This window comes from Ruditapes philippinarum, unplaced genomic scaffold (genome assembly GCF_026571515.1).
Source record: "Ruditapes philippinarum isolate M1 unplaced genomic scaffold, ASM2657151v2 ctg8929_1_1_1_1, whole genome shotgun sequence".
Taxonomy (NCBI): Eukaryota; Metazoa; Mollusca; class Bivalvia; order Venerida; family Veneridae; genus Ruditapes; species Ruditapes philippinarum.
In genome coordinates, this window is record NW_026852054.1 from 667 (window position 1) to 72755 (window position 72089).

Sequence of the window (72089 nt, forward strand, 5' to 3'; positions counted from 1 at the left end):
ATTTTTCCCAATTTTTTTTAACCCCAAAATGCGTTTGGACCCCAAAAATGCGGGGCAAAATTTAACTTTGACCCCAAAAAGTGCCGGTGTTTTACAAGGGAATCTTTGAAAGTGGGTTGGTTTTTTTCAATTGGGACAATTTTTCTTTTTTTTTTTTTAAAAATATTTTTTTTTTTTTTTGGCAATTAGGGGGGGGGGGGGAAAACAAAATTTTTTTTTTAGGTTTTTTTTTTTTTTATTACTTTTTTTTTAAGGAAAGTTATTTTTAAAGGGGGAAAAATTTAAAAACTTTTTTTTTTTATTTTTTTTTACCAAAAAAATTTAACAAAATTTTTTAAATTAATTTTTTTTTTTATTTTTAATTTTTTTTTATTTTTTTTTTTTTGCCTGGAAAAAATTTTTTGGATTTTTTGAATTTTTTTTTTTTTTTTGAATTTTTTTTTTTTTTAAATTTTTTTGGTTTTTTTTTTTAAAAAACTTTAATTTTTTTTTTTTTTTTTTTAAAAATTTTTCAATTTTTTGCTTTTTTTTTTAAATTTTTTTAAAAGGTTTTTTTTATTTTTTTTATTTTTTTTTTTTAATTTTTTTTTTTTTTTTTAATTTTTTTTTTTCCTAAAAAAAAAAAAAAAAAAAAAAAAAAAAAAAAAAAAAAAAAAACCTTAAAATAATTTTTGATTTAAGCCTATTAATAATGTTTACACTTTTTAAAAAAATTCTATTTTGTATGTATTTTAGGACTTCATGGGAGTGTCCGTCTCAGCATGCTTGTAGCGGGGCATACAAAATTTGTAATTATGAATAAGACACTGTTAAAAACCAGACCGTTATGCTTTATGGTGGGGTCAGTTAAAAGTATGAAAGCAAAGCCCAATGGAGAAAGAATAAAAACATTTTGGTCAATCTTTAGGTTGGAACAAATAGACAGACGGACGGGAGAAGGCAATCCTGTCTCGATTTTTTCATTCGGGAATAGGGGGGGGGGGGGGGTAGGGTTTTTGTGGCTAGAAAGCCTTATCTAAATTTGATATGATTTATATGCATTTTGCACTGATGGTTAATATTTCATGTAATGAAAACATAAACTTGTCTGTAAACACGTCAGCGATAGCAATGATTTTCTCCCTTTCTGTTTTTTGTTTGAGATTGATGGCTGGACGCTGGCGTTTTCAAAAGTAGTATAATCATATTTCTTTCTGATTTAGTTTCAAGTCAATCAGACACAAGTCAGCTTGCATGGTAGCCGGGAAAATATTGGCAGCGGAGGACTGCAGCGGTCCTTTCATGCAGTATTTTAATCACAAACGTTATCCCTTTATCCTTAACCTGCAAAAAATTTTGTAATTGCTTCGCCCAACTTTGTATTTAGAAAAGTCCTTTCAATGATTAAGGGATTCAATGTCAAAACACAAAAATTGAGCCACAATTAGTACAGCTTATGTGCAGGTGCTTGGCTCTTTTCTGTTTTTTTGGGAAAAGTGAAACATCGTTTTTATAGCAGGAAAGATTTTAAAAAAAAAAAGAAAATGCTGTACGAAATTTTAAAACGTGTACAAAACCCGGTCACGAGATTAACCTATACATTTCCCGGTAAGGGGTTCCCCGTAAAAGTAGAATTTCTAAACTGTCACTCCCGGGTTTAAAGTCTTTGGTAAAATAGTGTCTGATAAAAAAAAAGCTCTTTGTGTGCTTTAAAAAGGCGTCATTCCAAAAAGAAAAAAAGCGCCCCTGCCCAAAATAACATATTTTTTCCCTGTAATTTTTAAAATGGGGGAAAGAAATTTAAACCCACATATTTTCCCAAACCCTTTCCCCGAAAGGGGTTTTTTATCTCGTTTGGGGCTTTCCTTTGCAAAATGGTAAAAACCCCCCCAAAAAATTTCCCACTTGTTATTGCATATCCTGTAAAATCAAAGCAGAATTTATTGTACTAGCCCAACCATAGACATAATATTATGTGATATATGGCCGATTCTTAACAAATATCATATAATTGACATTACTTATAATATCAATTTGAAATGATAACGATATTTGCCGTCTTACTGACTGTCAAAAGTTGTGTTCGTGCACACAACCATAAACCACAAAATTATTTAAGGATGGACTTAAACCATTTCATTTGTGAATACGTTTAAGCGTAAAGGTCGATGTTTTGCCATTTTTTAAAATGATAATGAAAATTTTTTTTTTTCTCAAATTAGTAAAGTTTGAAAATTAAGTCATAAATCCAGAATTATTACTAATATAACAGACAAGAATAGCTCAAACTATGCCCTAGGATGTGCAAAACTGGGTGGGCCAAAGGCAAATCACAGTGATAGTTTGGTGTTGGTAGTTTTCACGGCAGTAAGCTACACTGAAATTTAACAGGAGCACGTTCAGGGCACAGGTACAGTACAATGACCGTAGAAAATATTTTCATTACAATCACAACGAAAGTGACCTGCACCGTCCGGGAATCGAACCCTGATCCCCAAACAATTTTTAGTTTTCCAACGCTCTACCGAATCACTTATTAGTTTTACATCAATGCAACTTTTCGGTCCTTTTCCCATAGATAATTGCCGTATGTTCCGAATTGCAGCAGAACAACAACAACAACAACAACAATAATGACAACAACAACAACAACAACTTAATGTTCCATAAAATTTTCCAAATCAATTAAATTACTTTTTTATTGACTTACAAATCAGTTGTTTAAATTGCTTACAGCTGATTGTTACAGTTAAACATATTTGTTCACATTTTTACCAACATTTATTCACATTTGTCCAACAATTGTTCAAAGAAAACACAGATTCACAATTGTTCAAAGAAAACAAAGATTCACATTTGTGCATAACTTCGTTCACTGACAATAAGTTCACATTTGTATTTAAATATAAAAACCACCACCAATAACACCACCACCAACACCACCAAAACAACAACAACAACAAAAGAAAGAAATACAAAAACAAACAAATACGAAAACACATAGAAAATTACGCCTACACTTTATACATTTGTTGAAAGAAAATATTTGTTGTTGTTTTTGTAACCCCACATTAGGGGGCATTTAGATTTACCCTTGTCCGTTCTCATATTGTGTCGCACGTAACTTCTTAAGTATTTGACCTAGAGTCATGAAACATCACAGAAATGTTGATCTGGGTATTTTCTAGTGGATTTATTAAGTTGTTTTAGAGAAATTGCCCTTGAAAGTAAAAATTTGCAATTTTCAACTTGTGTCGCACATAACTTCAGAAAGTATTTGACCTAGTGTCATGAAACCTTACAGGAATGTTGCTCAGCATGTAAAGTTGTACACCTGGGGTTACGCTTGTGGATTTATTCTGTTTTGTTAGAGTTATTGCCCTTGACTTAGTAAAAAACTGCAATTTTCAACTTGTGTCGCATGTTTCTCAAAAAGTATTAGACCTAGGGTCATGAAACTTGACAGTACTGTTGATCAGCATGTGTAGTTGTGTGCCTGGGTATTTTTGTGTGGATGTATATTTAGTATTTGTAGAGAAATTGTCCTTGACATAGTAAAATTTGCAATTTTCAACTTGTGTCGCATGTACCTCAAAAAGTATTTGGCAAAGGGTGATGGAACTTTACAGGCATGTTGATCAGCATGTGAAGTTGTGCACCTTGGGTTTCGCTTGATAATTTATGTTTTGTCAGAGAAATTGCTCTTGACTTAGTGAAAATTTTCAATTTTCAAATTGTGTCGTGCGTAGCTAAAATGTATTTATCCTAGAGTCATGAAACTCAACAGGAATGTTGGCTAGCATGTGTAGTTGTGCACCTTTGGTTCGCTTGTGGATATATACAGTATTTTGTTATTGCCCTTGTTTAAGTTAAACCGTTTCATTATGTTGTGTTTATTTGTTCCTTGAGTGCTTGAGTTAGAATCAACCAAATTTACAGGAATAATGATCAGCATCATTGTGAACCTATGCACTTGGGATTTAGGATGTGGATCTTTTTTTAGTTTTGTTATTGTACTTAACTTAGTATAAATTTGCAATTTTCAACTTGTTCATGCATAACTCAAAAAGAATTTGACATGTAGGCCTGAAAGTTTATAAGAGTGTTGCTCAGCATGTGTACTTATGCACATTGGTGTTTGCTTGTGGATTTATTTAGTATTTGGTAAGTCCTTGTCTTTACTTAGTAAAAGATAATTAGGTTTCAACTTGAGGCACATGTAGCCCAAAAAATATTTGAACTTGAGTCAAAAGATAGACAAAACAGTGGAGTGTGGGGGCATCCGGTGTCCTTTGGTCACATTTTAGCTTTTCCTAAATTGACAGCGGTATTTTACCAAATAGCTTTTATTATGTTACTATATCATTAAAACAAAACAAGCAAAAAAATCTATTATATTAAATGAAAAGTTTCGACATATAGAGGACAATAAAGATTAGTCAATGTATTTTTGAGTTTTCATCAAAATGTTTATCTTATCTTATAAGAAATTACAGTTATGTTTGTAATTTGATATTAAGTATTTAGTGTAAGTAGGAAAATACATTAAATGTAGACTTAAACGGTATATAATTGAATCATTACATATGTTAAATATACACTTTTAGTAAGCTTAATTGAAACTGAATATGTCTGGCGAAGTGATTTAATGACAGTAATTATTAAATACAATAATTATAAGCTATATGTACATGTAAGTAAATAACTAAATGAAAATAAATAAATGAAATGAAAATTTATTAATCACTTAACTGTAAAAAAAATTGATAAATTAAAAATAAAAAAAATTTCAAATAGAAATATAAAACATAAATAAATAAATAAATAAATAAATAAATAAATAAATAAATAAATAAACAAGAGGGCCATGATGGCCCTGAATCGCTCACCAGAAACAACTGTTTTTCAGTAATTTATTTTAATTAATTATAGAAATATTTTTTTCCAAATAAACTTGGAGAAAGACAAGTCAAGGTCAACTTCAACTTGTTTCTCTACTTATAAGGTTTCCCAACACTGATTGTTTTTTATAGTAGAAATGATTGGAACCAAGTTTGGTGATCATCCATTAATTTGTGATAAAATTTGCCTATGACTGTCTTTCAAAATTTTGATCTTTCTCTTCTTTTTACTTATTTTAAAAATGAGATTATTACATAATCTAAGTATTTAGATATACATGTATGACACCACCGGTCAATATTTATTTAAGATAACATAGGTATACAAGTCAACTCAACCAGAAAGTGAACATTTCAGGTTAATTATCTTACTCTCTAACAGAAATGGGAACAATTGTAACTTTAACTACATAGAGGAAAGAGCAAAAGGCTGTTTTGATGAAATGTATTCAGTGAACAAGAAAACAACTTTACATACAGGGTAAAAAAGTGATCTTATATAACCAGTGCAAAATTACTTTCAACAAGTGATAACCATGTTTTCAAAATGTGATACTGAATAGAAAAAATAATTGAAACTGATACTAAAATAGCAAAAAAATAAATAAAAACAAAAACAACTGAGATCAGAGAAAGGGTTATGCAGCTGAAGAAAACCAGTTCAGGCTAATGAGACAATTACAAGTCTATCGATCAGACTTATCTATATATTATTATCATATTCTCATATAATACAACATATATTGTAAATGAGTCGCAGTGAAAAACAATCACCTATCTGTTACACAGTGACAATATCCCATGCACATGATGTGTCTCAATATTTATTGAAATGTGCACGTGCTTTCTCCAATTTTGGATCCAATTCAACAAAAGGTGAAAAAATTTTTAACAGGAAACTAATGTAATATTTCTTTAGGCCTTATTTCATTTCCTTATTGACCTACAAATGAACCTGCAGAAAGATTAATAGAATGATGCGAAGGAGCTATTTGTGTTTATTATTTATTTTGTCCATGGACCCAATTTTTATCAATTAATCCCATCGATTTACAGCTAAATATAAATTCGATAATTCCGATATCCTTTCGATTTCTATTATGTAAAGTCATATATTGGTCTCATGTCATATTAATGAATGAGAATGGGAACAAAGCTATAAATAGATATGATCTTAACATTGTGAAAGTCCGAAAATCTATTTATAGAAGTAGTTAAATAACAGTTTTGAAATATATTCAACCATAAATTGCACCCTTTATAACTTACTGAAAAAAATTAAAGTAAATTAATAGCTCCCCTGATTATTTAAATCGACCCTGGTGTCCCGAATTTTTGCTATTAGAAGTTCCATTTTGTTTGAAGGCAGTCGGTTTTATCGTGGTTTGAGTGAAATGTTGATTTGCCGAATACTGAAACATGTATTTTAACAACTAAAACTTTCGTCGAGGTGTTATAGGTTTATTGATAGGAATGTAAACACACTGGTGGGTCAATCAATTCAACAAAAGAGTAGATTCATCTCCCAAAAAATCAATTAACCATAATAGTTTTTTTTTATAACCTATGTCAAGTAGTTTTTATATCTTTGACTCGCATGAACATGATGTAAGTGAATTTCCTCATACCCTATGATACCTGTCTAAAATACAGGTAACAGTATTCCATTGATAAATAATGTTTCAATATATCAACATGCCATGCAACTTTATTCATAATTTTAAATGTTCCATTATTTTTGTTAACGCATATAACAAACAATGGAAATCCTGAATTTAGTCTTTTAGGAATTCATCCAAAATTTTTCATTCCAGTGTGTGTTCTTCTTTCAGTATTTATCTGAGACTTTAAATATAGCTACTGTATCTTAAGTCCAAGGTATCAAAAGAAACCATTTTTCTTAATTTGATAGAAAAAATGCCTGTTAAATTACATTATGAGTCTTTTTTGTTTTTATTTTTATATGCTGTTTGTATATTTGTTACAATAATAATAAAAAACATACTTTGTTAAATTTGACTACTGTTTTGTATGTTCCAAAGAAAATACATTTAATATTTTCATTTTTTAGCAAGCCGACCAAACTTCATGATGAACAATGTCTTTCGTCCGCCCAATCATCTATGATATACATGAACAATTCTGGTAAAATCCAATTAACCATTGAAAAGTTTAAAAGAATATCTGGTCATCAGATGTCTACTAGTTCATCGTCACTAGCTGCATTTCTTGCTTGGCCGCCATCTGATGTTTTGCATCAATGCCTTTCTTGTTTAACATGATATACCATTTGGCGCGAAACATGTAACGGACATTTTGAAAATAAAGTCGATTTGGCTTATTTACATCTGGATTTTAATATTTCCATATATGATTAGTTGTTGATATTTGAAGTAAGTGAGTAGCATTATAGGTGAAAAAGAAAATGTATATGTTTTGATATTTTTATCATCTAAAATAAGTTCTACTGACTAAAGTTAATGGCACAAACAGAACAATGTTGCACTTCTGTCATGTCACATTACATTTACAAGTCTTGTAACTCTTGTTGTATTGGAATTACTTTTTTTATCAGGTAGGCATCAGTTTTTGAAAAGCAAACAGGTAATGACATTAACACATTCAATTTTTAATGCATAACATGAACATACATGTGAATTTTTTTCAATGTTCAAGAAGGAGAATTTACTTCAAAAAGGGAGATTTTTGAATTGACAATAGGCATAGTAGGAAATTTTTAAATGAAAAAGAGGCAGATTTCTTTTTTTAAACACCTTTTTATTTCAGAAAAATATTTTAAAATTTGACATGAGAAAGAGGGAGTCTCCTGCTCAAATTCGGAGAGTTCACATTATGCATGTACAAAATTATCGAAAACATTCCAACATGAGTTATTTTCCTTTCATTATTAAACTATCATTTGAAGAAATGCCATGGCCTGGGGCATTTTAGCTTTAGTGGCCCCCTGATAGGGGCTTGTCGAATTAATATGACCAAACTTGATAAAAGACTAAAAGACTACCTAAGAATGCTACAGACAAAGTTTGGTGATCATCCATCAATAATTTTAGTAGAAAATGATGTTCACAGGTTTTTCTAGTTTTAGCTTAAGCAGCCTCTAAAAAGGACAAACCAAATTAATATGAACAAAATTGAAAACAGACTACCTAACACTGCTGCAGACACAATTTGGAGATCATCTATCAGTTAGTTCAGTAGGAAATGATTTTTATAAAGGTTTTTATATTTTTAGCTTTAGCGACCCCTAAAAGGGGCCAATCACTTTGACATGAACAAACTTAATAAAAGACTACCCAAGAATGATACAGACAAAATTTGGTGATCATCCATTCATTACTTCTGTAGAGATAGACGTTTAAAGGTATTTTTATTTAGCGGCCCCTACAAGGGGCCAATCAAATTAATATTAACCTGGATATAAGACTACCCAAGAATGCGACGGACAAAATTTGGTGATTATCAAACAATTAGTTTTGTAGAAGAAGACGTTTAAAGGTTTTTCTATTTTTAGCCCTAGAGACCCCTAAAAGGGGCCAATCAAATTAATATGAGCAAACTTGATAAAAGACTACCCAAGAAAACTACAGACAAAGCCTGGTGATCATCCATCCATTAGTTCTGTAGAAGAAGATGTTTAAATGTTTTTTCTCCTTTTAGCCCTAGAGACCCCTAAAAAGGGGCCAATCACTTTAATATGAGCAAACTTGATAGAAGATTACCTAAGAATGCTACAAACAAAGTTTGGTGGTCATCCATTAATTAGTTCTGTAGTATAAGATATTTAAAGGTTTTTCTAATTTTTTTAGCTCTGTTGACCCCTAAAGGGGGCCATTGAAATGACATGAGCAAATTCAAGTGTGACTGTCACAAGAATGGTACTGACCAAATTCGAAGTAAATTCGCCCAGTAGTTTCAGAGAAGAAGACGAATGTTGACACATGACGACGGACACGGACGCCGGAGCATCCCGCCTTCGGTTTTGGGGAGATAATAAATAAAGCTGAAACGACCTCAATACTGGCAAGATTATTTCAGTCACTTAGGTATAATGAGTTAGATTTGATTACTGGGACAATGAAACAGAAAGACATAAACTACTGAAAATGCTAATAACAATTTTCTTATTTTTATTATGTGTATATGATCTGTGATGTACAGTAGTTCAAACGTACATCTATATATAACATGAACAAATAATTAGAAAACGTGTACTTCGTTTCACAAATAAAGTGCATGATACACTTTATGCAGTTCAAGACTAAAAGTATCTGTTAAGATAATTTAATATTAAAAGGGAACTGTTATACCATAAATAACAATGTGGATAGTATTCACAACATCACTAATTCTGCGTCATCACTTATTTCACGATAGTGGCATATTTTTAAGTGACCGGTGTTAAGATTGGTCAGAATTGACTCATTTTATTCATACACCTATACAACAAAGTTTTTGTGCAAAATATTTTAAATATCTAGATTTTTACCATTTTACAAATTTCTGCAAAAATCAACAAAAATCCATTCAATTTGTGCGTATGTCTGAAACAATCATCATTTTCTAAATGTTCTTTTTTTGTTGAAAAAATAAATTTTGAGTTACAAATTAAGGATAACATAATTATTTAAATTCAAGCAAAATAACATGTAGAAATTTTAACCGAGACATGAAAAAACTTAAATGTAACACCATTACCGCGATTTAAATGATGACATACTGTTTTAAAAATGGCCGACATATGGTCTACGCTTGGTACATTATAATTGACTTTGACTGAATATATTGTTGTTTCCTTGTGCAATTCAACAGAAAAACCCTATTTGTTATAGCTTATGACAATTTTTATTCCATAAGTTTCATTTGTGGTTTCTTTTCTGGTTTCAAAGCGTTAAGTACCGTGAACTAAGAGGAGCACAGTATACACACTATCATACGTGAAAACAAACCACAAAAGAATTATATACGGATGTTGTTGGTAAATGTTAGATACCTGATCCGATTTCACATATCAATATATAGCAGATAATAAAGTATTCTAGAACAAATTATCATTATTCATCATATAAGAACTCTGATAACATTTTGTTTTCCAGATATATTTCATTAGAATATTCAAATTAAACATTTTTATTGTTTTCATTAATATTTGAAATACTTTGGAAAATTTCCCCAATGCAGACCAATCCACTTTAATTTCATGCATAACGTTTTATTAGTAGCTGCAGAAATGCAATGTTACTTCAAAATGTGAACTTAATCTAATTCTAAAACTCACCCGCCATTTCGTTTCTCTCTGTGGGTGGTTTTATGTTCTCTGTGATCAATGCATCGGAACGGTGCAGGTCTATAAAGCCCCCTGTAAAATACCACAAGCCCGGGGCACCTAATAATAGATATTCTCCCTGTAAAATAGTGAGATTATATATAGAAGATGAAATCTTGCTGTTGTAAATGCCGTTGTTGTTCTTCTTTTTCTTCTTCATGTTTGGGTAAAAGTTCCATCGTCACTATAAAAGTAAAATGATGACTTAATTTGACCTTCATTTTTAGCACGTGCATAATTTAATGCACGAGAAGAGTGCTAACAAGCTATATAGCTTAAACTATTCATAGTCTTAAGAGAGTACTATTCAGCAATGGATGACTCTAAATCAGGATAAGTATTCTACAGAAAAATGAGCAAATGAGACCAACAGTTATTCATAAAAAAATGTACAAGAACAAAAGTGACTTAAATAGCGGGATGTTCCTGTATAAATACTGTAAAGTAGATAGCGTTGTAAGACAATGAAAGTTGCTACTGACTACAGAATAAAAACACTTCTTTCAGCTGAATTGCAGTCCAACCAGGTTGATGTTTTTCTTGTTTTCTATACTAGTAATTATGTCATACTTGTGTGTGTTACATTTGTACTCGTGTGTTACTCGTAGAATTAAAAAAAAACACACTTTAGTGTCATATTGTTTTGAGATGTCAAATAAATTTCGAAAAAAAAAACAATGTCTTGTTTCCTTAGCATTACTGAAAGAAGCTGCTAGCTACAGCAAACACACTTGTCGTAAACATTATGGTATTTGATGAGGACTGAGATTGTAGAACATGTGTTGCCAGGATATAATCACACGCTCAGAATTCATCCACCCAGTCTATATAAATTAGCATTCTCCAAAAGGAAACTTTAACCTGGTTTTAATATTGAAACCATTGACTTATTAACAATGGAGCGTTTTTCATAAAAACACTAGACTAGTTCATTTCCTATCACAGAGGGAAAAGATGTTGAACGTCATTTTTAAATTTCATGATCTTACCTTACTTGAATAGTGGACAGACGAACCTAGAGCGCCCATGCCGTTATTGAGTTTTGTGATGTTTGTTCTGGGATCATTCATTGTTTGCTTGTTAAGCCCAACAAGCCCGGGGATCTTCTTGATGTTATTTTTGTTGAAATTTAGAGGTATTTTGTAGCACAGTCCAGTCATGTAGTAGATCTGACCAACTTTACCTTGTTTGTTATACCAGCGATTAGCGCATGTCTGTAACACATATTTAACGCCCTTAAATAAGTCTTTCATAGCATAGAGTTCTAATAGTGTTGATCAAGTTAGAACTTTCCGAATTATATTGAATCCTCACTCTGAGTTAAAAGCAAGACATTGTGTCGGGAATAGTAAATAAACAAAAGCATTATCAATGGATAAAAAGGTATTTTTGATGTATGAGGTTATATTTAGCTAATTTATTTGGCTTATTTAGGCTTGTATATTAAACATTTCACAAAAATGTACCACAATGCCTGCGTCTCTATTGACATCCAGTGAAGCTCCAAGCCATTGGCCATCTCTACCATGTGTTAATAATCTCATCCTACCGTTGAACTGTGTCACCTCATATTCTGTTTTATCTGAAGCAAAATCACAGAAATTACTTTTCACATGTGTAAAAAATTAGAAAATAGGAGACCAAAAACACACACATGTGTGTGTTCGGACTGATCATGAGAATAAAAAAAGAATTACTGCAAAAGTACTTAAAGTACTTTGATTTATTTTTGTTTTTTGATAGATACGAACATTCTGTCTTTATGTCATTTAATGCCTGGCTGGACGGCAGACGGACAGGCATGCCAACATGTAGGATTTAGGAACTTTCTATTTAATATTTATGTGTCATTTGTCACATTAACCGACATGGGATGGATGGATGGATGGACTATTCTAAGTCACGATGTCTAATAGTAACAGAATAACATCACTAGCGACCTTACGTGAACCTTCCACTTGATAGCTAGGCAGCATTTTAGACGCGGGATGTGTGTGTTATTTATTTCTGTTTGTATTCGATATAGATAAGAGAAAAGTAAGAAGCGTGTGAATTATAGGTGAGGCTACCGAATGACAATATTATAAATGTTTTTCTTTCAAGTCAGTACTTGAAACTCAGGAAACTCAGAAAAGAGATCATTAAAATATGTCGAACACTCATAATTATCTATATTATAACAATACATCCCACTTTGATGAATCAACAAGCGAAGCAAACAATAAAGTTTAAGTTTCATATTGTTATGCTAAAATAACTTATGTCATGGTGTATTCAAACATGACCCGCATTTTTCCTAATTGAACATAGAATGACCGAAAGTGTGTGTTACACGACCCGCATTTTTCCTTGTTGAACATAAAAGAACCGAAAGTGTATGTTATTATGCAATTGAACACTGTTGACGTTCTTTTAGACGTGTTGCTTAATCATTATGAACATGTGACATAACCACTAAAAATGCGACGCGCTGAAATAAGTATGGAAACAAATCAGGCGAAATTTAGCTAAATATCAGGTATGGCAGCATTTATTTGTTAATGTCGTGTAAGAATCGAAATAATATATCCAAATCGGAAATGTTTTCGCTTGATAAAATCACTGTTTGTCGTTCGGATGCGCATTATTGTATCTCCCGGGCTACGCCCTCGTAATATAATTCCTCGCATCCGAACTCAAAAGAGTACGTTGTTCCGTTTGTACAATCGTAATTTTTTTATTTAGGCTGTGTAACACCACACTTTGAAGTCTATCGCACTTTGCGGTCCGACCCCAAAGTGCGTTAAACTTCGCATCGCACTTTGGGGCTACATATCAACGCATTTTGGGTTCCAGAGGTCTAAAGGTGTCATCTGAGTTCTGCTTAATTAATGAGTACTGACTTATTTCCGATCTGCGACATTGAAATATTTGATCATGAGGTGGAGTTCAAGATGGCGGTCGATGCTTAAGTGATAAAAGTTTCATTAATTTTGCCACTTGAAATACCTAAATTTGTGTTCATATAACAAAATACTCAAGTACATAAATTGTGGATGTATTCCTAAAATTAAAAGATGCTGCGAAAAATATCGCGTTCTGGCCGTCATTTACTTAATAACTTTTGGTGTCATATCGAGGCCCATTTTAAAAATGATGAGAATGAAATAAAATGCAGTTAATATTCTTCTCCCAAAGAACTATAAATATACTCTATTGCAATGTTCTGGTGTCATATGAATTTATTTTCGATCGGACTATAAATAAATAGTGATTTTTACAAAAACATTATTCAGCTTATCAACATACTTAAGGTTTTTTTGTAAGTTCCGTAACAACCGTTCGCCAGAGGCTTTTTTAATGGAAAATCTTACATACTTCTTTACAAAGAGCAAACATGAGTTTTATAATGTTATCAGAGAAATGTAACATGCTTGTTACCAGAATAAAGTAGCGATAAATGTGAAATTATTTGTCATAAAAGTAGTCAAAACAATGTAGTATTTGACTTCCATATAAAATACTAATTCACATTTAACTGTAGTCATCATTGCCAAAAAGCATTAGATGAAAAAGATGGTTCAGGTAATTGGCCAATGTGTATTTTTTGATAATATAGAAGAACATCAAAATAAAAAAGCTAAAAAGCATAATGGACCTTTAAAACTTTATTTTTAACCCTCGGGGGGATCAATACCCCACAATCCCCTCTATACGACGAGTGAGAATTTTACATTATTTTGAAGCTCCTCTCTAAATGTCGATCACTTAAATAGTTTATGATATGTTTAGTACTGCCTGTACGGACTACTACCTAAAGCCGCATGTACACCTAGTCAAGTTTCTTTCAGCACATTATCAGGCATAATTTGTACTGAAATGTCGCACTAAGATTTCCCGGAATTTATACCTTTGTACGGTTGCACAAAGGTGACATGTGTGTGTTTTTATTTATCTCGTGACCACGAGTTAATATGTCGTGGCCACGAGTTACTAAGCTCAGTCGTGGCCACGAGATACTATGTCGTGGCCACGAGTTACTAAGTCGTGGCCACGAGATAGCTAAGTCGTGGACACGAGATACTATGTCGTGGCCACGAGTTACTAAGTTGTGGCCGCGAGATAGCTAAGTCGTGACCACGAGTAACTAAGTCGTGGCCACGAGATAGCTAAGTCGTGGCCACGAGATACTATGTCGTGGCCACGAGCTACTAAGTCGTGGGAACGAGATAACTAAGTCGTGGCCAAGAGATAATTAACCAATCAGGATACACTATATATATAATGAATTTTTTAAACTTATTTTTACATGCAACATTAATCTTTGAAAATACTGAAGATATTCACTTTGAACTTGTCTTTAGGATCATATTGAAAAGTCACCTTCCAAGGCCAAGCAGACATTAATTTTGACTTTAGCCCTTTGTTGTGGCAATTTTCTGATCGAATTGGTCAATTTGTACGTACTATTATACGTACGGCTTGTTAACCTTGTTTATACGATAACATGAGTAGGAATAAGTCCTGGTTTATTTTATTTGGAAGGGACATTGCCCATGGTCAAAGGATAGCCTTTAAGGTAAAATCCTTGTCTGATGAATAATTTAGAAGGGATAAGCCATGGTTTATTTTACCCAGAAAGATCATTGCACCTGATCAGTATATGACATCTAATAATTTCGAGGTCATTGGGTAAAAAAATCAGGGTCACAGTGACGCTAAATGTAAAATTATTGACTAGTCAATAAGTTGTATAAATGGCACTTTTACAGGCTGGTGAAGAAGGGGCATCCTTGTACTATGACACATGCCTAGTTAATAAGGGAAATTCATATAAATGGTGTAATCTGATTGGTTATTTATCACGTGGCCACGACTTAGTAACTCGTGGCAACAACATAGTATCTCGTGGCTACGACTTAGCTATCTCGTGGCCACGACTCAGTAACTCGCGGCCACGACATAGCATCTTGTGGCCACGACTTAGTAACTCGTGGCACCGACATAGTATCTCGTGGCTACGACATAGCTTTGTCTATGCTAAGACATTTTTCTATAAATTGTGTAAATAAAAAAACGGGAAAATGATGCAATTAGAATAAATGGAAAAATTGAGAAAAAATAAAATTTGAGCTTAATATTTGATAAATTCAAATTCTTTATTTGGTGGTGAAAGTTCTTCACTTACAGATCAAGACCATTTAAATCCCTATTGATTCTACTATAATTTCGAGCACATGTTTTGCGTCTATTTAATACCTTGATATGTGTTTACCATTTGCTATGATTACACTTTATTATTAAGAACATAATGAAAATTATTTTTTATGACCCCAAAGTGCGGTCGTTTGTCTGATGTTAAAATGCATATTGTTCTGTTTAACCCATTTTGGGGTCGAAACTGGACCCCAAAGTGCGTAACGCACTCTGGGGTCGGACTCCAAAGTACTTAACGAACTTTGGGGTTGGAGCCAAAGTGCGTTTGAACCCAAAGTGCGGTGTTACAATGCTGTACCTGCAATGCACGATTGCACGATGTTGAAAACGCGATGGCACGATGCTACGATGGTGAAAACACTATGGTACGATGATAAAAACGCGATGGTACTAAAGTGAAATCGCGATGGTACGATGGTGAAAACGCGAAGTATAATCGTTTTTTCCATCGTGCCATCGTGGTTTCACTATCGTTCCATCGCGTTTTTACAATCGTACCATCGTACCATCGTGTTTTCACCATCGAACTATCGCGTTTTCACATCGTGCCATCGCGTTTTCACCATGTACCATCGCGTTTTCACCATCGTGTCATCGCGCTTTCGCCATCGTACCATCGCCTTTTCACCAATGTACCATCGCGTTTTTACCATTGTACCTTCGCGTTTTCACCATCGTACCATCGTGTTTTCACGATGAAATCAGTTCGGGATATATAATTTCCTAAATGATGTGTTGATATTGTCAGAAAGTACCGTTCTGTTTGTTTTTGTTTTCGAGAGATAGAGCAAACAATGTTTCAAGTAAGAGTTGGTGTCATAATTCAGTCTCTAAACTGTATAAGCAAATAGTTAAATATCAAGTATGATATTATGATAAACATTATACAATGTATTCAATAATTAAACTGATTGCTAAATGTTTCATACGTATATGTATTTTTTGCACAGTATGCTTTAGAAACAAAAATAGTTTCCATCTTTAAAAAGGGCACATGAGAGTTTTATAACATTTAAATGATTTTTTTCAAGCATGTGAGATGTTTATCACCCAAAATAAAAGTAGCGCTGAAAATGATATTATTTGTAACAAAAGTAGCAAAATATAAGCTAAGTAGTATTTTGACTTCCATACAAAATCCTAAATCATTATAACTCTAACTAATTTCCAAATGGCATTGGAAGCAAAAAGATGGTTCAGATGATTTAGAGCTTTAGAAAAATAACAACAACACAATTTCTGGTGCATAATCGGCCTGAGGTCAAATGATACGACTGTGAAGACCAGTCGGCATATCCGTGCAATTTCATCATGGTCTGCACTGTTCACTCAGTCAGTACATTTTTAAATCCCCCCCCCAAAAAAAAAAAAGATAAATGGTTTTATCCAGATTAAACGATGTGCATATCCATTTCTGATATTAAGGTTGCTAGGGTCAATGAGTGATTGATTGTGAAACAATATTAATCATGTTCGAGCCCTTTTATAGTATAAATCAGTAAAGGTCGGTTGCCAAATAAGTATAAAATGGTTGTGACCAAGGTCATAGTGATCGGTTTTGAACTCACTATAATTGGGTGGAGAGAGGCAAATATCTTAACCACTAGGCCATCACTCGCTTAGCCATATGAAACTGTGGGTTGATTATTTTGTTGAGGATTTTTTTATTCTGTTTAGTTAAATTCTGATATACATGTATCATGATTTATGATAGACGTTTTATGACCATCACAAAAAGAGTCTTACAGTTTTTAAATCAAGTATGTATTTCGCCTCTTCCTTTTAAAAGAATTGATATTAATTATGGTTTGGTCGCATATGAACTTAACCATATAATTATGTGTATGTTTTATCTTTTCAACTTATTCATATTTCACTGTATCCTGTGTACGCATGCCACAAAAAATTTCAATGCATATAGCTGGCATGGTACTAATTCTTGAATTGTTTAACTTATTATAAGTACTTAATTTACGGGATAGAACATTTTTAGTACTATGCATAATGTTTCCTTATTTTTTCTTTGTTTGTTTCCCCTAGGAGGTGGATGGGTGCTCTGTTCCTATTTGTGACCCTAGCTGAAACTTGTTTAGTTAAGAATTATGACTTTCAGAAATTCACTTATTTGAATAAATATAAATTATATGTATATAAATCGTTGAAATAATGACACCTGATACACAGCATAAAATAAGATGATAAATAATTGATATTTTACTACCATTATATATAATAATTCACGATTTCATACTATAATTACACATAATAAACGATATCGTTTTATCAGTGCGCAAAATAATCTATATCTTTATCTTACATTTATTGCACACAATTAATAAAAAAAATTAATGATGTGAATATCTGACCATCAATAAACATTTCCCCGCAGCTGCGACTACTGAAGTCTGAGGTAAAAGTACATTTATATATAGCCCCGGGTCTATCTGCATCAGGAAGAAAGTGGCTGTTGTCCTTAGGAGCACCAAGCAAAATCCTGTAAATATGATAAAAAAGATAGTATAATTGCTTTGGTGATTACTAGAATATAGAGTGTATAAGATTAAAACGGCATCTCTAGAAAGTGATTCTTTATTTTCCTTGTGAGAGAGAAGGGGGCCATGGGGCTGGTGTGTAGTACCCCAAAAAATTGTGCACTAGAGCGTTTTATTATATAAACAATGGTAGTCCTTAAAACCGACATCTATGTAAATATCAGTTTGAGCAATCGTCGGTCTTGCAGTCAAAATATTGACACTTCGGGGGACGGGGTTGATAATGTTGCAGGTTTAAACAAACACCCCTGTGTGCTCGAATCTCGTGAAAGACCTTGAATTCTCTATTGTAATGAAGCTATCAATTTAGTTGATGGCAGGCCATTTTTTCAACTTGGATACCCTCTTGTCCTTGAAAGAATGCAATACGGAAGAGAACTGGAAGTCACCCTTTATCAGTAAAGCAAAATAAAACACCATATTGCATCTACAGTTTCGGTGTGGCTGGAACACAAACAGATAAATTCCCTAGCTCTACGATGTTGTGCTAGCCTGATAGATACAATGTCATGTCAATGTGTCTATTGTCGGGAAATTTAGTTTGATTTGATGAGTAGTCCACTGTAAAAAAGGATTTTAATTTGAAAATGTTTTAAAATTGAAATTGTAAAGAAAAATATCAGTAGACGGTATTACAGAAGCTGGTTATATTGATCAAATCAATGTTTTAATTGCGGGAAATATTAGTACGTCTTTGGACAATGAGGTTAAGCACTACTATATACGAGTACATGTATGTATATGCAGTCACCTATATATCTTTAACATTGACGAAAAAGAAACCGCAACTTTTTAACCCTTTTCGCAAATCTTCGAAAAAATATGAAAATCGTCGACGTGTTCCAACTGACAAAGAAGAACTAAATTCAACCATACATAAACATTTCTCAGAATATGTATTTTAGACAAACATCATAACAAAATCATAAATGCTCTTGAGTAATTTGATAAAATTATTGAAATTCTTTTGTATCTCAATCTAGCCTAAACATATATTTTTGTTAACTGTTTATCTTGAATTATGTTGTTTCAACGTAAAGAATCGATTTTTATGTAGAAAATGGTTAATTTTGTTTAACTGATATTTGCTTACCGTTACACGGGTACTCAAGTTATAGACCTGTTTCAGAATTCAACAAGTTAAATGTTGATGCTGCACATCAAAGACACCGCCAAATGATGTGAACAGTCAATCAGCATCGAAAATCGTTCTCTATGACAATTGAATATCCGAAGCACAAATCAATTTTTTCTCCATGTTCTTGGTATGTGCTCGTTGTTTAATAACAAAGTTGTATATTTTTGTGAAAAAGTATAACCTAATGCATAAATTCAGACAAAATACTGCCAGGTCTGAAAATCTTAAATGTTTGTCTGTTGCCACAAAGACTGGAACGTCTGGTCAAATCAAAATAAATTGGATAACAAACTTTGAGGACAAACTGTTCTGCAGTGATCTCCCCTTACATGCCGTAGCGTAACCGGTTTGTTGTACTTTCTTAACGGTTGAGTGAGAATCGCCTCTCTGATAGTGGGCGTGGTTTAGGCTTTGCAACTTGACTATTCTAATCCCTTAAAGCTCTGTGACATATTGTACATCATAAAAGCTATTTTTATTAGAAAAATTAAAAACAGTGTGATTTTGTTAAACGAAAAAAATACACAAAGTCAAGTCTAAAATTTTCCCATTGCTGTATGGACAAATGTATATCTACTTGACGCCGCGTGCAAGCGGCGTCTAAAAACAATTAACAAGTACAACCTACACAGCACATAAAGTTGAGCAAACATTTTAAGTGAACTACTTTTTTGTAGGTTAGCTATATTAGTTATATATATTATATTGTAAAGATTATTGAAATGTATTTATTTAAGAATTAATCTTAAGTCCTCATCTCATCCTAAGAAGAAACATGCAGTATAATCATCAAAAACTAGACATGTAAATTATTATCCGCATTAGCCCTTTTTCGAAATGTACACATAAAGAAATGTTTATAATAGGATAATTACGCTGACACTTAAAATGATACATCTCTCTCATTACTGGAGATCAAATGAAATGTTATCTTAAAGGTTTTTGGTTCCAAGACTTTGGTACCAAGACTTTGTTGAGGTTTTATTCCAAGAATGTAATCAATTGCATATTATTGTAAAAGCACTAAGTATGAAGGTTATTCTTTGTCGGGTTTATTATATATATATATATATATATATATATATATATATATATATATATATATATATATATATATATATATATATATATATATATATATATATATATATATATATATATATATAACTTTAAGTATTTCAAGACCATAGAGAATCCGGTCAAATGAGACTGGATTGAGTGCCCGATCGATACAACCCTTAAATATTTCTTTCAAAATATGGGAAAATTAAAAGCAATTTATATCGACGCAAACAAACAAAAGATGTTCATCACTCTTTTCTTTATTAAATTGTTCTGCATGATTTTTTGGACACGATTGAAAATAACTTGTCATATGAAGGTCAACAGACGGGCGGACGAACAAACGAATTTAGAACGAATAATAGACGAATCAATCAATCAATCAATCAATCTATCTATCTACCCTACCCTACCCTTGCATGTATACATTTTCAAGGAATAACTGTGACTAATCAATTTGACCTTCGTTGAATCCTTTGGCACTGAAACAAAAGTTCCGTGAACTACTCGTGTGTAACTTAAATGCGCTAAAACAAGATATTTTCGTGTATTGAAACTTTAATTGGAACATGTTCATTCACATAATTACACAGTATTGAAAAATACATAATTTGTCTGGTTTGGTAAGCTTTAAAACTTAAAGACGCGAATAAATGAGCATAAAAATCGCTTGACAAGGCTGATACATGTTTATCACACACCCGTGCCGATTTTGCGACTCCGTAAAAATGGTATTGCACGGCCGTGTATATATTTTGACGTGACGTCATTAGCGTTATACAAACATAGTATAAAGCAAACTCCTCACAGTGATTACCTCCCTTGGCAGAATTGTAATCACTGCCTTCACAGACGTCACATGATGATGAAAGTCACATGACGTAACGTCGAAATTCAAATGTAAATATCGACCGTTACATAAAAAAAATAACGTCATTTTTCTCTTTCTGTTTTATTTTGAACTTTTTGTACCTACGTCCGTTATATTTTATCAAAAAATTATCAAAAGTATACAAAATAATGAAAAATAAATTAAAAAGCTAAAAGATATAAATATCCAAATATTGATATTTCAATGTTTGTGATGGCAGAGATCTCTTTACTGATAAGGGGAGATCACTGCGTAGGAGATTGAGTATAAAGACGCGCTGAATATTACGTTATACTATAGGCGCGTCAATGAAAATGACTCTAATTTCACTTTAAACGGTCTTTATTTTGGGTATGTGATAAAAAGAATATTAAATTCGTGTTGAGTTCATTACTGAATTTATTGCACTCGTTGAATAAAATAATATTATGCTCGCCAGAGGCTCGCATAATATAATAATATTCAACTCGTGCACTAAATTCAGTATTGAACTTACACTCATTCAATATCCTCTATTTATCAAACCCGTTGGAGTGCGTTAGTTATTCATTTTTTCTTTACAACAATTAAATATTAATCAAGCGGTGGTTTAACTAATTAGTAAATGTATTTAATATAATACAGAAAACAGTTGTTCATAACTGGCCTGGTTTTAATGAACCTTTGTTTAGCGATCAAAGTTTATTATTTGACGGTAAAGGAAGCCGCTCAACATCAACGGATTTTCAGCACGTGTTAAGGAACATTTTACTAATTTTCAATTCATTTGTATAAAACAGAACAAGAACATAACAATTTTATTCAACAATAAGGAATTGAACATACATGCAATACATATAAACATAGGTCAATATACATGCGTAAACATATAGTTATATAGTCATAATTATACATGTTACACAATTTACAAAAGTTAATGTTAAAGTCAAGAAAAAACATCAATACTACAAGACATAATCAAGACTATAATCTACAATGGTAGAGGATGAGCTATAAATCATATACTTTAGTACTAGCATGTCGAAGTTTTGATGCATGAAATAAATAGGAGATCATATTATTTACCACAGATTTTTTCTTTGATTTTGACAGTTCGCGCTCGGCTTTTTCCAAAAGTATTTTGGAATATACTGTTTTCTTAAGTCACTATATTTTTTACACACCAGAACATAATGGTATTCATCTTCTATGCCCGTGCTTGATTCACATATTTGACAAAGTCTTTCATTCCTCTCTAATCTATTTCTACCATAGCGTCCCGTTTCTATCCTAAGATTATGTGCCGACATTCTAATTCTAGTGAACAAATAACGTTTGCTTTTAAGAAAGATATTTAGACACTCTTCGTAACCGAATTCAGTTTTAATATGTCTGTATAATGAACACAATACACTGTTATTGCTTATATTCTCCGACCATTCTTGTTTATAACTGTCAGTCTTTCTTTGCTAAAGTAATTAAGAAAATAATTGGAGTGTACTGATAACGGATTTTCCCATACATAACCAAAACCGTATAAATATAATATATTTCTTATATTACTGGCCCAATTTGTTTTCCCGTTATTCAAATCCTCTAATGATATTTCATACAGTTCTTTCAGAAAACAGTTATCAGAATTGTTAATCTGTAACCAGAATTTTACTGCCCGAACACAGCGGTAAATAAATAACGGATACCGCCCTAGTTCGTCGTAAATGCTAGCAGTGCTTGAACTTGTCTTCACATTTAAAACCCTTTTGCAAAACTTTAAATGAATACGCTCTAATTCTTTAGATTTTATTACTCCCCATACCTCGCACGAGTAGTTCAAAATGGAAGCAACAAAAGCATCAAATAACTGACAATACAAACTTGGTTTTAAATCAAATTGTTTGATATTGTTCAATAAGGGGTGCAAAGCTTTAAGACATTTACCAGCTAGAACGTTTTAATTTGAATTGAAATTTCCAGACGAGCTTAATACGACCCTTAAGTAATTAAAATTTGAAACAGTTTCCAAGTAAACACCATTGTAGTTCCATTTTTCGTTTCTTCTAGGTCTTCCTCCCTTTTTGAAGATGATTATTTTAGTCTTTTCCGAGTTAACTTCAATACCCCATAATTTACAGTACTCACTCAATAAATCTAAATTTCTTTGTAGATCATCCGGACTTTCGCCATGTCGTCTGCTTTCATAAGAAGCATTCAAGTTTCTTCCATTTTGATTTTCTTGTAAATACATTTCAATGTCTTTAATAAACAGAGTGTAGAATAATGGCGAAGTTATGTCCCCTTGTTTCAATCCTATAGCAATATTGATAAAGTCAGAGAATTTTGCACAATATTTGAAATTACTCCTCACTTCAGTATACATAGATCTAAGCATATGGAGCATCTTACCAGAAATCTCTAAATTATACAGCTTATATAAATCAAGCATTTATATTGATAGAATCGAAAATTTTCTTCATATCTACCATAGCCACATTTTGTCTTTTTCAATTATTCAACATATTTTCTACTAAAGTATGAAGAGCAAAATAGCGTCTGTCGTAGAAAATCCAGCGCGAAATCCAAACTGCGCATCCGTATTAATATCATATTTAGAGGACCAACAAGTAAGTTTGTTATTTAGCACTGATGTAAACAATTTAGGTATACAACTTATTAAAGTTATACCGCGATAATTATTAACCTGATTTGCGTCATCCTTTTTTATAATGGTATGATCAATCCCTCCATCCATTGATCCGAAAAATATCCACTATCAAAAATATCTCCTGCTTCTATGAAATATTTATTTATCAAGTAGTCTAAGGAGCCAGCTTTACCGAGTTTAAGAGACTTAATCGCTTTCATACGGAAGCGTCCTGGTACGGAAGCGTCCTAGTGCCAATTTAACATATTCTAAAAAAACAGATAACTCCTACGTAAGACTTTGTAACTCCTACGTAGGACTTGATAACTCCTACGTAGGAGATAAAAAAACCTAATTAGGAGTTTATAACTCCTACGTTTTTTTATTTACTTTATTAGTCCTACGTAGGACTTTATAACTCCTACGTAGGAGATATAAAAACCTAATTAGGAGTTTTAAAGTCCTACGTAGGACTTTATAACTCCTATGAAGGACTTTATAACCTCTACGTAGAACTTTATAACTCATACGTAGGAGATAAGTCCTACGTATGAGTTTAAAAGTCATACGTAGGAGTTGAAATGTCCTACGTAGGAGTTATAAACTCCTAATTAGGCTTTTTTTATCTCTTACGTAGGAGTTACAAAGTCCAACGTAGGAGTTTAAAAGTCCTACGTAGGAGTTATAAACTCCTAATTAGGCTTTTCTATCTCCTACGTAGGAGTTTTCAATTTTTATAGAACATTATGAATTGGCACCAGGACGCTTCCGTATTTTTGAGAAGTACGACAAAAATGCTTTGGGAATTTTCCACATAAGTTTTCAATTTCGGACATTTTTAACTTAGTATACATTTTTTCTTCGTCTTCAAAACAGTTTTGTACTCTCTTTCTCTTAGATTAAAATAATTTCTATTTTCTTCTGTTTTCGTACAATTAAACAATTGCAATGCTTCGAGATATTCTAATTTCTTATTATGACATTCGTTGTAAAACCACCGAGACCTTTTTAACAGGATATTTGTTTGTGTACAAAACCCGTTTGGTTACGTTTCTTTACTGTTGTTTTGAACAGCAGAGAAGCAACATTGTTTATAAGACTTACAAAATCGCTAACGCATTTGTTTATATATGTTTTATCACAGTTATCATGACCATTTAGTATAACATTAAAATCGGGTAGTTTCGATATCAAATATCTCCGGAAAGCATCACTCTTATCGCTGTCCCACCGTATACAAGTATCCTCATCGAGTGTATTTTGGTCATAGTGATCTTTTAATTCTACACTTTTAATCGAGAATGCTAATGGTGCGTGATCCGAGAACTCATTAAACTCTGTTAAAAGTAAATGATTCGCCATTTTCCAATCGACCGTAACAAATCCGTATACCTGTACACAAATCTATTAATTGTAATCCATATGAATTGCTAGTTAAGTCCACTGAATTCCTTAATAAAGATTTATCGGGACAATAATCGGCATCATTTAACAATGAAATATTTGCATCAAAATCATATAATCTTTCTTACACCCGACTCTAGAGTTAAAGTCTCCAGCGATGATAGTAGTACCTAATGATTGAAAATCGAAAATATCAGTTTCTAGAATTTCAAATAAATTGCAATTAATGCTATTGTAAGCTGGTGACTTATCTCCCCATATATACACGCCACGTAAATAAGCATCACTTTGTAATGAGAAAAATGTTTTGTCTAACTTGAACCAACTGATTGTATCAATAGGATTTCTGACTATTGTGATTTAGCGGTCCTAGACCTGCCGGACTGCATGCGCATGCGCGACGGTTTTCGCGGGACTGAAAGTGCCCGGATATAGATCTAGAATCGAGAGCAAATAGAGTTCTGCATTGGCTAGCGGAGAGTCAACATCAAGATTCAAGAGCAAGCTTTGGTAAGCTCCAGGCCTGTTTTCCCTTCTTTAGGATATGTTTTTAGGAAATACAACATTGGCGACGAGGATTAAAACTGACTAGCAGGGCAGTGAGTTTTGCATGTCATAAACGTCGTTTATTGTAGTCAATTTTCGCGACATTGTGGACAGTTGCATCAATAGGAAAATTGACTTTGACATTCAGTTGACATTGTAAAATAGCCACTCGACGATAGCCTAAAGGGTTGATGTACTATACTAGTATTTTTTGATTTTGTGGCTTCTAGCTTTTATTTAAAAAATACTTGGTCAACATAAAGTTTGGGAAATTGCAGAATGGTATGCTTTGCATAAATAAATAATACCACGCTAAATTCATAGTAACGCACGCCCATTAGAGTCTTTTTTATTCACTTTAGCCCTTTTGAGGAACAACTTTGAAGAGTTAAAAAGACAACGTTCAAGCATACAGACATTTGAAAGGTATACAAGTTATCTCCCTTGAATAACTTATTTCAGTTGTTTTTGTACCAGGATCACCAGATAAATTATTTCCGTGTATTCTTTATCAGAAATAATTGCGGATAATTAATTTATTGTTCATTTTTTCAGAAATATTTTACAGAATTTCACCTAAATTTTTGATTTATTTCTTGAATGTGAAGTAAAGTCTATATTATTTAAAGGAGCTGTCTCAAGTATGTATTTATTAAATACATTTGTTTTAAAGAACCTGTCTCATATAAGTGGATTAAATTTTTAAAGCTATTTTTACATAGATATTCGGTGTATTCTATACACGAATAAGTAAATAATTGAAATAAGTTAAAAAAAAAAGAAGAAGCTACTTTTACATAAATATTCGGTGTATTCTATACACGAATAAATAAACTTGTATTAATTTTCGATTGTATTCTATACATTAAAAATTTGTGATTACATTGCGTCCGTAATACATTACCTGACTTAAGTTACCATCATGTCAACATTGAATATAAACACAATGACTAAAGAGGAGTTGATGAAATTGCCAGCTATTGGTACGAAAAGGGCAACACATATAGTCCAGTTTCGAGAAATGCATGGCAAGTTGACAAAAGATGATTTCATCACCATTATGGCAGGTCATCTTAATCCAGACATGTTGAAATACATTGATTTTTCAACACCAGTATCAACTCCAAGTACAACATCTTCAAGTGGTGGGGGAGTGTTGCTGTGACATTTCCCACAAGTACCACGTCTGTTGCTTTTGTTAGTAGTACAATTACTACACCAATGGCAGTAGTTTGCAAGCCTATTCATGTTGGTAGCAGTGCAACAACAACAGTTACAGTAAGTAGTACAACTACGCCTACTGTCCCAAAGATATGAGCTAGACTTGCAGCTGGATTTACCTTGCGAATGCCGGTTACAATAGCTGTTTCGAAGGCAACGACTACGTTGACTACAACCAGCAGCGTGAAGACCAGCGTAACTACAATACCTGTTACCAGAATATCAACTGCTGTGACGGTTGCAGCCATTAGTACATATACTATAGCGAGTGCAGCCAGTGCAATACCAATAATGTCTACCCCTACATCTTTAACATTACCGGAGGTGGAGGCACCACAAAGTACGCCACACATTGAAGATGTTTTAAATCAACTTCTTACCTCAAGTCAGGGTATGACTAAAAGAGATTTAGTAGCCTTGATATCTGCATAAGATATCTGCAGAAGCAAATGCAAGTGATATGGTTGAAGACCATTTTGCAATATATACACCTTGTACTTCTAGTACAGGTTATATGCACCATGATGTGGATCTTTGTAATACAGATATACTTGGTTCTTCTAGAACAAGGTTTACAAGCATGGTAGATGATGTCAAGTCAAAATATTTCAGTAACAGTGCATCCAAGTCATACAACACTAAATTGGACACAAGGTATTGCAACCCTAAATGTATATCACCTAAGAAAGAATATACATCTCCTACTTATGTATATGGAGATACACAACAATAGAAGAGGTCAACTAAAGGGTCTTCCAGACATTAAGATCGATATGAATGCAAGAAGAAAAGTTCAAGAAGAGACCGTCGAGGTTACCATACCAGATCAGAAAAGTCAAGTGAAAGTAGCGGTAATAGTATAAGCAGATCAATTGGTAGAAAAGATGTTCAGTCCAGATACAGTAGCGATGGTAGAAAGAATCGGGACAAGATTGGTTACAACAGTCGGTCTTCTTCTAGAAACCGATTGTCGAGAGATGACAAGTACAGTGGTAGATTACGGTCGTCTTCTAGACACCAAAGATCAAGATCCAGAAGTCTGAGCTTTTCAAGGTCAAGATCGTATAGATATAGGAATAGATCTTCAAGCAGCAGTAGTAGTACGAGATCTCGATCAAGAGGCTATAGTCATTCAGAGTCAAGACGTCATAAGTACAGGTCCCATGATAACTATCGCATGCCATCTAGACGACATGACAGAAGTTGCTCTTCGAGTTATTCTGATCGAAGCAAATCAGAAAAGAGGGGTAACTCGAAGGAACTTCCAAAGAATTTGCGGTATGATGGGAAGACTAGCTGGTAATCTTACAAAGAACAATTTGAAAGTTACCGAGCTGTTCCGATCTGGACTGACAGTGAAAGTAAAGATTACCTTACTTGGAGTCTTCAAGGTAAAGCGTTAGATTTCTTCACAATAACCAACAAAGCAGGGCATTGCTATTCATATAAGCAAATGATGAAGAAATTAGAGACCAGATTCGGCGACCAGGAACTTACGGAGACGTCACGTGTTAAGTTCCAGCAGGCTAGACAATCATCAGATGAATCTTTAGATGATAGGGCACATCGAGTGTTGACACTTTCTACATATGCATTTAAGGATCTACCCGAAGAATACAGAATGCGAGAGGCAATTTCGAAGTTCTGCCAAGGATGTATTGATAGAGAAGCAGGAAAGCATGCATGTTTCGAACATCCTAGGAGTATACAGGCTGCACATAACGCGGTAAATCATCACCAGTATATCTCTGAGGCAGTGGTTGGCAAAAAGCATTCTAGAAGATCTAAAGATGATGTGTCAATTAATGCAGTAAATACATCTGCTGAAGCCAGGGTGGTTCAATTGCTGAACAAAGCTATGAAACAGCTTAGCAGTAAAATTCAGCAATTGACTTCAACCAATAAAGAAGTTTAATCTAGGACGGGAAAAGGGCCATCATGTTTCTTTTGTAAACAAAGGGGCCACATTAAGAAAGAATGTCCAGGATTTCAAGAATGGTTGAAGAAAAAGGGGCTATCCAACACTACGGAGCAACAACGTAATCCAGCAAATCATGATTAAAACAAGAAAGGGCTGAATGGAATGGCCAACCGTTCAAGCCTCAAGAAGTAACTGGTCAAAATCCTAAAGATTCTGCGACTTCTAGTCCGGAAACTGATGTCATCTGTGAAGAACAACCAGTTACAGATCACGAAGATGTTATTAGCCTTCATAAAGGTGACAAGACTTCTAGTCAAGGTCATCTAAGATCATCTCAACACCCTAAAGTTACTGCAACAATTAAATCTGATGAAAAAGACCATACAGATGGCATGACTTCTAGTCATGTTGATGAAAGCGAATATATTTTGAAAGATGGTAATACCGTCAAATTAAATAAAGGTATACAAGAAACACAGAATGACGGAATTGTCAGCGTTCAACAAGTGCGTGCTGGTTCTTCTTTTGTGTAACTGACAGTCGGTGATCAAGAAGTCAAAGCAAGAATTGACTCTGGTGCTGAAATTACCATTCTCTCTTCAAAAGTCTTCGATACCTTGAGCAAAAGCCTGCAAAAGTAAAAGATGTAGTTATGCAAATGGCAGATCAAGAAGCAGTACTAAAAGGCTTTATCACGAAACCATTAAGATTGCAACTTGGATCTCAAGTATTTCATGAAAGAGATTATGTTGATCTTATTAGTGATGATATGCTGCTTGGACATGATATAATGCATCATTTAGGAGTTATGATGGATATGCATTCAGACACTTTGATTGTGAATGGCGAGCAGATTCCCATGAATACAAGCTTTAGAGAGGGAAAGCTGACTATTGCAAGAGTTACAGTGGCAAAACGTACTGTGGTTCCGCCAAATTCAGTTGTCTGGATGTCATGCAGTCTCAACACACATCTGAGTGACTATTTTAAAAAACCAGATGAAAAGTTGAATACAGTTAGTATACGGATGCCAAGGCCATTGATGTCTTCAAAGACGGAGCCAATTGTTTGTTTAGTCAATCCAACTGACTCTTACAAGACATTCAAGAAGGGTTAAGTGATTGCAAATGCATATGAAGTAGACCATATCCTAGATGAGCAAAGTGAAATAGCGACATCTCTGCCTAAAGAAAATGAAGTGACTTCTAGTCAGTAAAACTACATCGTCTAAATCTCGAAGGATTTCTAGTTCTACGAGATCAAGAGTTAGAACAGTCGCCGAACAGTTGTGTGAATCATTACAGACTCCAACAGAAGTAGTTCCAGATCATCTGCTAAAGTTGTATTAAGCTTCTACTGAACATCTTAATCAAGGGCAAAGTATGAAGTTGGCTAAACTCCTTAGCGATTATGAAGATTTTTTCGCTAAGAGTGATTTCGATTTGGGAAGCTTTACTGCAATAGAGCATACCATAGACACCGGAGATGCAAAACCCATAAAACAACACATGAGGCGCACACCAGCTTGCTTTGTTGGGGAGGAAAAAAAGAGCATCTGAAGAAAATGGTGGATGCCGGTGTCATACAGGAGTCTGTATCAGAATGGGCGTCCTCTCCAGTTCTGATCAGAAAGCGTGACGGATCTGTAAGATGGTTCATAGATTACAGCGCCCTTAATGATGTCACGGTTAAAGATACTTTCCCATTACCATTGGTCGAAGATTGCTTAGATACATTGTCAGGAAGCATCTAGTTTTCTAAATTAGATGCAAACGCAGCGTATTGGCAAGTCAAGATAAGTGAAGAAGACCGAAAGAAAACAGCATTTCTAACAAAATACGGTTTGTTTGAGCATGTTAGAATGGGGTTTGGTCTGGCCAATGCACCAGCCACATTTCCTGAGTGATGAACTATACTGGTGGATTAACGGAAAAAAAGGGATGGCATTCTTTGCGATATATTGGGGTGGGAAGGGAATTTTCACCATCTGGGAAATATAGCCGAAGCCCAGAAAGGTTCCCCACAAAATGGTTTTTAAACTAAAGCCAAAAAATGTGTTTTTCCAAAAAAAAGTATTTCCCAGGAAGAAAAATTAGTGGGGAAAAAATTTACCAGACTCAGAGTATAAAACATAGCCAACTGGGCCCTGTCCAAAAATCATCCAAAAATGTCGAAATTTTTTTGGGTTAGCGAATTTCCATCACTTTGTCAAAAACTTTTCGGGATATAGCACGCCCTTTACAAACTAACGGGAAGAATGAATTTCATTGGGGATGAAGAACAAAAAGCATTTTAAAACATTGAAGGGCTTTAACATCACCACCTTTTGCTTTACCAAATCAAGAAGATCCTTTTATATTAGATTCGGATGCTTCGGATTCGGCTATAGGTGCAGAATTACTTCAGATTCAAGATGGAGAAGATAAAGTCATTGCTTATAGCAGCTTTTTCATTGACTCCAGAACAAAAGAACTTTTGCACCACCAGAAAAGAACTTTTGGGCATTGTGAGGTTCACGAGGCAGTTTAGGCATTACATTTTAGGAAAAGTCTTCACTGCGAGAACGGATCACTCCAGTTTGACCTGGTTATTAAGATTTAAGGAACCTCAGGGTCAGCAGACTCGATGGATAGTGGAACTTTCACAGTACAAAATGATTGTTAAACATCGAGCTGGATCGACACACGGAAATGCGGATGTGCTGTCAAGAATTCCGGAAACTTTGACACCGTGTAAATCGTATATAGCTGGCATGAAGCTTGCAGATTTGCCATTTGCTGGATGTCCTTACTGCATTAGGGCTGACGAGCAATGGGCCAAATTTATTGATGATGTCGACGACTCAGTAAGACTGGCTCAGCAGAGTATAATGACATCCAATTCAGTGAACGTTCACATGGGGGCAACTGCAGAACTGTGCAGGTCAAGTCTTGAAGATGTAGCAAGTATTAGGATCCAGGTTCATGATGAATCTGACTTGAGTACATCATGCAGAGATGCCCAGAATTTCAAACAAATAACTTCAGTAAAAAGACAGTGCTATGATGAAGAGAACAGTAAAGATCTTCTAGATCGTACTGAAACGAGAACAGATAGCATCGGTTTTCTAGACCATGTTGAATCCGGACTGGTGGTTTTGAAGAATGAAGTTCTAGATGGCTTCTAGCCTTTGAGAAGCTTTACAGCAACGCCAGTGTACCAAAAGGACTTCTAGTCCTTTCTCTACAGCCTACTTATTAGGGGTAAGTTCAAGCCGCGATGTGATATAAATTCACAATTAAGTAAGTAAATGAACTTTTAGTTCTTTACTGATTCATTCACAGCATTACTCTCAAGACCGAAGCCTTCATTCATTAAGTTGGGGGGGGGGTGTTGTGAATGTAGGAAATGATTAAGTGGTCCTAGACCTGCCGGACTGCATGCGCATGCGCGACGGTTTTCGCGGGACTGAAAGTGCCCTGATAGATCTAGGATCGAGAGTAAATAGAGTTCTGCATTGGCTAGCGGAGAGTCAACATCATGATTCAAGAGCAAGCTTTGGTAAGCTCCCGGCCTGTTTCCCTTCTTTAGACTATGTTTTAAGGAAATACAACAATACCGTCTGTGATGCATTCTTTGTAGTATAAAGCAGTACCGCCAGAACTTCGCTTAACTTTTTTACTTTGAAACTTTCTTTAAAAATTGTGACAAATGTTATCTTGAAAATCAATCTTACTGTTTCGGTTATTCCATGTTTCTAACAAAAATACAATATCATTCTTTAACAACAATGATTCAAAATGTTTACATTGCATCTTAGTGTTGGTTAATCCACATATACTTACAGATCATCCTCTTGTAGAAGGCCACTATCCTACTTTTATATATTTTCAATCTGTATTTATTTTTCCATTTACTATTAGTTTGTTGTACTTGATATTTATAAGCGTCCTGTCGGTCTTTCCTTGCCTTTAACATAATTGGTATAAGTTTACGCCGCTGTGCTCCTACCTCTGCCGGATATTGGTCATTCATGTAGTAACCGGATTTTGCTTCTATATTACCTCTGAATGACTAAACTTTAACTTTCTTTCATAATTATTAAAAACTTCAAAACATTCCTATTTTTTCCTGTAATTTTATTGCCTATTCTCTGCACACGTTTAATGCACAATCAATCTTTTCCTATCTTCAACATCTATCTCCATGGTTCCCTCTAAGAACTTGCGAACTTAAATCAATGTTATTTCTTGCGTTTCGTCTTTATCTTCCGGTAATCCGCCAATGATCAAGTTATTCATCATGGATTAAGCTTTCATACTACAGACTGTATCTCGTAATTTGTCATTTTGATGCTTGATATTCTGTAATTTATCTCTTGTTTGTCCATTTCAAATTTGTTTAATTGCATTCTGTCATGGAATATATGCAGCCTGTCCACATTTCTACTCACTCTTGAGTCAATATATTTAAGTTTTCATCAACATTATTGACTTTTTCTTCAATACGTTCCAATTTATCCAATCTCTTTGACATCTCGCTAAATTTCGAAGTCAAACAGTTCATGATATCATCATTCGTAACACATTTAAGATTCCCTTGGCTGGAGCTCGGTTAATCTTGGCCAGACATTGTATTACAGCTGTTCACTGTCGATACCGACGAACCGTTATTTAACATGTTTTGCACGAGTCCGTGCGTTTGACCAAGTGACGTTGTCAAAACATCGGTTAACCCTTCATGTTGACCGTTACTGGTCAAACTTGTCGTCTGCTGTTGTGAATTCATGCTTGCGTTACAAGGGGCCTTTCCGGTTTTTCGTTGTGGAGCCTTTAGCCACACCTTTTCCATTCATTGCTAGGTCAACTGCTCGCAAACAGTAACACAAACATAACCACGTGCTCTTTTGTGCAAACCAGGTCAACCAGTGACTATGTATTATCCCAGTGTAGCAATTGGATAACAAGTTAGCCAATTTACATAACACTGTAAACACTGGAAAGGACCGGTATACTGTGATGTATTCACACTATCATCATAACAATCAGAGTTTAAAAATTAAACAAATGATCTGCTAGAACTTGACTATCCCATGTAGGCCTTCCCGCGATTTTAAGGTCTTTGTGACCATTATCAGATTTTGATTCACTACTTGTACTACTGTTTTTCCTTTATTCCGACCTTTTTGTGGCATAATAGTATAACTATAATATTCCTTATCAAATATCCAATAAACGCATATAATTTTCTTGACAAATCTTATCCATAAACATGAATATTGATAAAGTTATCTCTCCTGAATTTAGCCAGTCTTTTCACATTGACAGTGACCTTGACCTTATTTTATGAAATTTTTATCTTTTCATAAGCTGTTTAGGCCGTGGGCTCAAACCACTTAGGCGGCCGTGGGCTCAAACCACTGGAATGCAACCACGCCTTCACCAACCAGAATAGCAGTACTTCTATCATGCAATCGTTGTAATTTATTTGTATAAAAAACTAATATAAACACAAATAGGATTGAAGGTAATACACACATTTACAACACATGAATTATTCATTCGGAAAACCTCGCCATTTTCCTTGTACATGCTTTTAGGTATTAAAATGTACATAATATTGCTCAAAGTCAAGTCATATCGACACTTATTTCATTTTCATAACGCACGGAAGAAGACAAAATTTCTTGATTATTTACGAAATTGCCAATTGATGTAATTATACTCACCATCTATTTTGGTCATTTATGTTCAGCATGGCGACTGTGTAGCCAAAGTAACTTCCGGCATTTAGTCCATTAAGTTCTATTCTACTATCAGTGTCCAGATTAAATCCGTTTATTGAATATAACAGCGTTAAATAAAGCATTAATTTAACCAACACGAAAGAGCTATGGCATCGGAAAGGTAAAAGACCTGAATATGACTTTGAATACATTGTGGTGAAATTAATTAACACCATATCACGTGGGTCACTGTTTTTAATTTTTCACTATTTTACACCTCGTCACAGCCCTCATAAAATTCAATTTCAAACAATTTTTCAATCATGTACGTTTTTTAATTTACTTAAACTTAATATCCGAATGCAACATGCATTCTTTTGATTGTAACTTTATTTCCGGTATCAAGATGTTTTTACTGTAAATAGAACAAGGAAAATATAACATCACATGAGTATTATTGTTTTATATAAGGTTCACTCAAAACAATTGCAGTATTCTTCGACCGATTACACCATTAACACCGTTTATTATGTCATTTCCGGTTCTTCACGTGAACGTAAAAAGTAAATTAAAGAAGATTGCTGGCATCACATGGAAATAAACGACTGGTTAAAACTTGAAATGATTATACAATTTATATAAAAAAATAAAAAAAAAATATTTATAAAAGTAAATCTACCAGAACTTTTATTTGTTTGAAAACAAATAATTATTTTAGACTGAGATTCCCGGTGTTGCAGACGAGGTAAACAAAGATGCAGTTTATAGCTTCCCCTGCTTCTTTTAAATTTAAAATGCCACAAAGCATATTCAATTGTGATGAAAGTGGTTTCAGTGCTAGAGAAAAGTCATTCCACCTTGCATGATATATGAGAAAACATTGTCACGCAATTGCGATTTGCTCCAAAAGAATATCTACTATCTGCAACTCAAAATGGTTACATCAACATGAAATTGTTCTTCGAGTGGTTCCGGGACATATTTGTACCCGACTGTGGGTCACAACGTCCAGTTCTTTTAACTATGGACAATCATGCATCACACTTTTGCCCTGATTTGGTAGACCTTGTTATTGAGAAGGGTATTGAACTTTTGTTTTTGCCTCCTCGTGCTACTCACTTACTACAACCTCTGGATAAAGGATTCTGTCATCTTCTGAAAAAAAAGATGACAGAATCAGTTCTGTCCGTCGGCTATGCTGGAGCCCGTGTTATGCCAAGAGATAGATTTGCAAGTCTTCTTAACCATGGGATCAACCGCATTTCACCTCATGATATCACGTCAGCATTACACAAGACTGGCATGTTCCCGTTAAATCCAAATCAGGTGTCAAATCCTATTGAACTTGCAGTGAACATTTCTAGCATTGTTGAAAAATTATTTGAAGAAGATGAATCTTGTCAAGAATGTGGATGACATTCTTTTACAAATCGTCTTGTCAAATTAGGTATTAAACCTGCAGATTTGGCACATATCTTATATTTGAAGCTCCATAATTTTGTAAAATCTAAACCAAATGAAAAAGAATTGAAGGTGCAAGGTGGATCACAGTTGCAGACCTGAATTCATCCGAATCTCAGAGTGCCGCAACAACCTCAATAACAGCTGAAATACATATGGAGAAAAACTCCGATTGTGACTACGTTGATGATGGTATTGACTGTTAAATGTGCAAATTTAGGGACAGGGGCTTATGGATAGGATGTGACAACATCATATGTGAAAGGTGGTTCCGCGATGAATGTTTGCCCAGTAGTCAACAAACTCTTGTTGACTTAAATATGGTTACAAAGGATGAGTGGTATTGTGAAATGTGTCAGGAAGTATAACTCATATTAAAAAATTAAAAAGCAACAAAACAATATTTACAAATACAGTGTTTGTATGATTGTTTTAGTCATTGACAGAAATATAAACTGTAAAAACATTGCTCCAGTATTCACAATATTCATTTTGTTTAACAATTGTATACATGCAGTTAAAATATTTACTAACCTTTTTTGTATTGTTAAGACTTTCCACAGAAGGAAAAAATGTTTTTGTATTTCAAGAATTTAAGTGAAACTATTCACTAGTTCTTGTTTTTGTCTCATTCCCCCCCACCCCCCAAAATAGAAAGAAAATGTTGCACACATTATTTGAACATTTGAACATGTGATATTTAATCAGTTAAGGTATAATTATATGAAGTGATTTAGGTTTAGTTTGAGAAAATTATACAGTTACATGAGATAAAACCGGGTGTATGAGAACTACTTCATTTAGAACTAAAGTATTGTGCAGTGAGTACACTTGTATTTAAGTGTCTTATAAAACGGATGCATCTATTGAATCGGTTATTTCTTGTTTCAAAAGTTAAGGGATACGCTTATATTGATTTTAAAAAGGTAAGTTCTCTTTCATGTTTTCCTGTATATTTTTTACCGTGTCATTTCTAAAAAAAATTGTCCGAGGTCTACCGCACTGGGGCTATATAATTAGAGACATGTTTAAGTGTAGTGGATGTGTGCGTCAAACGCCTGAAGTTTTTGAAATTCCGCCCTGCTTTTTTAATCACTGTCACTGATAAATCCGGTTTCATTTCTGCTATTAAGAGATTAATGCACGGCAGAGTATGGCCGGAAGGTGATAATCGGCCCGCAAAATGAATAATGGCCCCGAGGGCTTCACCCCGAGGGCATTTTTTTGTTACTATATATAGTAACAAGTGTATCACGTTTATATATTATATAAATGATACTTTAATACTATATAATAAATAATAAAGCAATAAAGTTACCAATCAACATAATATACAAATTTAATCTAATTATGAATAAGATTTATTTGTTTTTACGTTTTGTTTGTAATGAAATGCATTTCATTAGATAGAATTAGTATTTCGAATCTGTAGAAGCATATAAGATACACATCATTTAATTTTCATTGCTATATTATATATGGAAAAATAAAAAATATGTTCGAATTACGAAATGCTGACAATATGAATCAGGGCACTTGATGACGTAGCTCCTGTGTAACATGTACGTAATAAGGAATCACCGAGTTTACAGCTAAGTCTTATAAAATATAGAAAATGAACCTCAATCGTTTGCACCACGTTGTTTTTTTTAGAATAAACCTTGATTGTATTCAATCTAACCGATTATGCCTTGTTTTCATTTTCCTCGTCAAATATAATATTTTTACTCCATCTAGCTTCCTTTCCATTATATGAGTCCAAAAATTCCATATCAAATCCATATTGTTCTAAATGAAGCTTCTTTTGAAGAAATCAATCCAAATAAAATCCAAATTCCACTCGAAATAACTCTGCTTGTCATTGTTAATTATTCTTGTACGAGCTATCTTTCGTAAATATTTGGGAAGCCTTTCAAGTTCTGTTTCATCAGCCACCTAATTAGGACATTAAATGTTGATTGCAACGTCAAACTGTTCATGTAAAAAATAATGGTTGCGTAAAATTAAGAGGTCGATATACATTGTTGAGTACAATATTATGCTTACACAGGTTAACAATCGAACATGTACTAGTCCAATAGAATTCCGTATTGTACTCAACAATATATGATAACCTGACATTGTACTGTGAAACCAATTTTATTTATTTGTTTCGGCATTTAATCTTAACTACCTATTGTTTGAAATATCAATTAGGATTCTGCTTACAGCCCTCAGAAAATGTAAATATTTGATATGACAGCTGGTGCCTAGGCCTTTCATGATTGCCGTAGCTGTGAATGACTCAACAATACAATATATAAGTAAAATCAATAGAATGAACATGTGTTGCCTATGATTGAGGCAAAATTCTTTCAATTTTCCATAATTTATCTTTCTCCATATATCATTTCATTAGCGTTCATCGTATACATAAACGTGTATTTCTGTATTGCTTATAGTAAGGATATTAGAAAATTGTATGTATATTTGATATAGATAAATTTAACTTTTTAAATAAAATTTAATTGTTTTTGAAATAATATAAAAAAGAGAAAATATTAAGTAATTTTTGCATTTAGAAAGGGACATTGAAAAAGTCTCACATGAAAAGTAAAAGCTCTAGTTGTATCGTATAGAAATGTTCGGATTATTTACCGTATTGACCATTTATATACAATTATTTCTTGAACTGTTTGCAATTTTTGTTTAATAATTGTTAAACGGAAGACATGAATAATTTTGACTGGGACACTTTCTCCCCATTAATATCTCTACAACCTGGTGTAACAAAGATATTTTTACTTTTAACATATCTTCATATATTTCCCATATAAGTGTACAAATATTTGAATCCTCGGCAAATTGAAGTTGTCTAATAAAAGTTAATTAGAAAATTCAAGGCATCTCAATTTTCAAAATTGTTAGAACAAATCAACTTAAAGTTTATAATTAATTTCGACAAGCTTTGTTTGTGAATTTATGATATGCTTTAGTTTAAACATATTTTATTTCTCAGAAAAAAGCCGCCTTATACTCCCTATTGTGCATATTGTAAGGCGGCTTTTTCTGAGATTTCTAAATTCTTTATTTCATTTCTAAGATTTTAAATCAATATGTTTTACAAAAATATTTAAAAAAACAACAACTCTGTATGCATTGAATTACAATATAAACACCAAATTCAGTGTATGTCTGTGACATTATTTGTAACTAAAATTGTATGTTTGTTAAAATATTAAATTCGTGTAATGAACTCATTGATGTTGTATTATATGTGCGTGCATTCGTGCGTCAGTGTGTGTGTTCAAAAGGCGACATTTTTGAAATTAAGACATGTTATTCATTTTGTTCGATGAATTATCTTCTATACATACATATATTATTATATAATGCTTTTCCTAAACATATTCTAAATGTTTAAATCACCTTGGAGTAAGTACTTATATATATTTATCTATGTACGTCTGCAACAATAGATGAGTGACAAAGAACCAATAACATCTCAACCAGGGTTGAAGAAGGGTGAGTATGAAAGACTCGAATCTGAGCAGACTACGGTAACATCCCAGCCAACTAGTCCGCACTACTCTAAGTTTGGAATGGACACGGTTTTACTCACAACATCTGTTGACGGTAACCGGGACTGGACAAGTGGTCTGTTTGATTGTATGCAGGATAAAATGAATTGTGAGCATTTTTTTCACATTTTATCTATATAACATTTATAATTGTACTGATGTGTTCCCGTCAAAGCACAATTTACCTTAAGCCTGTTACGGTAGATCCTTTCTTAAAAAACTGCCATTTTTAATGACACTTTATATTCATATTGTGACCTCCGATAATGTATCACATATCTGCTATGTATGAAGTCAAAACATGTTTACACCAGAGATCAGGTTTGAGAGTTCGAGCGATCGGTGTTCGAGCGATCCGAGGTAGAGCAATACATATTATATTATTAGGAATTTTGCCGGGACTGACAGGTGAGTTGGAGCTAAGGGACGTATTTGAGCGATCCTAGTTCGAGCTAACGAAGTTAAACTGTATTTTATATTTACAAGAGACTGTAGCAATTATAAATATTTTCTAATATCAAATTTGAGCATAGTATATCTTTAAACATTTAAATGCATGCGTGTATCTGTTTTCATAATACAAATACATGTATAGCAGCTATTTCATTTATATGAATTCAATTATATAAACAATAAGGTTAAATATTTGTTAAGGAGATGGCGCTGAAACAAGCACATGGCAACGCAACAAAATACACTTGCTATGCCGCCTGAGCATCTTTATGCGTATTCTATGGAGCTTTGGCATTTAAAATTGTATATTACTTCGTGTACATGTTCATGTGTTTTTCCTTTTTTTCGTGTCCACATGTGTTTTACATATAATTCTGTTTAATATACAATCTGATTGTTATTAGTTCCACCGGTTAAGGTTTCATAAACAATTTAATTGTAACATGTTTAATTTCTTATCATCTTTTTTAAGGTGCATTGGTATGTTTCTGTGCCCCATGTGTTCAATGTCATCTTGGTACCAGAATTGGAGAATGTTTATGTATGCCACTGTTTGTCCAGGGCGCTCTTTTAACTATGAGAACTAGACTAAGGACTCTCGGGGGAATTCAGGTAGTACTTTAAATGATTTGTTTTCTTCTCAGATTTATTAACAAATGATGTCATGTTTTCAAGGAGGAGAACTATATCAAATAAAAGTATTTGATCTCGTCATGCCCCTTATCAATACGTCACAAATATACCACTTGAATAGACCAATTAAAATATCTGGGTTGACTTCACAAACATAGTATGGGTAACTCGATATTTTGGAAGAAACTAAGTCAAAAAGTTCTGAAATTGTATAATAACTGATATACAAGTATGTATCAATGTATAACCTTTTTTTATTTATAAGAAACAATATTTTAAATTATTGTTGAAACTTAACTTTGCTGTAGACACATGTACTCACTTTAAACGATTTGGTAGGCCTAATCCTACTATTACACACAGATTTTACTTGTTATATGTATAATGTGGAAAATCAAAACAATCTGCAGCATGTTACGGTCTAAGATCTTCTTTTATTGTTATTTTGCAGGTTTTATCGATTTTGTCATTACATCATATCCTGTAAAATTGTATTTTAACAAACAAAATGATATAACATTTCATATGATTATGTTGTGTACAAAACAAAATGTCCTCTTAGTTTACATGTTTCCATTATAATGATATATTCATATCTTTATGTAAATAATTTGTCCCCCCTTGTGTCTGATGGGTCGCCTTTAAGGGTTGAGGCATCAGAATTGAAGCCACCGTTAACAAGAGGCAGGTAAATGGGTTTGAACAATTGGAGTCTGTGCATCTCTTAGCTCTAGCAGGTCCTGGTGATGCTTTAACTTTGTAACAGCCGAGGTTAGCCAAAGTCATCTTTCCTGTTTTGCGCCATATGACATAAATTGTGTTGGTGCACCATAAAACCAAACTTAACAAAATCAATATATATAAGTAAGGACAGGATTATATACACTGTTTTTAATTAGATATTTTAGATTTATATTCAATTACAAAATGTGCAATCATTTAATTGATTGTTGCAATTTAATACTGTAACTGTACGATGCATATCAAGTAATATATCTTTTTTATTATGTAACATTAGTAACTGATTCCTCATGTGACCTTATGGCCATTCAAGTGTAAATGGTGGGTGTACAGGTTAAAGTAAAAATAATTTTAGATTTTCCTATACATGTAATTGTTTTCAATTGTATAGTCTAGTTCATGTGCATTTAAATTATAACCCACGTGACTCACAAAAAGTTTTTTAAGTATCCCTCAGGAATGTATCGTCAACGTTAAAATGATTGAAAAGGATTAGGCAGGCTTTTTAGATTTTAGGCAGTTGTTATAATTCAAAATGAACTTTTTTCATTATAAATAATAAGTCAATGACCGATATAATAGTTAAACTTTTTGAATACATGTATATAGCCATTTCAGCTTTACCCAACAATAAAAATATAAGTATAATGTGCCTTTAATGTCTTTATAACGTAAACTTAACGTTATGATAACAACCTGTTTCTATTGGTATTTCTTTTTCTTTGCAGGGATCCATTTGCAATGACTGTTTGGTGACAGCCTTGTGTGGACCGTGCGCATTGTGTCAAATGAAACGTGAGCTGGATGTGATGGGGGTTGGATCTGTATAGACAATATTCTCCTTCTGTTGTAAAATACAATAAGCGCAATTCCAACCCCTCTTAAAGTTTGGTTTTGTTTGGAGGAAAGTGTTTATAGCTTACAAAAAAGTGTAGATATCTAGATATTTTGAAGTGAAATTGACATTTGTTTATAACCACCCTACATGTCGTTATGTTGCATAAAAATGTATGTTGATAACTGTTATAAATAATTGTTGTCGAAGAATAGAAAATTTATAGGATAAAATAAATATATTAATAATTGTAAAGCATAAGGCAATAAATTTTGTTATACTTTTGCTCTCTTACCTTCTTGACAACCCGAAGAAGATATCTTAGTCAACTTATCAAGATTATATGTCCCCTTTAAGGGGTCTCCACTGAGGTTATTTGATTTGACGGGACTGGAAATAATCTGGAAGTGGACCCTTTCACTACTAGAAAAACTGGAATCCTGCAACAAAAGCATCAATGCCCACAGCCCAATAAAATAATATGAGCAAGCCAGCAAGCAAGCGAACAAACAAACAAACACATTAACACCCCAATCTACCCGAAACCCTAAAAACAAAAACATCAACAACATCAAAATCAAGCTCATTCAAGGACAATAAACTAAAAGAATCTGAATTTTTTATCTTATTTTTTAAGATCGTTTTTCCTTTTTCTATGCTGAGGGTAAACAGACAGTTTCTTTTTATATCTTTTATTTAAAATGTTACGGCTAAATTGCTAAATTAAACACGTGCCATATTTCTGTATCTCGTTTTCAATAAATTGCTGGAAAAAAAAGTTTTTTTAAAAAGCTTTATGCCTACAGATGTCATGAGAAAAACAAATTTTCCGAGAATCAAACCCCATAATTATTTTTAAATCGAACAACAAAAATATTTTTTAAGATAACCCTGAAAGTTCCCGTTTTCATGTTATAATATTCTGCAATGTTTAAAACAATTCTGTTATCTCCTTTTTAATCTGCAGTATATACCAATATGTAACCATAGCGCATACGCATTTCAAGGGAATACACTGGGTTTTTTTTGGACATGAAGTGACTGGAATTTTCTTACCAGCAAACGGATCTTCTCGGCCCTTTCCGTCAAACTCCGGATAAGGACGAACGGATAGGTATTTCCATCTAACTAAACATGTTTTCAAACAAATAGTAATCTAATGCTGTGAGTTGTTGACTAATTTTTTTCAGAAATATCTAGTAAAAGTAAAATTTTACCTAAATTAATTAAATTTAGACAGTTTATTATTTATATACTTATTATTATGGTTGTAGAAGCCGAAAATCCAAAATGTCTACCTGTTGACTTCAAGTCGAATTTGTTTATAAGTGTACATCATCGGGTATTTTTAAAATTGATTGTGTTTGTCAGACATATTTTCAATCATGATTTGTATAGAAACATGACTTTTTTCCTTTGGATGTCAAATATATACATTCGTTCTACATTATCAAAGATTTTTGTACATGTAAAACCACGTGATAAAACTACTTTTAATCCGTATTAGGTGCGAGCCGATGAATTCCTACTTGTGTGCAAAATTTGAAATAATTCCAGTATTCCGTTTTCCCAGAATAATTATCATATTTTTCGTTGTGCAAAATGACCAAAAATGAAACGCATTGCAACGCTTTTTACTTTAAAAGTTCAAAATATCGATTTTTAATTTTACTCCGAGCATATTTCTTTATCATAATTTGAAGAGTTTTTTTTTTCATTTTAAGTGCATCAAATGATCTATGCAAGATTTTCAAATTTAGTTTCCAAGGCACTTTGACCTCAGTGTGGCTACTTTAAATAAGTAAATGTGTGTATATATTCACAATTATGACGAGGTTTACATCTGCTTGTTTTATGCAAAATATGTGTGTGATTCTCTATTTTATTCAAATAATCATTTCGTTTTTTATCAAGTAGGAGGTTTTTTTCCACATAAGTCAAAATACTTGTGATTTAGTAAATATAAATTGATTTACTTTTACCTTAATGTACAATGGTCAGTGTTTTGTTATCTATTTTAAACTCTAACTTATTTGTTTTCCAACAATTGTATAAAGACTCAGACGTACTTCTTTAATTAAGTATTTTTGTAAATAAGAAATTGTGACAACCATACCAACATCCTGCCAATAATGTTATGCTACTTCTGTTCAGTCTTAGATTAATTATCACGACGAAATACATCATGATGAAAAACTGGCCATCTGCCTTATTACGCAGATAGAATCCGGCACTAGAAACCATCTTACGGTGCCAGCAGTGTGACACCTGCCAGTCAGACTCCAAAGAGGTAAACAATGTAATTATAAACATATTAGTGATTGTACTGGATACAAGACACATTAGATGAGTCATCCATCCAAACTTAAGGCCTCCACAAAAACATACAACGAAAATCTGGAAACGAAGCATAAATTACATTAAAATAGCATGAAAGTTTTAGACTTGATTTGATTAGTCTGTACACACAAACCATTGTTTTTTATTGTTATAAACAAAGTTGGTAATGTAAGCAAACAGTAATTATTTAATTACTAAATACTACCACATTTGATATACATTAATAAATGTTCAAATTATAGTATTAAATCGGTGTTGGGATGTCCATCTTTACATTACAATCATGTCTTTTCAATTTTTCCATGTGCGGCGTTTTTGTTTTTTCCCCCATGGATCTACTATTTGAAATCAGCCAGGGCCGAAGACGTGTACGGTACCTTACAAACATGAACATGACAAGACAAATCAAACCGTGTCTTTTCAATGTTGCCATCCGCGGCATTTTTTCAACATTTAACTTTGCTGGCTGTATCATCTACGGAAACGGATATTTGACCCGGACATTTGCTCCCTTTTATGACGAAAAATTATATTTATTCGCACAAACCATTATATTTCTTAATATACTGTGTGTTTTTATTACAAATATTATTACGTTATTATAACTAGCATCAACTACATTCATAACAAGTAAATACATTGAAATGATATCCCCCACTGTACGATATAACTCTCATCATGAAAATGTCTTAGTATTACATACCTTAGAATTATAGAACATTAAAGGAACCACTGAGGTTTTTTTTGACATTTGATGAAGGTCTAGAATTATAACTCGTGTGCAAAATTCTAACCCCGTTTTCCCAGGACAAGTATTAAAATTGTGAAGAATGAGCCAACATTGAAAAGCTTTGCAAAGCTTTGCAAAGCTTTTCACTTAAATCCGGCTAAGAATGACACACAATACAATTTTCGATTATGCAGCTTTTCAAAAGCAAAGAACAAGTCTCTTAGTTTTAAGCGATGCAGTGATGAAAAAGGATTTAATACAAATGGGCGATATACATATACATGTATAACATTAACAATGCGCTTTCTCAACTAGAAAAGGGGAATATCTATGAAAATGAAGTGAAACAGTAAAGTTAATAGCGTTACATTCATTACAATCTAAAACTCTTGATGTTAATACTAAGCTATATTTATTAATTGATAAAAAATAATTTATATATGATCTTTATTTTAATTGTTTATCAATATACATATTATTCTATATTATAATTCTGTATTTCAGCTAAAATGCTATTCTTTGTATGTATTTGTTATATCTTGGTCATCTTTTTATATTTGTAAATGGTCAAAGGTGTTTTGTATACACCTATACAGTATGCCAATAAACCTAAAGCTATTAAAAGAACCAACGCTACATGGATTAATAAACCCATATAAACACATTCTACTGATTAATACAAAGTAAACTTCTGCGACAAAGTTTTGGTTGTCACCGAAAGATCGATAGTGTGCATAAGTTGTTAAATTTATTTTGTTGAAAATTTTGTATAAATTCTTACTATTATTGTGAGAAGAAAATGGTTGTAAAAAAGGCCGTCCTGAAGATGTAACACTGTAATTGTATTGCTTTGTTTTCCTTTCATCCTGATATTACAGAGAGGAATATACGTTCTAAAACGTTAAGTATTGCGGCTATTTTTTCATATTTGCGATGGTCTATTTCATTTAGTTATTGTGTTCTCTAAATCACCTTCAGCGATTTTGAACAGCATATTCATTGGAAACCTTCCCAATCAACTTTCATATAAACATTTTTTCTATGGTAACTTTTGGCAGTTCTTGAAAACTTCAACTAGATTGGTATCTGGAAACATTGCATTATTACATTTTTCAGCCAATCATAAAATAATTTATTTAAACAGGCCTAACAAAACAATTTTTTGTTATAATACCACTTCCTCGTTGATGATGTACTGTAAAGATTGCCAAAACTTTAACCTATTTTGCTTGAATAAACGGGGTTGTTACAAAGCGGCAGGTATATTTCACTCTTACTAATAAAAGTCCAAAAGCCTAGCTGTATGTTGTCTAAAGAAAAAGCTTAATAAGATTTGAGGATTCAGAGAGCAGTCAGATATGTACATGACAAATATCTTAAATGGCCACAATTATCTCTTAATAATTTGCAAAATTCTTATATTCCATTCATAGATGAAATTAAATCAAGGAAGGATTAAATAGACTTTTCAGATATAATTGTTATATAACAAAGTTTACTGACGCTCTTTGCCTAATGTTAAAATGACAGTTTATTCACCTAATTATCTGAATCATTGACTATATAACAATAAAATTCCTCTTTTGTAAAAGGGTTTAATTGGAGAAAACTTAGCTTGATATTATCCAAGAATCGGTATTAAAAGTTAGATTTGGATTGTTAAACAATATTTATTTCCAATATACATCATACAAAGTACACTGCAAATATTTACAGATAGATTCAAAATTAAAACAAAACTGCAATGTATACAGAAACTTAACATGTAATCTATCAGAAAAGAAGAGAAAGCTAGAAGCTTATACTAAGCCTCGAATTTGACTGTCTTGCTAAGCTGCCATGATAGTGTAATAATCAATATGTAATAATATTTTCGAGAAAACGACAGAGAAAAACAGAAAGAAAAAAATTGATTGAGATTTGAATTAATTAGAATCAACGAAACAATATAAACTCAAATAAATGTACATAACTAATTAATTGATTTAAATGCTACATAAAAAAAAAATTAATGTTAAAAACTAAACCATTTCAAAGTAACACCCTTATCCGCACTTATTCCATCAAATCACTTCTAGAAAAATCTTAAATCGGACATGGTAGTGTGCAATCTGGAAAGTACTGGCGGGAGGAGTTGTAGAGGATATCCAAGCGATATGCAAGAAAATAGTGGTCTTTTTCTTGTTTTCTTTTATCTCTGTTAGCTTCCTATATCCATTGTTACTTGGCTGTCCTTAATGACTGTTATTTCTTTAAACATTACAGACTACGAGAACGTTTTCATATGCCCTATCTATTAAAAACACTTCTAAAATCATCAAGCAAACCCCCTGGCCCAAAATAACAAAGCATTTATATTTCTAAACTGGCACAGAAACGTTTTTACTGAAAAAAGTTCTCTATAAGATTAACAGGGGCATTATTTTTACATTGTGTGATATGTATGACTTGACTGAATGTTGCATCTGCATCGGTTAGTGAGAGTAACTAACAATTGGCCGCCATTTTGTCAATAGAAATAGAAGTATAACTTACTAAACTACTGATTCCCTGTAGATAAGTTCAAAAGTAATTGCGAGAAAAAAAAGTTCAATGAAATTAACAATTTTTTAATATCTAAATGGTGTAAAAGGTTATTTTAACATATTGCATAAAGAAGAAAAACCACGAATAACAACAGCCACCACTGGGCAGAGGAAACGCTAACTTCTTTACTTTTTCTGAAAGCAAACAAATAAAAGATTCGAACAATTCTTTTAAAAATTGATGTAAAAGAACGTTTTTCCGTTTGCTTCTTGATCCAAATTTCATAGCTGTACATCAAAGGACAAGAAAATAGGTAACTTCTTCAAATTATCAAGGTAAGCTGAGATCAAAGGTAAATTTAACATCTAAACTGTGCATATGGTCCAAATGTCATAGCTGTACATAAAAAAAATTAGGTCACTTGGTGAAATTAACTAGGCCAGATTTCAAAGTTCAAAAGTAGGTCACTCCGTCACATTATCTAGGTCAGTTGATATCAAAGTTTAATTTTACATCAAAAACTGTACACATTGTCAAAGGTTCAGTGTTATACTAAAAATAAGAGAATTTTATTAATTTGAGATTGACGGTCAAGGTCAATTAAAGGTCAAGGTTATATTAAATTAATCAACTTGTTGGTTTTGTCACAATTGTTATTTTTTATCCATGTTTGAATTAAATCCGTACATAAGTATCAAAATTATGTCAACTTGAACAAAATTCAACAATTTCACCTTGACGGTCAAGGTCACTTAACGCTCAAAGTCATGGTCAGTTCAATCTTTTGGAAGGTTATGACCAAAAGATTGTTTTGTCGAAGCATGAAGATAATTCATTGATTTAATAACAAGTTGCAGCCAGTTAAAACAATATTCTGTGAAAATTAGTTTGACCTTAAGATCAATGCCATACAATGCTATACATGAAGTTCCTGACCAAAAAAATGTAATGGATAAATATGAAATTAATACAATTATAAATAACTAAGTTATAGCAAGTTACAGGAAAAAGGAGAATTTCATTAATTTGACCTTGACAATCATGATCTATTAAAAATCAAGGCAACATTTCAATCACTTAAAAATTTTTTGGTAGCATGTCTTGTTTTGACATCTTTAAATCAAATCCGTACATAAATATCAAAATTATGACAATTTATACCAAAATTCAATAATTTGACCTCGACGGTAAAGGTCATTTAAAGCTCAAGGTCAAGGTCAGTTTAACTTTTTAGAAGTTCTTGTCCAACAGGTTTTTTTTAAAAATAAAAGTATGCATTTAATAATTACCAAGCTACAGACAAATATAGCAAAAATCAATGGTCATTTTCATAAATGAGCCAATGTCTATTTGTGTTATAATATGCATAACACTTATCCTAAAAGATATTGTGTCTTGATATACTGTCAAACCATTTATCGATAAAAATGTTAAAGGCAGTTACAGCAAAAAAAAAATAAAATAAATAAATAAATAATAAAAAAAAATAATAAAAAAGATGGGGGATGGCAACGGTTAATGACTGTATAATATCTTTACTTTTTCTTCAAATAAAAGTCGAGCTAAAAATTTTTTGCAAACGGACAGACTGACTTACTTATTGCTAATTTACGTTTTGCGAAAGTCCAAATTTACGTAAAAAGATACGCTAAACTAACGGAATATGAGTAAAATGCTCGCCAGATCTACTTCTTTCTTTTATGTAAATCTGAGGACGACGTTTATGTTTCGCCTTCTTTATAATACGGATTTCCCGAGAAAGCTATTTTTAGCAATGTAATCCAACCAGGTTCTACATAGTCATTAGAAGAAGTATCATTAGAAGAAGTATCAAAATACCGTTATCCGTGGAAGTCAAACAAATTGTTGATTTTTGAGAGTAAAAAAATGTTTGAAGTAATTTTTAACAAATTAACTTGAAAAAATAGTCAATATTTAATTTGCCAGTTTACCTGTCGGCTATGAACAACGCCATATTTAGTCTCGAAATCGAGAAAATAACCCACTCAGCATTGTTTTTCCCAGGGTTGAAATTAGAAACCGCATTGCTTTCAAAATTATGATTGGCTGTGTGAAACCAGAAATGAGCGTATTCTAATCAGATTGTTATTGTCTAGAACGAAAAATTAAAACCTCCTCAACGAAAGCAGAAAGGTTTGGTATATTCAACGGAATTCGCTTATAAGTATCTTTGATACACCCCTTTCTTAGCAGCATTTTGCTGTTGAGAATTTGAGGCTGATAGAAAATCAGTTTGCTGGAAGAAGAGCACAGAGATGGATCGTTGCGTATTTATAGTGATATTGCTATTACATTCTAGTATGCCATCTGTTTCAGAGCCAACCTGCTCCAGGTTTCATTACGAAGAGCAGACTCTAGAAAAAATGATAAGACAGGAAATAAAAGTTGAGAAAATGAAAAGTGATATGCAACTAACGGAGCAACGAGTACTCGATGCTTTAGAGAAACTGAAAACGGAAAGAAGTGAATTCAATAAGGATCTTATGAAAAAAGAAGGTGATATTGAAGTGCTGAAGACAAAAATGGACGAGGAGCTGAAGAGGATGAAAGTTAAAACTGACGAAACAATTGATAACTATTCAAAAGAAGTACAGAAAATACAGGGTAATATAACTGATCAAATTCCTTTTGGTTGTGCAGTTGTTTTGTTTTTGTGATGCATGAAGTTTGTCCTGGTTTTATTATATTACATTTTATTGATCAATGGAAGTTAAATACATCATAAGTGGGTATATCATAAAATGAACCAAACAAAATAACCCAAACCATTCTGATGAAACAGCCAAAGCTTTATTGAAAAATGCATTGACTGCAACCAAATAAAAATATCAGTGTTCAATCTTATTTAAAACCTATGTCATTTTTTCCTTTTGCTAATTATAGGTATATGTTTAAAAGATATGGCTGTCTTTTTCACAAAGTTTTTCGACCTCCAATGTTTTGAGGGGGTTAAACCCCTCTTTATCAAAGACTTTGTTGTTTATTTTGTAAATCACATATTTATCTTCTTTTTTCGTAAACTATGTAATGTTCGAATCAATACAAAAGATGACGTTGTTGACGTCAGAAATACAAATTTCGTAAAATCCGATGATGACGTTTTCCAAAAAGTGTGTAAACTGCCCAACATTTTTAGCGATATATATATTGCTACTAATATGAATTTTTATATTGTATATCATTAAGAAAACTATTTCTTTGGAGCAATTTATTTTACTGTTTAATGTTTCATTAGTTTCATTTGTCTTTTTTACGTTTTACACATGATTAATTATTACTTCTAAATTGAAATATCATTTTTAATGTGAAAGACCTTGCTGTGAAAGTTCGGAACTTTATGTCATGATATTATTAACTTTGTTGACTAGGATTTTTAATTTAATCGATGTTGTAACTGGTTGATAACGTACCTTTTAGATATATTTTAATTGCTTACAAACACATTGTTGTTTTAAATTGGTGTTTTCCTATCGAAGTCTATACACAGTCGGACAAAAAGCTTAAAATGCTTATATCTTATATTTCTTAGGTTAAGACTACTTATCTTGGTTTTGGAGCCAATCATTTTACTATTTAATGTTTCTTCTTTTATTTAAATTGACTCATAAATCACAGAGTTCAGAACCTGTTTTTTTTCAAGATGGCCATTCTTTTAAATTTAATCGGGGAGCATTTTAATTAATTAAATAAAATTTGTTTAAATAAAAGTTTGATGTTAAATAAAATAATGTATGTAACATTAAGACACATTGCATTTTAAGTTGAGTTATGTTGAATACGTTATATACTTTCAGAACTGGCATTGACGCCAATTATTGCATTCAAAGCAGACACGGCCAAAGATAAATCGTTAGGAAACAACAAGGTGTTTGTCTACTCAAATATCATTCTCAACATTGGCGATGCCTATAACAAAAACACTGGTGTGTTTGTAGCACCCGTTAGTGGATTATATCTGTTTACAGCACAGGTCTGTTTAACTAGCAACACTTGGGTTTATGTTGGAATCGTCGTGAATGATAGACCTATCTCTAAAACAAGTATAGGAGAAAAAACGTGGTGGAAATGTTATACCATTGATGCAATTACAGCGGTTGAAAAAGAAAACGAAGTATCGGTAAAATGTACAAGTAACTGTGAAAACAATGAAAGCTTATCCGAAAACACATACGCAGTAAACAGCTTCTCTGGTGTTCTTATACATAAAAAAGTTTAAATAACTACTTTTGGTGTCAGTCATATTTACTAGAAACACTTACTTTTAGCAAACATCTATTTTCTTATAAAATGTTAACTTGCAGCTATACCTATGTTTTAAAGTTCTTATGGCAAAAAGGCGTGAATCGATATATACGGAATATTTTGTTGTAGTAGCTTTCTGAGGCTCTGTATTTTGCTACGAGCAGCGGTGGAAAATTGAAAATTGGTCTCGCGAGATATCAATTTTCCAACGTTGCGAGTAGAAAAATTCATAGTGTCAGAAAGCTTCTGCAACATATTTTTTTTTATTAAATACCTTTTCGTTTTATTCAGAAAATGAAATGTATTTGTCAAGAAATAAAGTCAAGACTGACGGATGAATACGTAATTCTTGCAAACTGGCCACGCCTTTAATAATTTTGGTTCCCGTTTCAAAATGCTACGTTATACAAAGCTAAGATCGGAACCAACGTCAAAAATAATCCGACACTTCCATATGGTACCGTATTTATCACTAACATAATACGGAAATTTCTATCTGTTGAAGCGTATTTGCGCTTCAATATTTGCATGTATTTTAGGAAGAAAATTTATAGGTATATAAAAAAAGCAATATTGGGAACTTGACATACGTATATACCAATTTTATATCATAATTTATCAATAAAACATAGATTATCATAAGCAATTAATTCGATAAGGCGCAATTGTACACAAATGAAGATTGTGTTTTATTATTTCATCCAAAAAGTACGCAGATATGCAGTTATATTTTGGTGTGGGTTTTAGTTACATAAATGCCTTGAAGCGATTATTTATCAAGGAAAAAAACATCTGGTGCTTCTCCGTGCATTAATTCTTGCATAAACAGGGAAAACAAGTAAAACCATTTGAACAACGTCATTATGTACTTTTGTTTACCATATACATTTTCTAGAATCTACTTTAGTGTCATGCATGAAAAAATGACTTTCCATTATCTTGCTTTCAGACTCTTTAAAGTAATATTTAAGAACATTTTTGTCTTGATTATTCTCAGAACATGAAAGATTAAGTATTATGTACTATGCACTATTTGTTTAACATAGGATAGTTCAGAATTTAATGCTTGTAAGATGTACGACTGCATGTATTATGTTCCGTTTTTGTGTAATTATTCAATGTTTTAAAGTATTACAATTATGATAAATAAATCGTTTTGCTTTATCAATTTGTTCCTTTGATATCTCTTAAGGGATATCACACTTTTTTTCTTCTAAACAAACATTGTTTTAAAATTCCAATACTAAACATAATTTGGTTGATCGAATACATCTAAATACCTCAGCATACTTGAAGCATATGTATGTTTGATCCCTTGCGTTACTTTTGTTTTATAACTTCCCAGGTTAGCCAAAATTATCTTAAGTTTCCTGTTTCGCCGCCATATGACATGTGTATGACGATAATTGTTTTAGTGAATCATCCCCCAATATATATTTATGATAATTTGATATGTGAACACGAAAGCACAGGTAGGTATATATTAAAGCTTTATATGTAACCGTCTGTCGCAGTTATCTCTCATGATTGGTATAGACTACAAAAACCATGAAACATTTATTTGCTACTGTTATTTCTTAAAATTAATGAAAAAATACCCCCACCCCCCGAAAAAAAAAAATAAAAAATAAAAAAAATAAATAAAATACAACAAAAAAACAAAACAAAAACAACAAGTGTGACCATGCTGCTCTTCGAGTTTTCTATCCCTGAATATAAGTTTGTTTGGAATGAAACACATACCATAATTTGAAAGAAGTCAGATTGAAGTAGGATGCTGTGATAATAAAGCATGATAAACATTTACTCGGTACTCCGTTAAATGTGTTTAAATAATTATGAGGATGGAATAAAAAATAAATCGAAATCGTTACATTGAGTGTGAAAAAATCATAACAGGAAAAATTGAACGGCAAAACTATTTGAAATGAAAGGTGGTCATATCATGAAATCTTTGATTTACATTCGATTAACTACAATGTTTTACAACTATTATTCCTTAACCTTCATACATATATTTTGTGTTTTGAAGATGCAACTGTTTCAGTTATTAATTTACTTACAAACGTCACCATTGACTGAGAACGGCTGAGCAAGATGACATCTATTGGCAACGCCAGCACAAGTCGAACTCATCGAGTAGATTGTAACAGCAATGTCCTGGCTTGACGGGAATTTGCATATGCCATTCCAGTTTCGGATGAATAAAACTTTCACGGGTTCCTAATGACCATCTTATTCAATTTCAAATCTTCTTTTGATAAAATCTCCGTAGTTTGTATGGCAGCTGTTAAAAATGTATTACCATAGAAAAATAAAAACAATATATTGTACACTATCCATGCAATACCATCCACTTTATTTGATGTTCCCGAAAACAATATTTGAAATAAAAAACATAATTTACTAATGCTGCAACACAGTCTTTTTGACACCGATTATTAAGGTTCATATGAATTCGAATAATTTTTAAGAGAGCCTGCAAACAAAAGAAGAAAAAACCCAAACTTTCCTTTACTGAATCATCTGTGTACGTAGATTTTAGAAGCACGCAATATATCATAAAATGAATTCTTTTACTCCGTTTATTACAGTTTACCCTTTGAACAAAATCCCATTATTAAAAATATATTTTAGATGTACATACGTTTTATTTGTCATCGGAGGAGTAGGTTGTTGCATTACACAAGCATGCTTTGATGTAATTGTAAATCTCTGAAATTAATTCCAAATTATATATTGTATACAAAAAATCTGAAACATGGAAACACATTCAAAATGTGTGCAAACATAATCTGATGCATGATAATATATGAACTGTTTTTAATTTACATTACATGTTTACATCTTAATTTAGTTCAATATATTTAAAGATATACTTCGCTCAAATTTAATAAATGTCATGCAATTTTTTTGTAAATATAAAATAAACAAGTTTTTACTCGATACAAAGAAGGTATGTTATGCTTTTAAACTACACACTCTAAGTAGACACACTATGAATATATATAGTCTCATTAAAAATACTAGCAATTTCTTTTTAAGAAAGGCCCGGATTTACTTGACCCGTTTTAAGGAACGCAGGTACCCAGACCTTGTTTAGAAGTTCTTAAATTTATTAAAATAAGACATAACAGTAAGAATTTGATATTGATTTCAATACATTTCTGCAATTAAAACATTTTGCTGAAAGATGAGCCAAGTATATCTTTAATAATTGTTCATCAACATGATGAAACTACTGTTATATAAATTTATTTGAAATACTTTCATACATAAGTAGTAATAAAATACATAGGTAAATTCCGGATATACAAAGACAAACATAAGTGCGTAGTGATGTTTCGCCAATGGCCTCTAGCTTCGGCATTTATGCATCTGAGTCACATATAAAGAACACATATGACGTTTTGCTATAGAACATTATTATAAATTATAGCATTGTAATATGTTGTCACCTATTATGAAACGAGCGTATTTTATCTCGGTTCGTATACTAGACTCATTGGCGGTCCATTATAAGTATGATTGTGACTATTTTGATGCTCCTTTCAAATAAAAATTAAGAAAAATATTTGTCCATTTAACACAAAAAATCAGTAAATAAATTAAACCTTTTTGTTCAAAAAGCACAACGAATACATCAGTTATGCTCCATTTATGATTCTATTGATTCATACACAAACATAATTTTTTACACATATAAGCCCTGTTCCGGAAGGCACGTATTCCGGTTTAAAGTAATGGATTGAAAATTTAATAATGTATGAGAATAGATTTCTATAAAATATTTTTCAAATATAAATAAAAAATATAATCTTATAATTGTAAGGGCATACATATGACACAACATGAATTAATAGTACATATTAGCAACCCAAGCTAATATAATTTTTCAAATGATATCAAACCCATGTTTTGATTCATCACTCCATATATTTCTTGCCATTCTATGTCTATAGTTCGTAGATGAGGTTAAGGTTTAAAAGTTTGCTTTTTTTATACATGTTTATATACCCAATAATATATAATGATACAAACTTAGTAGTATTTTAATTCCAACAAAATATTAAGTTAAAATCATTATACAGAGGACTTCAAACAAAATTTGTGACAGTATACACTAAAACTGTTTCTTCAACCAAATGTAATCATACATGTCATAAGATGGAGTGGACAGCAGTATTTGTAATCAAAGTAAGTAAATTTCAAGAACCTTTTTAAAAGGAAAATACATACAGCTACATTCAGACAAGTTCCCTCGTTAAATGGAAAGCACTGGTTGAATGAGTACATGTAGTCTCCATCTCCTTTTAGATCCTTCATTCTTGTAAATGGTATAAAAATAGCAAGAGCTCGCTTATTTTTTGCGAATCAAAACTTGACAAAGTTATTATTTCTACACATGGCAACATTAAATATTTGTACGAGTATAATAAATTATGTAAAAAAAGATCGTTATATTTCTTCAACGTTATGTAATTAGCTAATGACCAAATACATAAATAAATAAATAAATAAATAAATAAATAAATAAATAAATAAATAAATAAATAAATTATTATTATACTTAAAACAAAACAAAACAAAACAAAGAAAACAAGTTTTGAAATATATTAGCTTAATTTTGTCTTTAAATATTATTTCGTTCATTTATTTTACTATTTTACTGTTTCTATTTTATCAAGTGAATAAATTACAACTTACAAAAGTACTCCTGTATTAATTCCAAGTTCAGACAGGTCAATTCTGCTTCCATTTTCAAAAAACACATGCGCACACACCTTTTGCTCACACCCCACACTTTCAACGTATATCAATTAAGAAGTTAGTGTAAAGAAAACTACAATAAATTTCGCTACAACTTGCCAGTTACAAATTGGTCCGTGGTTTCTCATAATCCTTATTAAAGTTGAACTAATAAATCCTTAATATTTATGTAAAAAGTACAATATTATCAATATTATCAAAACTCTCTCTAGTTATTTTATGACATTTACCAAAATGCTTCTAATAGGTTATTAAATTTTTTCATATCTAATTAGTGCACTTGGCATTCCAAATTATACTACAAGTGATCAAAATAATCGAGTTGCTATAATACTGTGATACGTTTACGTCTTTAGTAAGTTTTACAGAGATAACACACATTTTTAGGCATGATAAAGATTTAAGGTGTCAGGGTTAAAAAACACAGTAATACTGATAATAATAATAATACTTCAAATGTTTAAATTAAACCAACGAGTCAGGGATCTATAAACACAATTGATTCAGTACAAGATGTTATGAATTAATGTTATTATTTATTTATTCACCTGTATATGGAATGTTACAAAGGTTATTGCATAAAAACAGATAGACAAACAGGTTTTATAACATTTGGTTTCAATTTCAATTTATTTACAATAATACTCAGTTTGTTAAAGAAATATGTCATTGTGATGCTTAGGTATTGTGATAATAATAATAATGATAATAATATCGGACAATAATATTGCATTTGACTTCCATTCAAAATTTATTCTCAAATTCAATGTTCTATTTTATTTGTTTAGACAATCGTTTTCATTTAAAGCACTGCAAATTGCATTAAACGCTGGTGTCCATGAAAATGCGTAAACTTCGAATCAGCAACATGTCAGGCGTTTTTCGATAATTCATTTTTTTTTAGTAATTTAATGAAAAATAGCATGAATCTAAGTTTCGTATGATAATTGTTTTACATTATAATGTAAATTATAATGTATTATATAAAAGTAAATATTTCATACATAGATATATAGATATCAAGGCGGTATGATGTTCTTCAACATGTAGGGTTTTTCAAGTTTAGATGTTGAAACGTCATTTTAATAATTTAGGTCATACTATTTCAAACCATTTTCATTTTTTTGGTCAAAACGAATTCTAATGAATATGACAACCATGAGCTTTCGTGCTTAGAAAAATAATGAATGGCACAAAATGAAAAAAAATTGTGAGGACGTCGGTCCTGATTACATATTCATTTATCAAGGCCAACTTGTAATCAAATATTTCATTTTGTCATTAATTATTCAAAAATGATTTTCTTCTGTCGGATCAAGAAATTCTGAAAGATCTTTGTTTCGTGATATATCCATATGGGATTTATTTCGTATATCTCGGGAAAACTGAAATTAAATTTGCTGACAATTCATCGTTAGTACAATAGGTGAATTCAGTACAATTTTCTTTCAAGTAAATAACAGAATATACATTTTCGGTGGCAATTTACATCATAAATCATAAATTTTTATATCATAAACTAAAAATGCTGAATCAGTTAATATTTGTTCCACACATGTTTGGACTTTAGTTTAGTGATGTATTCATATGTACATTGAAGTACATTATAATTACTATTGTTACGATGTTACTTTGAACTGAAATGACGCGTTGCATATAACTTACTAATATGTATTTCATAGAGTTAACAGCTGATGCAAAATATTTAGAAAAGCGAATACCTCCTGAGAACAATGAATAAGCAATAAATAGTTGAAATTTAAAGCATCCGGACAACATCTATCACATAAAACACGTGATATTGAGAATTTATATGTATTAACATATGTATTGCAGATATATATTCTCGTTTAATTCATTTTAAATATTTGATGTACCATCACGCTTTGGTTCTTTTATTAAGATTACGTAATAAAACCCTAAGATATGAATGTCACGCATAAATAATTTTGTATAAATGAAGTGTAAAGATATGTTTTTTGCGATGTGAATATTATCTTGTATTTTACCTGGTTTAATAATTTGACTGTATATGTTTTGTTATCGTTTACTTCACGCGTTTGATATGTCATAAACAGGCCGTCAAACAGGTACAAACTTGAGGGCATACTAAGTCTTTTGAAACAATGTACATATACTGTGTTCCTGTTATAGAATTTGAAAATCTGTATATCTTGTTACTCATTCTGAATTTGTGACAGATAAAATAAGAAAATTAAACCACTTCGTTTATGATGTAAGTTAGTTCTGAAGTATTTAAAATTACTAATCTAAAATAATAATATTATTAAAGCAAACTTGGTGCAAGGGGGCGTAAGGGATGTTGCACTTATTCATCATCCATCATCAAACCGAGTCTGTAATTTACATGTAATTTTGTTGTGTTTAATGCTTCTGAGCGATTACTTTGTTTGCTACATCTATATACTAAAATTCTTTTTCTATCTCAATGCAATGTTGAAATCGCCTGTTTTTTATGTTCATTAAATTACTATTGCATATAAATAATTAAAAAAATCCTCATTCTATCACACGTTTATTTCCTATCAAATGCTTGCTTCATTTAGCTATAGCAGATAGGAAAACATCAGTGACAAATATGAATTCGATACACAGACAATAGAATAAATAACAGTATATGAAACAATTAAAGACAATTAACTTGGCGACTTGCCTACCTCCTTCACGACAGAGCAGTCTTGAAGGATAAGTATAATATGTTTCACTTAAAAACTAATTTTCAGTTCTGAAACTTTAATTGCATTCTAGACAAAACATCTACTGAATAGGCTTGTTTTAATCTGGATTGCTCTTTAGATAAAGATATAAAGCAATCACGATTCTTTCATGATGAAACCGTCCATTACAACGTTAAATTTGCTTACTTGAAAGGCCGTGAGAACTCCAGTTCAAAGTTTTATTCACCAAGTTTACTTATCCTGGAAACTTTATTTTAATGTCATTGGTATAGCATTCTTCGATTTTAGAGATGCAATACAGTGTTTGAAAAAAAATATAATTAGTCAACATAACACTTTAATTGACAAAATAATAATGACGTGTTAAACTTCCTTCAATATATACTCTTCTACCCACTCAAATGTGTGCCTCATACTCGTTTCTGACGGTTTACATGACATTGTACGAACCTGTGTGTGTTTTATCAAAAAAACCATTTGTCTTGCCAATAATGGTCAAAATTTCATAAAATAAACTCCCTTTGATCACCAAGAACATAATTACTATCTAGCCACCTGTTAACTATATTTGATATATTACTGACAGTACTGAAAGATATGTATATTGTGCTATGTTTTGCATGTATTGATATGAAATTATGTCTAACTCTAAAGAAATGCGAGAGCTAAGTGTCGAACGCTTCAGGGAATATGCTAGGGCGAGTTATATACTTTGCATATTTTATACATAGTAAACAAGTGCTGTATCTTGATGATGAAGGGGAGGTTATTTTATGATAATTTGACCTTTACTGGGAAGACAAATGTGCCGAACGCCTGTAATTCAAAATAACAACTTGTGACTCAGTTTCTAAGTTCAGTCATCATAGTGTTTCCAATAAGTATACCTGATTTTCTAGATCTCCATGGTTAAGGTTTACTATTCATTTGTATCATAGTCGTAATTAAAATGATCAAATATGAATTAAACTCCTGGTAAATATGCATTATATGCAATCTATCAGGGACCGGTTATCATAATTCCTTCCAGTCATCATTGTACTGAATAAGACTCTAAGCCCCGGTTACATATTCACGGATAATGCCACGGAAGAGCTACGGTCTAATCGTTCACGGATTACTACAGAAATGTGAAATTCCGTAGTCCGCTACGGTTCCAGTACGGATACACAACGGTATGAGTACGGAGTCCGACGAATTTACCACCAAAAGCCCCCGGAGAGACACTGATTGTTACGGACCGACACGGTTTGATATAGAGCGACACGAATCAGGACGGACACACTACTAATACACTACGGTCTGCTACGGTATAAGCACGGGTTAGTACGAATAAGTACGGTTTGATACGGAGAAGAACGTATTGATACGGAAAAGAACGAATTGCCACGGATCTATACGGACCTAATACATCCTTTCACAACCTCTTGCTTGCTCATTTTCAAAATGCCTCAAAAGAAAAGAACACCCAGAAAACGAATTGCAGAGTTCAATGATTTTGGCGGAGAGGATTCGGCCAAATCGCGTCCGACCCCCGAGATACATCAGGTCGGGTTAAAGTGAATTTTTTAAAGGACGCTGGATCCTCAACAAGTTCGGCCATGAGGGCCTCATACTAAACATGAAGCGGTCTTCGTAAAAGCCCAACCCTAGTCCACTATCTCGTCTGTCTTTTCTTACCTGATTAGATATGGACTAGTAATCATTAATGAAAAATGTTGATTAATACTACTTTTCTTTTAATTTTGAGATTTGCTGTTCATCTTACAATTACATTAATTATCGTGATGTCTATGTTTTAAAAATATGTAAAAAGCGTGTAATTAATCTTATTATCACTCAAGGGCCAGCGTCAGAGGCTTATGAGACAAATCGTTTATGATATTTACTCCAATTTCACAATACAATGTTTGTAAAATATGTAACACTAAATGTTATTCTATAAGTTATGAATTGTAGTACGATATTAATATAAATTTACTTCTATGTCATAAAGCAGCTCGACCACTTCCTCCGCATTCTGAGCCATTTCAATATAAAGTTGCAGCCAGTAAATGGCAATTATCATTTATTAAATGTTCCCGCAAATATGTCTGTTTTTAACAAGAAGGTAGTTTTTATACCCTTGAAAAAGTACATGATACTTAATTCATCCGTACTAAACAGTGGTGTACCGTACCATTCCGAACCGTTTCGTGTTGTAACGCAATAAACCGTATAAGACTGTGCCAATTCTTGCCACTCCGTAGTACAACGTATTACGATCGTGGCTTTCCGTAACAATGCCGTATTAATCCGTATTAAAACCGTAGCTTATACGTAGGGTAACCGTACAAATACGGAGTTCTCCGTGCCAAACCGTGGAAATCCTTGACAAGTTGGTGGACTACGAATCAGTACAGTCGTACGGACCAGTTCGTATCAGTACGGTTTAATACGGACTAGTATGGATACGCTACGGTTGATTTTTTCCGTTGCAAATTTTTGTGGATGTTCAAAAATTGTCAAAGATCGCTACGGATATACAAGGACTACTACGATTGATTACGGTTACAATACGGAGAGCTACTGACCAGTACGGGGAATTACGGACGATGCCAGAATTAATCCGTGGCTCTTCCGTTGGCGTATTCCGTGAATATGTGACCGGGGTTTAAATTATTCATTAAGATGTATGCCATGATTGTTATATGTTGTTAGATAAATGGTTATATTAAGAACTTTAACTCCTCGGCCCCGTCACCAAAACAATAAAACATTCACTAATATAAACAATAAAACACACACAAAGAAATACTAAAAGTAAGAAGAAAAAAAATTCAAAATTTCTCCCCCAAATAAAACCAAAAGAAAACCGTACTACAAGGGTTGCACTATAATCGTACTGTTTTGCATCGTGTCATTCTAACGGCGAGAAATAAGCGATCAAAGACGACCTGAAGTAGTGTGTTCATTCACCTTTTCCTCTGAATATTTTTAGATAATGTGATACAAATAGTTTTTCTAAATGACCTTTAACTTTCTATCAATGTTAATGACCAGAAACTATTTTTTATTTCGATGATAACAATCCAAACATATAAAATATCCACGTTATCTATGAACTTGGCTTGGTTTTAAAGTTTCAATTTGTTTTGTTATCAATGGGAAACAATTGTACGTCCAAAAACTAAATTAAATCATTATCAAACCATTAAATATATAAAACCTGTCCCGTCAAAACAACTTGATTTATTAGAACTAATGAAACATGCTTCCCCATTGATTGTATGATACTTAGTTTCAGGGCGGCGTTTAACGCATGGTACTTGAATTAACGGGGTAGTTACAAAGGAGCTGGTAAGTTTTCTCCTGATTTAAGATCAGAGGCTTTGTTACTGTTGTTTCATTCAATCAGTAAATATTCATGACAGATATGATGTTTTTGCTACAATTATTTGATAGATAAAATGTATAACTGAAATAGGCAATAATTACTAGTTAATGAAAGGAGATATAGAATGAAAATGAACATTATCGACAATGAAAACGTTTTAATAAGCATCTCACTTCCCCTTCTCCCAACGAAAACAAAACGAGAGTCCTCCTTGACGGAATAAATTGAACCAAAATTTAAGTTTTGACAATACTTATATAATTATATAATATAATTATAAAAGTCGGCATTTTAGACATTAATATAATTTATATTAATGTCTAAAATGCCGACGAACATTAATTTAAATGAATAAAATTGAAAGCTGTTCTTGTATAAGGTCAGGTTAGACATAACCTTTTTATAACATAAGTATAACTTATGTGAAGTGTGAACATAAAGACAATAAGGTTATATTACATAATGTTATAACTAGGATTAACACGATAAAATGTATGAAAAATATCAATAGGTTCTAAAGATATTCACGGCAATGTACATATATTCAATATTTTGTGAAATTATCTTTTCGGTTTCGAAATTTGTAGTATGTTTTAAATAGATATCGATAGGACTTAAAAGTATCACCTTTTCTGCAATAATTACTATCAAATATTTGTGATATACCCCTCTCTTAGAATCGCATTTTGCTTGCGCTATGGTGAGAATTCAAGGTTTCAATAGCATCAGTTTGCGAGTAGAAGAGCACAGAGATGGATCGTTCCATATTTATGGTGATTTTGCTATTACATTCAAGTATGCCATCTGTGTCAGAACAAACCTGCTCCAAGTTTCATAACGAAGAACAGACTCTAGAAAAAATGATTAGACAGGAAATAAAAGTTGAGAAAATGAAAAGTGATATGCAACTTACGGAACAACGAGTACTCGATGCTTTAGAGAAACTGAAAACGGAAAGAAGTGAATTCAATAAGGATCTTATGAAAAAAGAAGGTGATATTGAAGTGCTTAAGACAAAAATGGACGAGGAGCTGAAGGGGATGAAAGTTAAAACTGACGAAACAATGGATAACTTTTCAAAAGAAGTACAGACAATACAGGGTAATATAACTGGTTAAATTTCATTTGGTTTTGCAGTGTTGTTGTGATGCATGAAGTATATCCTGGGTTAATTTCAATACATTTTATCTATCAATGTTAGTGTAACATTAACATAATTATCATAAGTTAATATCTGATACAATGACCAAACAAAATAACCAAGACCATTAAGGTTGCAAGATCGAGACCGCGTAGATCCATGTTTTCTCTTATTTATAATTTTGTATTTTCAACGCTATTGAAGCTAGGATTGTTTTTCTGTTATTCGTTTTGTTGTTATAATTTTGCGCTCATTTTTGGTAAAGTATATAGTATTTTTAATCAACACGTTTTAAGAATTAATATTAAATTTCATTCGGATCAAAATCAGTCAATGTCATTTGAATGCCATAAAACACAATAAAAATCAACACAAAATATTGTTTCTCAGTTCCTTTATATCTGTGTCGACAATTATTCAAGCACTCGGTCATAAAAAAATACAGAAAGAGTATTTTTAAAACAATGGCAACAGTAGGAATCAAACCACAGACGTCTTGCATATCAGGCAATTACTTAATCAAATATCCTTTTGTGGATGATACGACGATCTTTATTTTAAGCTGGTGTAACCTTCAAAACATAAGTTATATACTCCATATTATTGCTCATAAACGACACGGACAAAAATGTATTCATAATTGACATGTCAATTAAATCAGTTTTACGTTTAACACATAATTATTGCTTCTTAATAATCATTTTGTTTAATGAGAATATACTTGCTTTGAAAGTTCGGAACTAAATGTAATTTTATTGTTAACTTTGTTCACTAAGATTGTTAATGTAATCCATAATGAAACTGGTTGATACGTACATTTTAAATATATTTTAATTACTTACAAATACATTGTTGTTTCTAAATATGATCGTTTTTAAAATGTTGCTTTACAGGCTGACAAAAGCTTAAACAACGTTTCTTTTATATTTCTTTTTCTTGATCTTAGATTTAATGATACTTGACTTTTTAAATGGACTCAGAATGATATATAAATCACAGAATAATATGTTGACTGATTTAGAGAACGCTTTTGTGCGTCGTGTTGGCGCTAGCGTCAACAGGACAAATCACAAAACGGCGTGTTGTCGGACTTTCGTATTGTCGTCCTGTTGCTAACGATGTACGCCAAATGGCACGTTGTCGAGCGACGTGTTGTCGCGATGTCTCATTTTTGCTTGGTTCAAATCGAGGGATTGGCTAATAAGCCAAGCGAAAGGGAAGACATCGCGCCGCACGATAATGCGTCGTTAGGCGTGCTTCGATAGCGACAGGACGACAAGACGTCAGAGCCACAATGTGCCGTTTGACATTTTGTCATGTTGTCGCTATCGACAAGACGGAAAGGCGATAACAATATAGGTTGCGTTGTCGCTATCGACAACACAACGCTCAATGTACCAAATCAGCCACCATAGATGAGTGCACTTTTCCAAGATAGCCACAATTGTTTTATTTATCTCGTGGAGCATTTGAATTAATAAAATATGTTTAAATAAAAGTTTGATATTAAATAAAAAATGTATCTAACATTAAGACACGTTGCATTTGAGTTATGCAAATTGAGTTATGTTGCATATGTAACGTACTTTCAGAACTGGCATTTACGCCAATTATTGCATTCAAAGCAGACACGGTCGGTGATAGATCGTTAGAAAACAACAAGGTGTTTGTCTACTCAAATATCATTCTTAACATCGGCGATGCTTATAACAAAGACACTGGTGTGTTTGTGGCACACGTTAGTGGATTATATCTGTTTACAGCACTGGTCTGTTTGATTGACAACAGTTGGGTTTTAGTTGGAATCACTGTGTTTGATACACCTATATCTAAAACAGCGTTTGGAGATAAGAATTGGTGGAAATGTTATACCATTAATGCAATTACAGCGGTTGAAAAAGGAAACGAAGTTTTGGTAAAATGTACAGCTAACTGTGAAAGCAATGAAAAGTTACACGAAGACACATACGCAATAAACAGCTTCTCTGGCGTTCTTATCCATAAAACAGTTTAAATAACTACCGTTTTGGTGTCAGTTATATTTACATTTAATGTCAGTTATATTTCCCTTTGGTATTAGTTATATTTACTTTTAGTGTCAGTTATATTTACTGTTGGTGTCAGTTATTTACTAGTAACTTTCATTCTAAGCAAACTTTTTTTGTTCGTATAAAATTTTAACCTACATGTCGATTATTAGTTATAAAGATTGTTGACAGGTTATATGGCCCTATATAAACGGCTGTATGTAAATATAACCCGAGCCGCTAGGCGAGGGTTATATTGCAAACGGCCTTTTTATTGTATTTATAATACAGCAAACATCAATTTTTAGAGAAAAAAGTAAGATTTCTTCATGAATCGACAACAGCCGTGTATATAAACCTATATAAACGTCACGATTATCCAATGAAAAACGACGTTACAAACGTGCAGTATTATAAGACCAAAAGTCAAATTAAAAAAGGCGTAAACGATATTACACAATATTGGGAACTTAACAAATATACCAATTTTATGTCATAATTAATCAACAGTAGTATTGTTTGCAGATACTGAAGATTAACGCAGGATAACACTTCTAGAATGATGGACGTTAAGCAGTCACATTCTCATCATCGTTTTAGCAGTCAGCAGTCTCGGAAAATCATTTTACATATGAAATAAAACCATCTAATTATCGAGCTGTCTTCACTGGTGAATCAAAAGATCTTGATTTGGCCTTGCCATACATTTTAGGCCATAGTCTTAAGAAACTTAGTTTTTTAGATAACACTCTGTATATTCAATTTAAGAAACTTAAAATCTCAGTCAAGCGAACTTAGTTAGATTCTTAACCACATAGGAATACAGGGAAATGTGAAGTAGATTCATTAAATAATCAATTACTTACTGTTACAAAATAGTGGTTCTAACCTTCTATTGATAAACTTGTATCATCTAAATGTAATTCAAATTGGGACAAAGCCGTTTTTTAACAAATTCAAACCCTGATCAATTACATAAAGGAGAAACTGAAGCAGAAAGTATCCAAAATCCCTGCCTGGATGCAAAACAACCCAAACCGAAAGCGAGCAGCGAGAAGCAAGTGATGAACAACATTAAGCATTTGTTTCGGAAAATTTACTCATATAATAAATTTGCATTAACTTTAGTCTTGTTCAAAAAATATTCGGAACGGTATTTAGAAGACCTAGCATTATTTTTACAAAACTCCGTCGATTGTGGAATAAATATATTTGACACATGTATATAGTTATATTGTTAGTCGCTGAAGATATGGTAATAATTGATAATTTACAAGAGGATTTAAAGCAAAGATTAAACTCTTTATAAAAATACTGTAAATTATGGGGATTAGAGGTAAATACAGCCAACACTAAAATAGTTGTTTTTTCGGAATAGAGGACCAGTTCTTCCTCATGAACGTTTGTTATATAACTATGAAGCTTTGGAAATTGTGTGTAACTTTACGATTTTATTCATATAGGTATAGTATTTAATTACACTAGGTCCTTTAAACTCCACAACCAATATCTTATAGGTAAAGCTCTGAAAGCAACGAATGTAGTAATAAATATGAAATATCTCCTTCTGTTTCCTCGCAATTATTTGATGCTTTTGTCGGTGCTATCAAAAATTATACGTGTCCAGTCTTGGGATTTACTAAATCTAAAGATATAGAGAGATTACATTTGAAATATTACAAGTTAATTCTTGGTGTGAAAATAAACTCTTGTAATGCAGGAATTTATTGTGAACTATGTAGATATCCACTTTATGTTAATAATTATGTTCACATTATTAAATATTAAACAATATTATTATATAAAGCCTAGACACGGACACACACACAGGCACGCACGCACGCTCGCTCGCTCGCACACACACACACACACATATTGTGTGAGTGTGCTGGAAAACCAAACTAACACCAAAATATAATATAGGTGAACACGAAAGGAAAGGGAGGTAAATATTAATGCTTCATATGTAACCGTGTGTCGCAGTTATCTCTCATGATTGATATAGACTACAAGTTTCATGAAACATTCAATAGTTTGAAGAAGCATTTGATAATAAAACATATAACACATTAAACCAGTATTTCGTTACAATGGGTTACGATATGAAGAAGGAATAAAAAAATAGTTAGCGTTACATTGAATGTGAACGGCAGCACTAAATGAAGCTCTGAACATCCAACCCGCTCTCCTCCAATCCCCGCCCCAATAAATAAATAAATAAATGAATAAATAAAAACGGGGAGAAGGGAAAACCAAAACAACTAGAATCGCTAATCAGTAATGTTTCAAAACTCAAATCGAAAGGCATTCATATTATAAAATCTTTGATAAACAATGTTTTACAACTATTAATCCCTACAGATATATACATCTGGAAATAAGTTAAGCATACACCGGAAATTTACAATCGCTTGTGATTAAAAGCACTGTTTTAAGATGACGACTTAATTGAGCTAAGACATAGTAATTTTATAAGTAGCGGTACCAATTTAGTAACCGTTAACTAGGTTTACTTTATTTTTAACCAAATTATTGAGGCATAGGCAAATGTGTTGTTTTTACCAAAAATGTAAATGTTTATAAATATGGTGTTGGAGTGTTTACAGAACAGTTACTGGTGGATATTTTTGATAAATGTTGACGGTTATGTAACCTAAAAATACATTATGTAGCCAAAGTTTTAATAACAATAATGTGTGTAAACGCCACGTGCCCGGATGATAGCATCAACCCTTCTTCTCATTCTACCAATAAGGCGTCTATTGCAATTTAGAGATATATATTTTTTCTTGGTGCACAGCTTGTTCCAGTTGTTGCAGGTTGATTATAGGTTGTTTGTACCATTGCCCAAAAACATTTAAAATTTCAGTTGTGGTCATATCAAAATTGAGGCAAAATGCCGGGTGTGCTAAACTTATTTTCAGGTGTAAATATTATGCTTTGAAAATGCAACTGTTTCAGTTATGAATTTCTTTGCAAACATCACCATTGACTGAGAACGGCTGAGCAGGATGACATCTATTGGCAACGCCAGCACAAGTCGAACTCTCCGAGTAGATTGTCACAGCAATGTCCTGGCTTGACGGGAATTTACATATGCCATTCCAGTTTCGGATGAATAAAACTTTCACAGGTTCCTCATGACCATCGTACTCAATTTCACATCTTATGATAAAATCTCCGTAGTTTGTTTGGCAGCTGTTAAACATATAATATCATAGAAAACAAAAACAATTTATCTGTTACATCATCCATGTAATACCATTCATTTTAATACAGGTTCTCGAAAAGAAATTTTTATCAGGAAAAACATATTACCATTATGCTGCAAAACAAGCTCTTTGACATTGATTTATAAGATTCATATGTTCTAGAATTATTTTAAAGAAGTCTGCACAGAAAAGAAGCACATAAAATATCAAACAAACAATTCTTTTAGCCGTTTCTTGTGTACAACCTACATGAATACATTTCTGTCTCGATAGATTTACGTTAGTAATACATTTATAAAATTGTTTTCAAACATACAGATTGATTTTAAAGGTCGTATATTTTACGAATAATGGTATGTTCGCTACTTCAAATTTCAAATTTTGTAAGTCTTACAGTTTGCCTTTTTGAACAAAAACCCATTATTAAAATATATTTTATATCTACATACGTTTTATTTGGTATCGGAGGAGAAGGTTGTTGCATTACACAAGCATGCATTGATGTAATTGTAAATCTCTGAAATCAATTCAAAATATATAATTGTAGACCTATACAGAAAATTCTGAAACATGGAAACACAAAAATTGTGCAAACATAATCTGATGCATTATAAGATATGAACTATTTTCAATTTACATTACATTTTTTACGTCTTAATTTATTTCAATATATTTAAAGATATACTACGCTCAAATTAAATAAATGTCACGCAATCTTTTTGTAAATATAAAATAAACTTGTTTTTACTCCACACAACATAGGTTTTTTATGCTTTAAATACTACATGGTCTAAGTATACACCCTTTGAATATATCGTGGCCTTTAAAAAAACTGGCAGTTTTTTTTTATTTAGAAGGACCAGATTTACTTGAGCCATTAATTTTGTAAATGGTCATAAAAATATATACAAAGAAATGTATACAAATGTTTATCCAAAAGTTAAAGTACGCATTTTATTATATACTTATTAATTAATGCATGTGGTTAACTACCGAAAACTTCACATCTTTATCAGATGTTTAATTATTATAATCAAATAATCTAGAAAGGCAAAATAAAAGTAACAGACATCATAGCACATGACAAAAGGCCGCACCAGAGAATTGCGGATGGTTACGTTATTTGACTGTTTTATGTGTGATGTTTTTTAATACAAACAGTATAACATATAGTTAAATAATGAAGTCGGAAGAAAAATAGAAAGAACCGGCAGTTATGGAATTTTGTCTAGGTCTTGTACATAACGCCAGTTCAATGTATTGAACTGATGAAAAGATCACAGTCAACGAAGAATAAAATCCTAATGTGGCCGTTAGTGTATAAACGGTACACACGGGACAGCAAAGGACGAGAAACAATACTTGATGCCAACAGATGAGTCCGCCAAGAAAAGTGACTTTATATCCTTAAGGATTTTGCGCTCTTACCTAAAGTGAAAAGCCAGTTGAAATGCAAACACTTTAATGACTTAATAGAACTAACTGAAGATTAATATAGTACAAAACGATTCTTTATTCATCCCAAGGAATTGGTTTGAACAGTAATATCGTAGGTGTGTTGAGGAGCGATATTACCAGTAGAAAACCTAACACCACTACGACCTGAGCATCACATCATTGTATACGGATTTAATCAAATATATGTAAATTATTTTGTCTGTTTGTATAATTTAATGAAGTTTTCAATACGGTTTAAAGTGATATCAAAATGTAAATCCACTAACTTTCGTTTGAGTCCGGTGACACGTTCTAATTTTCTAGCATTTATCCAGGTACAACTGGATAAAGGCTCGCTTCCCAGTTTATGCCCTTGCTTATTTAAAAAGCATTCGCAAATGGAAAAGGTGTGTTAAGTGTGCAAAAGCCATTACTTAAATAGGACTAAAGCACTCATTATCTAAAATAAATACCACATGTGTTTTCAATATTTCTGCATCTCATCACATTCAAATTTATTCTACTGAATAATTATTTGAAATTATATACTCATATCAAGTGTGTAGATAAACAAGAACACAATTTAATTGTTTATTTACATCGAACTATTAATGCATCAAAGTATATAGCGTTTTATAAACACAATTATAACAGAACAAAACGTGTAGATATCGCAAACGTTGCTTTTCTTATTTCATTCTTATGGTCACTTGTATACTTTTCTATCAGACGCCTTTAATTTACCATGTGTCGTTTTATTTAAAAATATAAAAAAGGAAAATGCTCAGAAGAGCAGCATTTTTCGCATCTTTCTCAAATTTAAATTCCTTACCATAAACATACGTAAACACATAACTGTTGTGTCAATATAAATTTGAAGGATGGACGGATTGAGTATTAATAGTCTTATTGTCTTATTTGAATCTTATTCATTTTACTTATAACTAATGATTATCTTTCCTTTTTCTTTCTTTCTTATTCGGGATTGAAATATTTCAACAGATGTTGCTGACCAATTTCGTCAACAATTTCTTCTATGTCACATTATATTTAGCAGTTTCATGTTGGCATTGGCCATGTCATTACTGTGCAGCTTACGGATATTATCCATTTGCTGAAATGATATTATATTATGCATCAACAAGAGTCGCTAAAATGAATGGTATCTATGTCATGAGCAAGGTCCAAGTAGTGTGTCTGTATGTTAAACTTTTCACCGTTATTCTTTTAACAATGTGCTAAATTTGCTTCTTTTCGTTCAGAACGGAAAACACGATGTCGTTTTCGTCTGTTGTTATCATTATTTACATTATACGTATTTGTTCACTGATTGTTCAGATTGGTCATTGTCTTTCTGCCTTAGATCATTACATACACTATCAACTGATCATTTCCGCAGACATCATCAATAGATTCAGCAACTGTT

The 72089-nt window shown here is 32.4% G+C and overlaps 4 protein-coding genes and 2 long non-coding RNA genes across 6 annotated transcripts; 3 read left to right on the forward strand and 3 right to left on the reverse strand.

The window, feature by feature from the left end:
* Positions 1-10176: 10176 nt before the first annotated feature.
* On the reverse strand, positions 10177-12200 carry LOC132748073 (integrin alpha-4-like; the record flags this gene model as incomplete). Its single annotated transcript, XM_060737619.1, has 4 exons — positions 12170-12200; positions 11691-11806; positions 11214-11438; positions 10177-10303 (listed from the first exon to the last, which is right to left on the reverse strand). Coding segments are annotated over exons 1-4 (499 nt in total), but the record flags the coding sequence as incomplete, so codon positions are not given.
* A 5586-nt stretch (positions 12201-17786) lies between these two features.
* LOC132748027 (uncharacterized) lies at positions 17787-34827 on the reverse strand. Its single transcript, XR_009628195.1, has 2 exons — positions 34463-34827; positions 17787-17914 (listed from the first exon to the last, which is right to left on the reverse strand). It is a non-coding gene; the product is annotated as an uncharacterized LOC132748027 (long non-coding RNA).
* A 3402-nt stretch (positions 34828-38229) lies between these two features.
* LOC132748065 (cornifelin homolog A-like) lies at positions 38230-42397 on the forward strand. Its single transcript, XM_060737610.1, has 4 exons — positions 38230-38379; positions 39379-39589; positions 40406-40545; positions 42036-42397. Exons 2-4 carry the CDS (start codon positions 39379-39381, stop codon positions 42135-42137), a joined length of 453 nt encoding a protein of 150 aa, XP_060593593.1. The 5' UTR covers positions 38230-38379; the 3' UTR covers positions 42138-42397.
* Positions 42398-49894: 7497 nt separating this feature from the next.
* LOC132748036 (uncharacterized) lies at positions 49895-53164 on the forward strand. Its single transcript, XM_060737584.1, has 2 exons — positions 49895-50363; positions 51554-53164. Exons 1-2 carry the CDS (start codon positions 50015-50017, stop codon positions 51973-51975), a joined length of 771 nt encoding a protein of 256 aa, XP_060593567.1. The 5' UTR covers positions 49895-50014; the 3' UTR covers positions 51976-53164.
* Positions 53165-53692: 528 nt separating this feature from the next.
* On the reverse strand, positions 53693-55416 carry LOC132748046 (uncharacterized). Its single transcript, XR_009628196.1, has 3 exons — positions 55327-55416; positions 54649-54716; positions 53693-54288 (listed from the first exon to the last, which is right to left on the reverse strand). It is a non-coding gene; the product is annotated as an uncharacterized LOC132748046 (long non-coding RNA).
* An 8255-nt stretch (positions 55417-63671) lies between these two features.
* Positions 63672-66175, forward strand: LOC132748054 (uncharacterized). Its single transcript, XM_060737597.1, has 2 exons — positions 63672-63947; positions 65580-66175. Exons 1-2 carry the CDS (start codon positions 63707-63709, stop codon positions 65999-66001), a joined length of 663 nt encoding a protein of 220 aa, XP_060593580.1. The 5' UTR covers positions 63672-63706; the 3' UTR covers positions 66002-66175.
* The last annotated feature ends 5914 nt before the right edge of the window (positions 66176-72089 follow it).

Coding starts and splice junctions, on each gene's coding strand:
- LOC132748065 (XM_060737610.1), top strand. CDS start 39,379: ATGAGTGACAAAGAACCAATAACATCTCAACCAGGGTTGAAGAAGGGT. Junction 39,590..40,405: donor TATGCAGGATAAAATGAATT/GTGAGCATTTTT, acceptor ATCTTTTTTAAG/GTGCATTGGTATGTTTCTGT. Junction 40,546..42,035: donor GGACTCTCGGGGGAATTCAG/GTAGTACTTTAA, acceptor TTTTCTTTGCAG/GGATCCATTTGCAATGACTG.
- LOC132748036 (XM_060737584.1), top strand. CDS start 50,015: ATGGATCGTTGCGTATTTATAGTGATATTGCTATTACATTCTAGTATG. Junction 50,364..51,553: donor AGAAGTACAGAAAATACAGG/GTAATATAACTG, acceptor ATATACTTTCAG/AACTGGCATTGACGCCAATT.
- LOC132748054 (XM_060737597.1), top strand. CDS start 63,707: ATGATTAGACAGGAAATAAAAGTTGAGAAAATGAAAAGTGATATGCAA. Junction 63,948..65,579: donor AGAAGTACAGACAATACAGG/GTAATATAACTG, acceptor ACGTACTTTCAG/AACTGGCATTTACGCCAATT.